We start from the raw sequence: 72,089 nt of genomic DNA, 5'->3' as shown, positions 1-72,089 counted from the left end.
CCACAAACAGCAACTGTCTGACTGACACACAACTCTGACAGAAATTCAACGATGTCAAGGCTCCTGTGATTGGTTATCATGGCACACTTGATGCAAGTTAGCCGTAACGTTTTCTCCAATGGTAGAGCCACAGACCCTTGTATCTCCCAATAATAGAGTGCTGCAGGAATGACACATTTTTGAAGGCCACTTCCGGTCCCATCATCATGAAATCTTTGGTTTTTGGTTAAATGCCTGGATTACTTGTCTTGAAAAAAGCGGTTGCTAACAAGTGGCTAAATGGGACTACAGAGGTTGTTATTAAACATCATATAATTTACTCACTAGTCGCTTTCGCCTTGTTGTGGTTAGAATCGTGCTCTTGCTAACTATTATAATTCAAACTTTCAGGGAAAATGTTTTTAATAAAGACTCAAAAAGTTGTCGGAAGCTTAGTGATGATGACGTCGAAGTCATGTGACCTTGGTGTAATTCGTTTTTTACTTCGATTGTATTTATGATTCAAAAAAATTTAATAAAAGTTGTGTTTATTTGTGAAGATTATCATGATGAACAAAACGTGTAAGAATCATAAACTTTTGTTGGTCACAGACCTTATTTTCTGCAATAATCCAAAAACCAATGGAAAAATCCAATTGGGTTTTTGTCGAGGGAACCAGAGTTAACTACTTCCAGGTTGGCCAACAAAAATACGTCATCCCTGCACCACTCTATATAACCATTTCTGTAATGCATCCAATTAAAAGCATTAACATTAGAGCATCGAGCAGGAAATCCTTCTAGCGACCAACATTTAATTTCTTCAAGTGTATTTCTTAGTTAACCGACGTGTGTCTGTGGAGGGAAAAGTCCGCTTTGCGCGGGTGCAAAATAGGAATGATACATGCGTCAGTGTACAAAGTCATTTGCGCCGAGTGCAAGATAGGGCCCTTAAAGTTCTTCAAGCAGTTTTCCTCCAAAATAAAAACTTGAATGTGTAACATTTGAAACTGAAGAATTTAATACATATTAGTATTGTGACTTGTAGTGTAAAATAAGTCCTGCTCTTTTGAAAAACCAGTCACCTCTCATTTGCATGTTTGACTCTTGGGATTGACATACATGCAAAAGGTTAAACATTGGGAGAGTAGGAAGACTTACCATCAATAACGCCTGCACGCATATTTACAATATTTGGGGATGTCCCAGTAGGATTATGTAATTACAGAGACTTGACATGGGGGGGGGGGACTACATGAAAATAGCAGCAACAGCTACCACAATCCCTCATATGCAACATGCAACTTTTGATCTACTCATTAGCATTTGGAAGAGTAGCATTTAAGTATTTTTAGATATTTGTATCACATTTGAAAGACTTTCTTATGAGGAAGACATACGATTTTTTTTCTTTGTGTAAAGAAAATCAATATGGTGTAGTGCTCAGAAAGTTTCTTTGAAATGGTTTGATTAATATTTCTACTTAGCTGTGGGTTGAAGCTGCAGACATAAAGAGTGATCACAAGTGCTGTCTCTCAGTTTTGTGTAACCATTCAGTTTAGTCAACCGTGACAGAGAGAAAAAGGCAGATACAATGAGGATTCCCCCCTCTGCGCTTTGACATTTTCTCAGTCAATGGTATTTAAACTTCCCAGAGGTGTAATATTTAAACACTTTAAACACATATACAGTTCAGAGAGAATATATCCAGACAGCAACATAGTGTCGGCCCAGATCCGGCCTACATCTGGGCCATGTGGAATCCATGTGAACCAGATGTGGGCCAGATCTGGGATGACACTATGTTGCTGTCGGGGTATATATATATATATATATATATATATATATATATATATATATATATATATATATATATATACATATATATATATAAGATTGATACATCCTCTAAATTATACTCATGATTTATCCATGAAGAATTTGTCTGATCTTAAAAAAAAAGTCTTTCTTGAGAAATAAGAGGGCTTTGCTGATCTCAGCTGAAAAGGAAAATCGTTTCAGAAATGAACAAATATTATATAATTTGCACTGATTAATTGCTTCGAACCCTATCTCCCCCAAAAAACAGCAGTTTTAATGTGTGCAATTCAGTAAAATTTCATATGTTGGGATTCATATAAAAAATTTGTAGACGATTTGTAGACTATAAAAAAATATTTTCATGATTTGTTATCACATCTTTTTATCTTTTGTCATATCAACTTAGATAATTAATGTGGCTCAGATAACAATATTTTGAGTTTCTATTTATTAAACCAACCTCCTTTATTGCTTTATTGTATTAACATTTTATTTTTATTTCAATGAACTCAAAATTAAGGCAACCAGGTAACTTAATTTAAAAAAGTACGCCAGCAATATTTTTTTACAGTGTGAAAAGTGTAAGTATTGAGTTCTTGCCTAAAACGTGAACATAGAGAGAATGGCAAGGCGTAGCACCAAACACTAGTCCCAAACAATGATCAAACTTCTTGCGGTGTGTAGATAAAAAAAAAAAAAAAAAAAAACACATGCACTGATGAACCCAAAACCGTTTTGCGCACTTTTGCTCTTTATTTGTGTCCACAAATCTTGTGAGCTTTTTTGGCCAATTTTCATGTGCGGATCATTTTTCTTATTTTTAAAACGAAGACATACAAATGAGGTTGTACGAATTCATACAAGTATGCACAAAACAAAATAGCTACGAATTGAGGTGAGACTGTTGACTTTTTTTCTTCTTTTTTTTAAAGTACATTAGGAAAGAAAATAGGGAAAATTTGGGTTTCAAGTTAACCCTAAAAAAAATAATTGTAGCTTTTAAATTCGAATGGTTTGACATTTTACAATACACGTCCCATGGCAGAAAACGTTAGAAAATGGTGTGAATGGAGACAACAGGAATGTGAATATGAATTTGATTATTCGTGTATAATCCAGATATCTGAAAATGTGAAATAGTCCCCTTCAGGTTGAACTGTTGCCCTCCTCCCTCCTCCAGCCCCCCACCCGCTTCTCTTCGTCTCATTGTTTTTCTTGTGGGCTAGTCTTCCTGTGCACCTGTGAATCAAGCTTCCTGTGTCTTTCTGTCAGTGCTCACACTGTCCCCTAAAACCACTCTGCTCGCGACTGCTATCGCTCAAGCGTAACTAAAAGCCGACTAGTAGTGTGAAAACACAGACAGCAGCACTACAGTTTATATCAACACACAACCGTACAAATATGGTTTTGCATGGGGCGCCAAGTGTGACCTGCCTAATTTTGTGGACAAAAATTCATTTTGTGACACGAAATGCTGTATTTCATGACAAAATGCTACGCTTTAATGCATTTTACACACAGAAATACAAACGCCAGTCACATTTTCTCAACCGTAATAATAAAGTTGAGTTATGAAAAAATGCATTTTGTGATTCCTTTTTGTGGATAACATAAATATCACATTTACAGAATGAATATTTTGTGCTGCTGTACATTCACCATTATGTCCACAAAATGAATTCATTCCATATACAAAATCAGTTAATGGTTTACAATTTCATGAAAACGTACACATTATGTTGCATTCACATTATGCAACTGGCTTTTGTCTTTGAGCGTACAGCATGTATTCAAGTGTAACCGCATTTTTTAATACAGCATTTTGTGTCAAGAACTGAATTTGGTCCATGAAATTAAGCAGGTGACACTTGTATGGTGTTATAAACATTGCTTCATGTGTCTGAGCACCTGGACCACAACAACACGGACTCACTGACCAATAGCATGAGTTTGGGGGCGGGGCCATTTGCTGGGCTGACCAACTGAAAGTGTTGGGAAACAGGTTTGAAAACAGCTGTTATCTTTGCAATTCTTTTTGGTTCCACTGATGGTTTGGTTCTTTTTGGTTTCGCGGAATGAAAAATAAAAAAGGTAATTGCAACTTTTTTTCGTCACAATTCAGACTTTATAACTCGCAATTGAAAGTTTTTATCTCACAATTCTGGGGAAAAGTCAAAATTGCGAGATACAATGTCAGAATAGTGAGATATAAACTTGCAATTTTTTTTTTAAATTATTATTATTCCATGCCAGAAACAGGCTTCCAAAAGAAATTACACGTTTGCCTTTAAAGGGGTCATAAGGGGTTTTAAGTATTTGAATATGTTCCTTGAGGTTCACTTATAATGTTAATAAAGTTTTTGCACAAAAACAAATATATATGTAGAAAAACGATTATTTATTAATTGTCAGTAAACGCCACTGTTATGATTGGCTAACATCATTGCATAGCAATGAGTATCAACGCCTACTCGCTATTGCATGTTAGTAAGTGTTTTGAAAACATTATCTGTATAAAACCGTCATTTACAGACAAAGCATTATGAAAACAATCACAGTTTGTGATGCAGCTGCTGTCAGATCCAATACAGTTCATCTTTCAAAAACATATAATCCTCCGACGCGAACCATGACGCAATTAAAAATAAACCATCAATTTGGTCCTGACGCTGGTCTCTTTCTGAAGTCTGTGCAGAAATGAGCAAATGAGCTGTTTAAACATACTCTTGGAAATGGAAATACTCTTCCATGGGTCCTGTTGTCGAGAGACTCAAGCGCGTGGAGTACGTCAGAAACTGTCCACTGCATCCAGTGTAGACAGCGTCAGTCATTATAATGGGTTCTGTCTGCTGCACATGTAACATACATGAATTAACCCCCCGACACAGCAGGACACGAGACGTGAGAAAGTGCAGAGCCGTCCCCCACACACACATCTTTCCAGATAGTTGAATCCCAGCCGCTGTAGATTTTGAGTTTGGAGCACAGTTGTGCAACAGCTGAAAGAGACTATCGCTATACATCTGTAAAGCAACTTTTTCACTCTGCACACTAGCACAGGTTAATAGAAGAAATCGACAATACAACCACACACCTGCTTCAGAGTGAGAAAACAAGCTGCGGCATCGGCATACATGCATATATTTGTACATATAAATGAACATATGACCGAACGAGATTGAAGTGAAGTTTACGCACACATTAACATATAGCTAATGAAAACAATGCCCTTGGAAATAAATGAACGCGTCATTAGGGTAGCAGATGAACATGGTAACCCCGTTGAAAGCACGAATGAAAAAATAATATTTCTGTCATAATTTCTTGAAGTTAAACCAGACTTTTATTGTGACGGTTTGTCGTGAAGATCTTTCAGTTTCAGTGTCAGTGTGTATTTGACAGTATTTTTTCCCAAAATGAAGCTTGTGAAGTGACTCTCAAAGCAGCTCTGGGGATAAAGTTCATGTGTTAGTGTCCTCGTATACGCAGACGGCAGATGCTGAAAACAGTGTGAGATTCACATGTGTGTGAGTTTGTGTATCAGACGAAACCGCGCCGTTCATTCACACAGAGACGCGCAGAAATCACTTATCAGTGACATGCGTTTACTGGCTGTCGTGGCGTTCATTTCGCGTTATCTCATTTATAATATCGTTTATTGCCCTGTCCTATTGCAGATTACTCTGACTTTTTAAAATCTAACATCACCATTTTTGAATAAATTTGCTATCGTTCATGTGAATGTGACAACGCAAGAAACGTTTTTCAACTAAAACAAAAAACTTTTTATGCGTTTTGGCTGTTCATTTGAACGACACTGCCGTTTTGTGGGCCTGAAAACACAAACTTTCAGTCTATAGGCGCAAAGTGTTTCTTTACAAAGTGACATCGCCAACTACTGGCCTGGCATGTATAATTTTCAGTCGGTTTTCGGAAATACCTTTCCGTGTTTAGGACATCGTTGTCGTGTAAACATGCCCTGAGAGTGAATGTGTGCACTCTAAAATAAAATATTATTTGCAAATAGTTTAAATTAGTACGACCTTTCTTTTTTTGATTGCCTAAAATTTCTTTGAATACTTTGATTAATTCCTTTACATTAAATGACCAATTACCCAATTTCAGTTTGGGCTAAATATACCCAAATATCCACTATACCTAGAGCCGCCCCTGGATTCTCAAGAAGATGTATTCATATTAGCGAGCTCATAGATAACCGTGAATGTGGAAAAAAAAATTCAACATTCTGCAAAATCTTTGCATCCAAGAAGAAGCGAACAATATACAGGAGGATAATAAGAAAAATATCTTTATTTGACTTAAAAAAAAAACATCCAGATTTGAAATATAATAGACAAAACAACAACAAAAAGACAATTAAAACAGTTAAAGCTGGAAACAAGAAAATTGAAAAGTTTTTTTCTCTTCATGCCTCTTTCATTCACACATCTGACATCATCACAGTTTTGTGGGCAGTTACCTGATCTCGTGCGAGACACACACACACACGCTCTCTTTTTCTCACGCACACACATACAGTACACACTGGGTAGAAGCAGATTTTGAATTGATAACATTTGCAACATAGATCTTTACTCGAAGGCAGATAACAATCACACACACACACACACACACACAGCCACAAACTGTTTCTTAGTATTTAGCATTATATAACTTCTTGTCAGATGTCATTCAGAGAAATAATTACTTTGATTACATTCAAGATATCTATACACCTATACAGTACATTCGGCTTTGCATTTACACACTTACATGCATGCAATATAAATACTCATATGTCGCCGAGTTAAAAAACAATGAGGAAAAATAGAGAATTGTGTTAGGAAAGCAGTGTAATACAGACTGGAAAAAGAAAATTATGCAAAATATACAGCGATTTATCAAACATATTTGACCCACTAACAAACAGTTCTTACTATATTTTGAGAGAAAAATAGTTACATTTGTAGTTGTTACTTTTGGTCCTTAAAAACCTGCTTCATCTTTTCTAATTTAATACAACATGTTTCACTACAAAAGCATGACGATTTGAGTGAAAAGTTGAACTTGTCTAATAGCATTTTGTTGTCTCGCTTTCATGACCGCCGACATGAACTGATGACCATATTTTGACAATAAGAAATCTGACCAAGAATCTCAGATCTCCCATGTGTTCTCAGACTTTTGGGCCGCACAGTTTATCGAGACATAATTCACCAGCAACTTTGATCATCATGAAAATCACTATATGATCGTTGTGTCCGAAGAGCTGTTTAGATGCGCGTTGTAGCTTTTGGGATGTGAAAGTGGGTACTTGGTCAGGCAATTGCAGTACGATTTCAAGTCTTCATTACCATGTTAATGATCCTTCATTTGGAACATGAGCTCTTCTATGTGACGGTTACTCTTGCAAGTGTTGGATGCTCCTCTGATACTCTTCTACAGGTAAAGCACCGTGACTCTGAAGCTCGTATCCGCGCAAGTAGTGACCGTTGGTCTGGCCTGCAAAATACAGGAGCTGCCTGGCAAACATGGGCTCCACCTGAGAAACAAGACAAGACATGTTCAGCAGATCTCACGCCAGATGGAAAGATTTCACACCACAACTATTCTTAGTTCTGGCATGAAACTCTAGATGGCGCAGGCTGATAGGTCTTTAACTCATTCGGTAGAGATCACATCATTATCTACATGGCACAGCTGATTGGTTGCTGTTGCAATCAGTGGCCAACATTCAAACACTGGTGTGTTGCTGCTGGTAGCATTATGCAGTGTGCTTTCAGAAACCCTTCCCCTTCCCCAGCTCCACCTGTATAGATCTGCCACGGGGGTTACTTCATGTATGTGACGTGTGCAAGCATGTCTTACATCCTCACAGCAGTGTCTGTGAATGAATTGGCAGTAGAAAGTCTCGGTAGCAGATCTATTACGTCAAGACCAAATACATTAACATTGCCGTATCCATTACCATGCCAATCTCCCAAGAGTTGTCATGACAGAATAACCGTAACGTCACAGGAAAATATTGTTGGAATCACTTTCAGAACGATTTTTCCAGCTGATAAAAACACTGACGGCCAATCAGAATCCATCGTGCCTTAAAGAGCCCGAGCCTGACAAAACTGCAGTGCGCACTAAAGATAAACAGATTGTTATCGTTCGCTGATGTCTACACTAATACAGATATCATTACAGTTATCTTTATTGTTATCGCTCTTGGTGTGAACTGGCTTTAGTGAGGTAAAGAACTACAATCCCCTGAGGCATTGCGAACAGCATAAGAGCTCTTTTGGCCGTTTAGCTTGTCATGACTCTCTGATTGATGGACATTTCTATACAGCATCAATGGGTAATGTAGTTTTCACCACAAATTCTGCTGTTAAACACGATTATAAAAATAAAATAAAAGTTGCACTCTAAAGTTGTGCTCTATTGCAGATCTTCCTTCTCATCAAATTGAGACGTCCTGTAAATCTTATGCATCGTTAAGCACTTTTGTTCTCTATCGTTACCAAGATGATGCTGACGTTTCATTCTAAACATCACATCTGGGTATGCTCCTCACTGTTGGTGAATTATGATTATTTCAATCATGCCAACTCGGGGAATAGTTTTAGCATGTTATTGAATATGGCAATGTTAATGTATTTGGTCTTGGCAGACTAGATCAGCTGCGCTGTTGATTATTAATAGATACAAAGACACGCTGCTGTGAGCATGTAAGATATGATGATGATGACGCATGAATAGGCATACATAAATCCCGTAGCAGGTGGAGCTGGGGAGGTGGAGGGGTTCAGAGGAACTGTGATAAAGCGCCACTAGCAAACACTGAACCAGTCTATTTAAATGTTGAGCAAGCAATCTCATTGGCTGCAGGATCAGCAGAGGCCAATCAGCTTGTGCCATGAGGTAATGATGTGCTTGCAGATTTAATTCAAAGGACCAGCCTGCACCCTCAAGAGATTCATGACTGAACTAGATATGTATAACATATCTGAATACAGTGTTTGAAGAATATGCATCTACTGTGTTCACACTAAAGGTGATGATACACAGGGCAACATTTTGAGCAATGTTGCTGGGCAATCTTGCCGAGCGATTGTTGCTTGGGCACTTTCCCATTGAAAATGGGCAATAAATTTCTATCTGGATATTTTAGGTCGGTCGTGGTTGCCCGTTGACGGCAACATTGCCCAGCAACATTGCTCAAAAAGTTGCCCTGTGTATCATCACCCTTATACATTTAAAATCCCAGACCGCAACATAGTGTCGGCCCAGATCCGGTACATGTGGACTCCACGTGTTTCAGATGTGAGCCGGATCTGGGTAGACACTATGTTGCTGTCTGGGATTAGTATGGAGGTGGCTGGTTTTACCTGAGCTGTGATCATTTTGCTCTGCCGCTGGGGGTCCGGGAACTCGTCCCCAAAGCACAGCACCACCTGAGAGCGCGGCATGGGGCGGCCGTGGTGGATGAAACCCTGCAATTCTGTATTGAGAAGAACAACAGATCACATCATCAGTTAAACAGATAATACAGTCGAATTTCACATATTTAAGGGTGAATCTCACACAAAAAAGCTCATCCCACTATCAAAATAAAAACATATTTAGCATGAAGAACATGAAGCCATTTTGGATCATTGAAATTTTTGTCAATATAATGTCAAAATTACCGAAATGCATGTTTTGCCTATTGTAATTATTGATCAATGGTAGGTTATTCTCATTATATATTACTATAATACACTGTAAAAAAAGGTTTTGTAAAGTTAAAAGTTTTGTAAATAAAACAAAGATTATTGGAGTATGTTCAACAAAAAAATACTATTTAAGATTTCACAACTGAATACATTTGTTACTCGCCATTTCCTTGTAATAATTGTGAAATTTACTAGCAAATTCTGAGTGAAAATTTGTTTTTACATTAAAAAAAAGTCAGCGTTCATTTTTGCATAAATAAAAATAAATTCTTCATTTAAATAATTTTTCAAATTGCAGTAATGAGAATGAGATTTATTTGCATTTTATTGATCCAGCAATAACAATTGTGATGGGGTGGAATGTGTTTAATATGATTTCGATAATATTACTGACAGATTGAAAAGATTTCAAATTTATTAAAATGCTTAAAATGTAATTTAAGAAACAATAAAAAAAATGATATGCCTTACAATATATGAAGTGGTACAAAGGTGTTTGAAATTACTGAGGGGTTATTTTAATGCCATTTGACATTCTTTACAGTCAGTACTCTTCCCATCAAAGATTAAAAAAAAAAAACTCCTGATGAGCAATAATGTGAACACTAGACCCCCATGTTCACATAAATTGATGACTAGTAGAAAGCTGAAATGCAAATGAACTTTAGCAGGTGCTGATGGAGTCCGTATGAATGTGTGTGATGGTCAGGAACACTCGCTAAGAGCTTGCTGGAAAATACCAAAGTCAAGCACAGAGTGCAAAGTGTGACATTAGAGACAGACCTAATCATGACATGTGGCAAACCACTCATAGGTTAATGAACACACCGCTTAACTGCCACAAGTTAAATGACAGGCTTTTCCCCTGATAACACAAAAGAGTATGGGCTAAAAGATGCTCACTTGATCAAGTTAAAAACACACTTCCTCAGCATTTCTACAGATAGGCAAACATCTTCGGACTAAAATGTCAGCGTTCATTTAAAGTCACCCTAAAGTCTACACTCTTAAAAATAAAGGTTCTTTATTGGCATTGATGGTTCCGTGAAGAACCTTTATTAGAATTATTAGAATATTCTCCACACTGTGAAAAGGTTCTTTGAGGAACCAAACTCGGTTCTGGAGGTCCTGCAGAGTTTAGCTCCAGCTTACTTGCCTAGCAAGACCTTGATTAGATGGTTCAGGAGTGTTTACATTATTTTGGAGCTGAACTCTGTAGGACAGTGGCCCTACAGGAGCACGATTGGACACCCTTGATCTATTGCATTGCTACATTCTTAGAAAAAAAGGTTCAAAAGGGGATCTTGACTCAATTTTAGGCCCTGTTTACACTTTTTCCATTTTAAAACGACGTTTTAAAATGCAAACGATCCTCTTCCATACTGGTGTTTCCACAGCATTTCAGAAAAGATCTCCATCCACACTATACGGCCAAAAACGCATGTCACATGAGCATTCATGCACACTGAACATGCGGGTAGAAGTGTAAGCAGTTGCCGATTGCTCTAATAATAGCTAGCCTCTAGAGTCTTGCGCATGTAGGCAGCTGCAGGATTATTAAATGCAGAGTTTAACTGCACAATAGCTGATAAAAAGGACAACAAAATCAGCATGGTCATCGAGGCTGGTCTGTTATTGTCGTGTTACGATAGCGTAATGGTCATGTGATAGGGGCTTGACGAATCAGGGAAGGATACGCAATGATCCAGAAGACCCAATCAGGGAGCGAATGTGGGCAGCCATGCTTTCGTTTTCATTAGTCTCCGCTTTGGTCCGTCTACACTGAAACACAACCCCGGAGTTTCCAAACTAAAACAGGGTCTGCAGCGTTTTCCAAAAGTCGAAAACTCTGGAGTAGTGTGGACGCCAGGCATAACCGTAGCAAAAGTTATGAGTTTTAAAACGGAAATGCACTAGCGCAAACAGGGCCTTAAAGAACTCTTTATCCCAAAAAGGTTCTATATAACACTATAAAGTTGTTGTTTTTTGCAGTGATGCCAAAGAAGAACCATTTTGGATTCCCCAAAGAATCTTTCAGTGAACAGTTCTTAAAATAAAAAATTGTTCCCCAAGTGTGTCAACATTTTATTTATCTGAAGAACCATAAAGACACTTTGGAATGTGGAACTTGTGGAATGGAAAGGTTGCATGGCTGTTAAAGGTTCTTCATGGAACCATAATTTCCAATAAAGAAATGTCTTCAATGATTGCATAATACTTGCATACAGTATTTAATGGGTTATTTCAGTTATTTTTCTAGTGATAACGTATTTTTACACGCTGTCTAATTCATAAAGTTTAATTACAATGATAAATTACTTAAAACAAAATGAATAAATTAATTAAAACTAATTCCACAAAATGATCCCATGATTGGGAGCCCCTAAAAGGTTCTCTATATAAGGCGCCTGAAATAACTCTTTAAGGTTCTATATAGAACCTTTTCTTCAAAGAGTGCACAAAACCCCTTTTAGAACCTTTATTTTTAAGAGTTTAAGAATCAACATGGACTATTCAAAAAGACTGCTTATTTTTACATTGTGAAACATCCATACAGTAGTTATTCCTTAAATGGTTGCATTCAACTGAATATGATAGCTTGTGTAACAATGGTTTTGCGAACGAATTACACAGACATCCGTTCTGCACGTTTCATAAATTAGATATGCACGGAAGCATGTGCGCCACATCGCCAACCCAAACAATCACAAAAATGCTTATCTAACAGCGGATAATTGTGTTCAAAAAGATCTAATCGACCTGCATCTTAATGAAAGGGACTTTAGTCAAACTGGGCTGATTCTTGGACTACACACAAATCCCCACTGGCCTGAGATCTTCAAAATATACCATCAACTCAAGTCAGGGGCAGGTCTGTATGGTCTAAACCAGGGGTGCCCAATCCTGCTCATGCCGATCGACTGTCCTGCACAGTTCATCTCCAACCCTAATCAAACACACCTGCCTTTAATTTTCAAGTGATCCTGAAGAGCTTGACTAGCTGGTTCAGGTGTGTTTGATTAGGGTTGGAGATGAACTGTGCAGGACAGTCGATCGGCAGGAGCAGGATTGGGCACCCCTGGTCTAAACCATAGGTCTTTAACCCTGCTCTTAGAGGCCCACTGTCCTGCAGAGTTTTACTCCAACCCTAATCAAACACACCTGAACCAGCTAGTTAAGCTCTTCAGGATCGCTTGCGAATCACAGACTGAAGCAGGTTTGATATAAACTCTGCAGGGCAGTGGGCCTCCAGGAGTAGGGTTGAGGGTTGAAGACCTCCAGGAGTAGGGTTGGAGACCTCTGGTCTAAACCAAGCACATGTTGCAGTGAAGAGTGAAATCTCCTCTCACCTGACAGGAATTGCTGCGTGTCCATCAGCTTGCAGGTCTGCTCTTTCTCCAGCTTGTTTGGCTTGTCTGCATACGGTGCCAGTGGACCTTCCCAATACACCCTGCCTTGGCACAGGCGCTTGGCGTACAGCCCGTCCGGCGCCAGCCACAGCAGAACGCCACGCTCCAAGATGTTGGGCAGCTTCTCGGCCCCGCGCCGCTGGGACTGAGGGTATGGGAAGGGAAAGAGCACAGGCTCTGCCCCACCATAGAGCCTTTCCTCTGGGCAAGGAGAAGAAGGGGACGAAGGGGATCCCGGGGACGAGGAGGACGAGATTCGACAACCTTCAGGGCTGCTGGTGGTCACTTCCTTAACAAGTGACTCGCGATAGTACAGCGAGACGTGCAGGCGACAGTCTACGGAGGACAGAACATCGAAAGGTTTGGAGTTTAGTCATGGTGACTGGTTTAACATTTTCTAGGCAAAACTCGCTGCAATGCACAATTTAGGTGTTTTATGTGGTTTCTAGGTGGTTGCTTATTGGCTCAATACACAATACCACCAACCTCAATACACAATCTAAATCGCATATAATCCTATAAAAACATCATATAATGCTCGTGTTTGTTTACCTGAAATGGCCATGGCTTCAGCGGATCTCATACTGGGGTCCATTGCCACTGGATGGGTTTCTGCCGGTGAGTAGGTGTAGAAGGAGCCAGATATCTGGTATCCTGGAAAGTATACCAGCATTAAAATAGCTGAATTTACAACAGCTGACACTAATGTTTTCAAAAGCGCCATCAAAAATAAAGAAGTGCCTAGGAAGTTAATTATATAAAATAATATCCCAGCTAACAAATATATGTTCTAAGAAATTTGTTTCTAGAGTTCCCATTAAGTTATGAAAACGTTATTTCTGAAAAGTCTCTGAATGCCCAGGTTTTTTTTATTTATGTTTTGGTTATGCAAACGTTAAGCATTCTATTTCATCATTTCGCAAATATTTTGAATGTTCTCTGAACGTTCTGAAACATTTTTAAAAAACGTAGACGACCGCCCAACTAAAATGTTTAGGAAAAAAACATTCCATGAACGATGTATAAATAACGTTTTTTTTTTTTGTGCTTACATTTTGAGAACATTATTAAAGACCAGATAACTCTAACCAAACATTCTATTAACTTTACTAGAAGAATGTTTGTTCATAACTTTGATAGAATATTTGCTAAAATTGTAAGAACATTCCCTGTTATCTGGGATGTTTAGCTTTCCACTTTCTCTCATTGTAAGCCTTCAACAATCAGAGTCGGGATGGAGAGCAGACCCAGACCACGACTGGACTAGACCAATGCCTAAACCAGAAACCCAGATCAAGACTCGTCAGTCCAAGGACAAGGCTACCTTCATTTTACAATTTAGAGCCTTTTTTTTATGAAGGTTAAGTAGCATTTCAGGATCATGCAGTTCTTGTAAATTCTGTAATGGTGATTACAATTATCACCTTTAGTACAATTATCCCTGAAACAAATAATGATAAAGCCAGATCTGGACAAAGATTTGACCAAGGCACTGTTTGCATCATCTTGAGAGTCCCAATACAAAATGAGTTGCAGACGGTCAGAAGTCCGTCTGTGATGCAAATTTATTGGTACACCTTGAGTTCGCCGTTTTGCAGAGTGAGAAGAGACACTAATAAATAACCTTTAATACAGACACAGTGTATCATAAATATGGATTTCCTCTTTCTTTTTAAAGTTGCTCCCCTTCGATAAACGCTGTTCTCAATCATTACAGGAACAAGCGAACAAGAGAGCGCTTCTAGCACCAATAATAACAGCTAGCTTCTCTGAAAAAAAGATAACCCTTTGAATCAAAGTCTATGGAAGTATATGCTCTAAACGTTTGCTAGGGCGTGACTTGATAGCTTCATGAAGATCCTGGGAAGCTGATTGGTTGTCTGAGTAAAATGATTGGTTGTCTGAAGAGAATGTGAGAGGTGCTTGCTGTGCGAAAATACAATGCCTCGAGTCAAAATATGCTAGCATGATTCTAACACAATTAGAACAATTAAACACAATTTTAAGGGATAGTTCACCCAAAAATGAAAATTCGGTCATTAATTACTCACCCTCATGTCGTTCCAAACCTGTAAAACTTTCGTTCATCTTCAGAACACAAATGAAGACATTTTTGATGAAATCGGAGAGATTTCTGACCCTCCATTGACAGTCTACGCAACTACCACTTTGTCGCTTCAAAAAGTTCATAAAGAGATCGTAAACTAATCCATATGAATTGAGTGAATTTTCTGAAGAGACAATCACTTTATATGATGAACAGATTTAATTTAGGCTTTTATTCACATATAAACATTGATCAGAGAACTTAAACAGAAACTCAACTGACGCGCAAAAACGAAACCTCATTGGTTCTTGCGGAAGCTCAAACGTTCTGCGTAACACAAGAATGAACCTCACTGGTTCTCACACGTCAAGCAAACATGCTTGAGCTTCAGTTTTCCACAACTGATGTGTAAGTTGATGAAAATTTTCGGAGAATTTTGGACTAAACCACTTAACTCATATGGATTACTTTCACAATATCTTTATTAACTTTTTGAAGCATCAAAGTGGTAGTTGCGTAGACTGTCAATGGAGGGTCAGAAATCTCTCAGATTTCATCAAAAATGTCTTCATTTGTGTTCCGAAGATGAACGAAAGTCTTGCGGGTTTGGAACGACATGAGGGTGAGCGAATGACAGAATTGACATTTTTGGTGAACTATCCCTTTGATGTTGTCAACTCATTTTGTAGTATTGTAGAAGCTGGAAGCCGATACCGTTGTCACAGGGCGATGCGTGCCAGGGTAAGGAGCGAGTCGGGGGATACGGACACTGGCCGTACGGTAACTCCGCGTGAGGCGTCTGGGCATGAGGCTGGTCTGCACTATATTCCCTCCAATCACGCCTCTCCTGGGGGAGCATATATCCTGGGATCTGCAGGAGATAATGGGGAGGTTTTTGAGTCTTTATCACTAGACTACCCTGAGGAAAACAACATGGTCACCAGCATAGGTTTCATTTTGGATACCGATACCCAGCATGCAAGAATGGCTATTAGATTTCTTAAGTAGATTAACCAATGAGATTTACTTTCCCAAAAGCATCGTAAGCCTAAATATATCATAATCATTGCCACCAATGGCGTCTCTATGATCAACTTACAGTATAGCTTCAATTCTGCTTTTGAGAAACGCAGCCGTGAACCAGCTGGTCTTTTCAGCAGGGGTTGATTGTGCACTTTCACTTCAGGGTTATTATGGTAAACCAAAACTAGAGCAAAAACTAAAGCCATTTAAAAAACTTGGTGCACTAATTTAACTAAAACTACTGATGTAAACATTAACACTATAGAGATATTTAAAAACATAATAATAATAAACATAACAAAATGACTATAATTGAAACTCAAACAGATAAAAAAGAGCTATTTATAAATATTAACATAACTATAATAGTATCTCAATGATACTAAAATAACTCTCACTTGGAAAGCGTCTGCTAGGAAAAAAGTAAATGTAAATGTAGTTGATGAAGATGCAATGCTAATAGGACACTGAATACAATAGGAAATATCTCTTCACATGGGACGTCTGCCATGGATATTAATAATTTGAGAAAAGTGTGACATCATGGCATCTTACCTGAGGCTGTAGAGGTGGATAAGGAGAATGCATGGGATAACTAATAGGAGTCACGTGTGCCGTGTTGTCCTCCATACTACTGGCCTTAGAGCCTAAAATGCAAAAATAACAGCTCTTCATACCCTTCGCAGAGAATAAGTGCACAACAATGTTTATCAATCTCAAGCTGCAAAACCTGCACGTTTTATTTTATTTTTTTATCTCTCATTGTGATCTTGAATCAGAATAACTTCCCCTCCCTCTTCTCTTCTCTGATGATGAGGGCGGGGCAACCTGTCAATCACATGAGATCAGCCAATAGCAAACCACCACCATCCAATCAGTTCCCCACGGACAAAACCAAGCCCCGCCCCACATTTGTTCTTGTTTAAGAAGCCGTTCACAACTTCTATTTCATGTTGAGTTTTATTTTGGTTTGCTCACAAAGAAAGCAAGCATAGGTTTCGGAAAGCCGATCTCATGGAAAACAATTTTACAAGTTAGTGATTTTGAATCAATTCGCCAAGATGTAAAATAGTCATGTGTTGATCCCTCCTTCCTGTGTTGATGTACTTCTCGTTTAAACAGAAGCTTTTTTTAATGTGTGTGTATCTACTAAAGCATTTACTCAAAGATGCACGTTCTCTTCCAGTTCAAATCTTGCCTCTACTTCACAGGTAGTTCACAAGCTCTAAGAATAGCAACTAGGTGTGAATCTATTTTTTAAGTCACCATTTATGAAATTCTTGTTCTTGCACAAAATACTCTGATATTTTAGGGTCCAACCAGATGTCTTCATGGTCTTGACCCAACCTCCCAAAAGCACAAGCTCGAGTTATGCAAGGTCTGAGGGGTGATTTTGTTGCTTAGCGCTGTGCACTTGGTAACCGAAGCTCTCTATAAAAAGCTTGAGGGATTTTAGCACATGTAGCGGCTTCCTCTTAGCTTCCTGCTACACATACTGAAGGCAAGTAGCAATATTTAATGTGAATGCAGAGCAAATTAGCTCTGCTCAAAATTGTGCTCGCTTTTCAGAAAGAGCCGGTGAGTTTCAATGCATCAAACCAAGACCAAAAACTGCACCCTTTAAATAGGTGACTTCCTATTACCAAAAAGTGCATTAGAAGGCAACCAATAAATTGGTAATAAAAGACCTTCTATTCTCGAAACAAGAGAAAACCAAGCATCCAATGGAAATTACCTCTCTTTGCTCCTTCTGGTATTATCCTGTAGACCTTGTAAGGATCGGATATGTCTAACTGGCTTCGCTCCACCAGTTCATCGAAGTCATTACTTTTGTTCAGGGCACAGCGGAGTCTCGTCTTCCATGTTGGAGGGTCTGGTTTGTCCAAGCCTTCCCTGTATTTGCCTTTGAACAGAGCCCAAGCCTACAACAACCATGAAGAGAAGATGAGATGAGAAGAAGCCATGAAGAAGGAGAACTTTAATGCTCACATCTACCAATTATGAACAGATAGGAACCCTGTATATATAAAAGACGATGGATGTCAGAATGGATAGTCATTCGGATTCCTATTAATGATAATAATATAATAAGGAAATTAATAAAATGCTGTATACTTAGTATATTTGATTGATTGAACTGTCAATGCGGTTGTTTCTAAAAACGCAGTGCCAATCCAGCCATTCAATGGGCTTTTTCAGCTCAGTGCAAAACTAAAGCATCTTCTCTGACTGACATAAATCATCCTACAGAATATGAGGTTACACTTTATTTTAAGCTGACATGGTTACATTGTACTTACATAAGTATAATATTATAATATTAATTAACTACATATGCTATATGTTACTTGTAATTATGCATATATAGCAAATACATGTATTACTGTGTAACTACGTTGAATATGATTTAAAAAAAGTAAAAAAAACAGCCTAAAATAAAACGTATTACACACACTGTCAAAAATGTGCCTTAATGTATTTACTATTATAATATTGCCTATACATTATACAGTTGCCCCAGAACGTATGAGGACACTGAAGCCACTTAGAGGTGCATTGATGCATCGCATCAGATAACAAAATATCAAACCACGTGGCTAAAAACAAATGCGTTTTTCTCAGAACAATCTGCACTTTTCTTCATAATATTTTGCTTGTTGACCTTGGATCAGTTGGTGTTTTTAATGGACGTATGAAGTCATGTTCACACAAGTGTCCCATAACTATAGCATTATCTAATGTTTGCAACCACTTCTCTCTTCATTTTCAACACTAGATCTATTGTTGCGTATCATTTAAAAGCTAACCGACTTCTGTCGGTCTTTGTCTTGCTTGAAAAAAGTGAGTGTAAAGAACTTGGTTTGATAACTACGCAGATTTGAATACGGTCTAAAATTGAATAAAGCTGTAAAAAAAAAGAAGTTGCTACCTTCAATTTTTACGTACATTCAACTTTAATGTTTAAGTCGTTACAACTTAAATTTGGGTCAAATGAGTTAAGTCATTTTCAACTTAAGTTATACAAGATTCAACTTATTTTGATGAGTTAAAGCAATGCAAAAACATAAGTTGTCATAACTTATTGATAATATCTTTTACAGTGACATCCTCAATCACCTTGAAGAGCGCCGCGTCCTCGTCGCGATTGTAGTCCTGCTTCCCCGCGTGTTTCCAGGGAATCCTGAAAATGCTTTTCTCGTCATTTTCCCAAACCAAGCCGGGATACTCCCCGCTGTCAATCTGATCGATGAGCCACTGTCTAAGTTTGCCATTCCCACAACTGACTGACATGCTGCAGTCCCCATCTAAGTTCATGTCTGTCCGGGAGCAGGTGCACATGCAGTGAGCAGAAGAGTGTTTCAGATGAGTTCATGCATGCATATTCCTTAATAACAAACTAAATAATAACTACTCTACAGCAGGCGTTCAGGTGAAACCAACAGACACTGGTGTAGGCTATAAAAAAAAGCATCTAGAAGTACAGAAAGAATGAAGCTTAAACTTTGAAAGTTTACATGCAAGTCAATAAACTACACACATGCACATATAAAAGAATAAGTATGAAGCATAAGCATCATAAATTCACAGGCTACATTTTTATCATTTTATTTTTAAAACCAAGTCGCATTCAGCTCATTTAGGCTGACCAAGGCTCAACAAGTCTTACCTTAGTGAATGCAGACAGCTTGACTTCACTTTCACAGCCGACACTTCTCAAGTCATGACAGAGGAAGGTGTTTCTATTCTTAAATAATGTAAAGTGCACTAGGTGGAGAGATGGGTGGAGCGTTACGTGGAAGCGTGTTTCTCCCTCCAGCAACATTAAGAGTTGAAGACTTCAGAGAAACACGACACAACCGCAAGAATAAACATCCAACATACGGGAAATCCCTCGTCCGAGACACACACATATACACACACACACGATGGAACAAAAATAATGTCGATAAAATATGCCAGAAAATCTCCCAGCACTCGTCATCAGAATTATCCTGGTGTTTGATGTTTGTTTATGTAGGTTTCTTTGAGGAAATTCACAGCCGTCGCAGTCACGGAACAAGACCTGTTATCTGTCCCGTCAACAGAGACTCATGGCAAAGTAATTGTGACTTTTCAAAACACTTACAGAAAGACAGAGTCGTACACTGCTCGGGGGTGAGTTTAAACCCTAAAATAATAGAAGCATACGATATCATACGATATATGACATATCAAATTCATCAAGCGTTTCATATCAAGTCATTTCAAATATCAACGTGTTGGGAGTGTTGAATATGCCGCCACCTGCTGTCTTCCCGCGAAACAACAGCGTTGAGAACAAGGTACTCCGTAGCATATTTAGATATAATATTAGCAGGTTCTGGATGATTATGCATCAGCCAATGTGTTATTATAGAAAATAAACAGGAACATTTGCCAATTTAGTTTTTATAGCACAACATTTAAAATATTAAAAGATGGGTAAGATGCATATGAATGAATGTATAAATGGCTTTTTATATAATTATTTTTAATATTTATATACACACACACAATTGACACTTTAGTATATATGTCAATGTAAAATACTAAATCAACTGCTCTATTTAAAATGCTATTTTGACCATTTAGTTGATACTAATTGAATAACAGACAACACAGAATACCAGTAAAAGAGATTCATTTGTAAGGTAAAATTCATATAGGCTACAGGCATATGAATATTTACATATTTAATTGCCCATATTTTAATTGAAGATATGTCATAGTAGAAACACTGAAATCAAATTGAATGATTTCACTCAACCTGTAGGTTTTAATGAAAGCAATGTTTGAAATTTACAAATAATTGATGGTAATATTAAATAATAACCCCATTAACTAACTCTGAATTTGGCTTGAGAAGCCTTGTTTTAAATAACTTTCATAGGCTCAAATTTTGAATTGAATTGTTGAAATTGAGGTTTGGGACAGCATGGTTTCTAGCATGAATTACCCAAGCGGCAACCTTCACGGTTCATGTCTCTCTCTTGAATCCAACACAGAAGTGACTTAAACTGCAGTTCATCGACTGGCCGCTAGAGACAGGCTCCAAAAGAGAGTCAATCCCATAGACCCCCATGGTCAAAATTTTACTGCTTTAAAAAATATTTTTACAGCCTGGTGCAAAAAGTGTTTTTGGTCTATATAGCTAATTTTGCCCTACATGACAACTGTGAGGGGGGTTACTTTTTTTATAACTCATCCGCCTTAAAGTTCTGCTCAATTAAGGGCGTGGCCACTTGAGTGACAGGTGTATTGCCGCTGATGTCACTACTAGCCGTTTGTCTGCTGTTTGTTAGCGTCACGTCACCTCAGCTAATCCGCCTCGATGCTCCTTTTCATTTATCCGGGAGTGACGCGCTGCCAAGATAGCGACAAGATAGCGGCTTCAAAAATGCTCTTCAGAAACCAACGGGTGATGTCACAGACACTATGTCCATTTTTTTTCTAGTCTATAGAATTACCACATTGTTAGCATGTTTTAGCACAATGCTAACATGTTTTATCATGTTGCTAATATGATTTAACAGGATGTTAACATTAATTAGTATTTTGCTAACATGTTTTAACATGTTATCATGAATTAGCATGATGCTATCATATTTTAACACATTGCTAACATGAATTAACATGTTGCTAACATTATTTAACATAGCTGATTCTCAATATGCGTTCTTCAGCGGTCTTGCGTCCTTGTACTTCGTCATCATCGAAGTTCTATTCCAATAATCAAGAACGCAGGGACACATGAAATTGCCAGGATGTTTTGGTATCGAGGATGCATCGAATGCAGACTTGAGAGAATCGGACCGTTAAAAATCCCAGAAGACACTGCGGGCGGCCGACGTACGGAAGCCTGTAAGCTTCAAACTTCTCGTTTCTCACCATAGACTGTGGTTCTCACTTAAGAGATTTCCTTAAGAAAGCGGTAGCATTTTTATTAGAATATTAAAAGGAATCTTAACATTGATAAAGCATGGCAACTCATTTTCATAAATACACACGGTAAAATAAAAATACATTTGTTTGAAAACAATGTGTATAATAATATTATATGTTTAATAGGTTGTGACATTTGTTTGTGATGTTAATTGTGTTGTATTTATTGTGCTTTGGTCATTAATCGCGATTTGCTGAGATTACAGTTAATCTGCAAGATCGCAGCACATCTCAATCTCACAAAGATACGTTCTGTGTCCTCGCGTCCTTCCGAGTTCGTTCTTTCAAGTCGTCTGGCAAGACCGGTCTCAACGGGAACGCAAGTCCGTTCCTTGCGTTCTTGGAATTGAGAAACAGCCGTTGTTAACATTAATTTGCATGTTTCTAACATTATTTTACAAACTTTTAGCATGAATTAACATGTCGCTAGCATGATTAAACATGAATTACCATCCTGCTAACATGAATTAGCATGTTGCTAACATGAATTAACATGTCGCTAGTAATTAACATGTTGTTAACATGAATTACCATCCTGCTAACATGAATTAGCATGTTGCTAACATGAATCAGCATGTTGCTAAAATGAATTAACATGTTGCTAACATGAAGTACCATCCTGCTAACATGAATTACCATCCTGCTAACATGAATTAGCATGTTGCTAACATGAATTAACATGTTGCTAACATGAATTAACATGTTGCTAACATGAATTAACATGTTGCTAACATGAATTAACATGTCGCAACATGCTTTAACATGTCGCTAACATGATTTAACATGTTGTTAGCATGAATTAACATGTCACTAGCATCATTTAGGATTAGCATGGTGGCTAGCATGATTTAAAATGTTTTGTTAACATGTTTTAACACATTGCTAACATCAATTACCATTTTGCAACATGATTAAACATGCTATTAACATGAATTAGCATGATTTAACAAGTTTGCTAACATGTCCTAAGCTAGTTGGTAGGCTTTGTTAATGATAGATACATAGTGGACGAAGCTTAAATGCTCTATTAGAGCAGAGGTGGAAAGAGTAATAAAATATTCTACTCTAGTAAAATTTCATTGCAGTAGTAGTACTTTTACTTAAGTACAAGTAAAATTACCGGTCTAAAAATCTACTCAAGTAAAAAGTAGTTCATTGAAGTAAAAGTTATTGAGTCACTTTTTTAACAGCGGGGGTGGGCGACTCTCCCGTGTAGGGTTGTAATGGTATGAGATTTTCACAGTCTATGGTCGCGTACTTGAGTATGTAGTAGACAAAGCGGCGCAGCTCATTCACACCAGTTCACACAGAAACGCAGAACAAGCAGGTTATATATCTACATTTTTGCGCTTAAACATTCACAGACCATGTCGCGATTGGATTTATTGCACAGTTCTACTTTCCATGCATTTATCCACCCATCATTTTGCGTGTTTTCGTGACATCTCACTGCGGGCGGTCGACCCAGTGGTCCTAGTGGTTTTGGGATATTTTACTGCAAAAATCCTACATATTATATATTCTTCAAGTCAATTAAAATAATTATTACATTTAAAAATAACACTATTAACGTGGCCTTCTGTGGCACACGTTAATAGTGTGCCACAGTAACTTTTACTCCACAAATCCCTAATTAACAAACAGACACACAAACCTTTGGCATTCAACAGCATAGGTCACTATTTCCCAGAGATCAACTGTTTCAACTGACTAGATCTCACAAATGTAGATATTCAGATGAAATGACAAAATTAAAATATCGTTTAGCCTTTCATTAAAAGTGCTGAGATGAGATTGTGTCTCATATAAAAAATAAAAAAGGCTCATCTTACCCCATGTTACCCTACCACTACAAAAATACCCGTAACGTTGATATTAAACAACATGTGCAGTTATTATTATTTAATTACTATTTCTACTCTCTCCTTATATGACTTCAGCATTAAAACAGCGCCTCGGCAAGCTTTGGTAATCCAGCTTCTCACATTCCCAGCAAGTGTAGAGGAAAAACACAAACAGTCAGTAAGAGACCATAGTATAAATCAACATTTATAATATATCTGTGAACAATTATGTGCCTTTAACATCAGTAGTAATCATTAAAACCTTGCATATTTACACAAAGAGTCCTTAAGTAAAACAGTGCTGTGCCATAATAACCACCATGAGCTGTGGCAGTGAGATGAGTGTGGAGGAGTGAGGTCAGGCGTCCTGGAGCGGGTCCTCCTCGGGACTCTGGGCCAGGAGAGTGCGGATCTCCTCCTCGTCGTTCAGGGGGCTTTCCTTGTACTCCTCCTTCAGCCACTCTCGGAACTGAACACACACGTCAACAACTATCATCCAGCACAGAAAGTGGAGTGACTCTGATTAATGCAACCACATCCCAGCTGTGTTCATATTTATAGAAATCGCCGTTTGGATCATGTGTTTACATGAAACCAACATATTAACCCTATAAAGCTACTGTATTTGATATGCAAATTTCAGTTACACTTTATTTTAAGGTGTCTTTGTTAGTGTAATTATGTTTTAAGTACTGAGTAATAATTAACTACATGTACTTACAGGGTTAGGATTAGGTTGAGAGTTAGTTGCGTGTAATTTTGCATAATTTATAGTTAAAACTATAGTTACTACATGTAAAGTATGTAACAATGACACTGTAAAATAAAGTGTTCCCAGATTTATATGGCCTCTAAATGATCAACACGATGAAATCTTTGCTGAAAAACCCTGTTGCTAACATGTTTTAGCATGAAATAGCAGGATTTTAACATGTTGTTAGCATTAATTAGCATTTTGCTAACATGAATTAGCATGTCATTAACGTTTAACATGTTGTTAACATTAATTAGCACGTTGCTAGCATTATTTAATATGTTAATAACATGAATTAGCATGTCGCTAGCATGATTTAACATGTTAACATGAGTTAACATGTTGCTAACATGATTTGCCATGTCACTAGCATTATTTAGAATATGAATGTTGGCTAGCATGATAATGTAACAGTAACAAAGTAAAACTTTGCTGAAAACCCCTAATGCACATGCTCTACTACAGTCCTTCTGAGTTTAGATTTTTTTTAGCATGTAAAAGGTATAATTTCAGTATAATTGTACAAACATTCAGCTTCAGCTTGTGCTTCACGTGTCTTTTTGCAGTGAAATCTTCAGTTTTTATAAAGTAAACGTAAGAATCACTTATAATTTCAGTAATATTTCAGGATGTCCAGACACTTACTGGACTGAAGCAACTTAGCTTTACTTGATTATCCATACATTATTTTTTTTATTTTTTTAAATCATGTTCAAATGTGAGTCTCAAATATGATCCATCATATATTTGTTCATCTCTCAATCATCATTGCGTTATAACTTTTAAAACTACAGAGCTTTGATCATAAAACTAAGCATTTAAAATATCATCTTACTATTTATTATAGGCAGATATAGAGTGACGACTGATATTTATATGATTTTATGCAAGTAGTCGCTATACTCTTCTAAAGATCCCATTGATTTACATGACAAACTATCAGACTTTTTTTCCATATAAATATCAGCATTTTCACCAAATTGCATATTTTTGCTCAGTTTGGGCAACTGAGCTTCCCAAGTATGAGTTTCATATTCTCACTATATTCTATTTGAGCCATAAAAGCCTGATGTATCAAATATATATGCCAATTTTAGATTTTTCTGACTGTTATTTAATTTTTTGGCTTTACAGGTGTAGCATCTGGACCAATCAGACACACATAAATTATTCATTATATTTAATGAATAATCCAGCAAACTCACTCTCCCAACAAAGGTCTATGAAAATTCCCCCAAAACTAACATCCCAAATAAAGCCAACACTGGCAGAACCCGGAGTCCTGTTACAGGACACACTGAGGCTGATGAGTTTTACGACCCCAAGAGGAATTTGCAGAGTTGTGACTCTCACTTAATTCTTGCTGAGGAGGAGAAATAAACCCCTTTAATCCTATATATTCTATATATAACCACTTGAGAAATGTATAAACATGTATCTAATTTTCCCATCTCATGATGTTCCTTTTGTGTGGTTTAGCCTATGTATTCATTGATTATTAATATTTATTTAGAGCTAATTTGCTACATCGGGTTAATCACGCTTGAACTAGTAAACCCTTGGTGACTGTAAACCCCCGGTAAAGGGAATCCTGGGTTATCTTGCTTCATGTTTCACACTGATCATCCTGGGTATTCATAAGATAACGTTTCAAAATGTATATTCACTCACCCCCACGTTTGGTAATTTACTCTCCCCCACGTCATCCAAGATACTCGTGTCTTTCTTCAGTCGAAAAGAAATGAAGGTTTTTCAAGAGTCTTAAGAAAATAATAAACATTAATATACTTTGTATACTAAGTCGTGGACGTGCAAGACGACCATTTGTGGTTAAAAACTAAAAGTATGTTTATTTTCCAAAAAAAATGGCTGCTGGTTTGAGATAAGACTCTTATTTCTCGGCTGGGATCGTGTCGAGACTTTGAAGCTGCACTGAAACTCACATTTGGACCTTCGACCCGTTGGACCCCATTGAAGTCACTATATGGAGAAAAACCCTGGAGTGTTTTCCTCAAAAACCTTCATTTCTTTTCGACTGAAGAAAGAAAGACACGAACATCTTGGATGACGTGGGGGAGAGTACACTATCAGGATTTTTTAATTCTGAAGTGAACTAATCCTTTAATACCCTTACTGGACGAATACCGCATGTTTAAATAAAGGCTCTCGCATCGCAATCCTCATATTATACATTGCCGACTCACTGTAGTGTTAAAGGGTTAGTTCACCCAAAAATGAAAATTCTGTCAGTAATTACTCGCCCTCATGTTGTTCCAACCCCGTAAGACTTTCGTTCATCTTCGGAACACGAATTAAGATATTTTTGATTAAATCTGAGAGCTGGATCACTCCTCCATAGGCTTCTTAAGGGATCGAAACTGGCCGGCCCAAAAGTTATGAAAGACATTGTTAAAATAGTCCGAGTGACTACAGTGGCTCAACCATAAGTTTATCAAGCGACGAGAATACTTTTTGTGCGCAAAAAACAAACAAAAATAACGACTTTATTCAACGAATCATTTCCTTCTCTGTGGGCCGTGATATTTCACGTAGTGATATTTCGCAAAGCTTCTAGGTTGCACGTCACACGCAGGCTCACTATTGGCAGACGCTGGTCATGTGTGTGATGCGTGACGTACAACCTAGAAGCTTTGCGCAATATCACTACGTGAAATATCACGGCCGTACAGAGAAGGAAGCCTATGGAGGAGTGATCCAGCTCTCAGATTTAATCAAAAATATCTTAATTTGTGTTCCGAAGATGAACGAAAGTCTTACGGGGTTGGGACAACATGAGGGCGAGTAATTACTGACAGAGTTTTCATTTTTGGGTGAACTAACCTTTAAGGTTACTTCACTTTTGTGTTTCAAATTTAACCTTTTAAGTTTATCCTGAATGGACTTTTCAGACTTTAAAAGGTAAGAATGAAACGGGTTCTTCTTCACTCCAGTTGTCGCTTCTTCTGTCACTAGTTTCAGTGTTTGAGGGGAAAAAATATCAAATACTGTTCATACAGCGCACCGTGTTACCGTGACTGTGCAAAGCATCTGAGTCGGCAGGTTTGCGTAACAAAACCAGCCCAACTGCTATTCAAAACCCGCCCAATCACAGCCAAAACTAACCCACTTTACACATGTAAAACGTTCCTTAACCTGGGGTCAGAAGCAGGGTGTAGAACGACGCTAACCTGGGGTTGCACATAAACATGGTCATTGACATGATTCCAGGTCAATGGTAAAGTGGTCAGGTTTGTAAAGATAACAACAAACCCATTTGATTAGGATCATCCACCTTCAAACATGAACTCATGAGGTTCAAAAGGGCGCTGTTGGCTTATCACATCTTCGTTTTGGTGCTGCTAACCACTGGCAATCTCATTTCACTCATCACATGTGGAGGAATCACCTGCTGTAGTTGAGTGCTCTCGAACTCCTTCAGCTGCGTCTGGAAGCCCTCATTAGGTGAAGCACAGGGTCTCGCCAGCTTCACCGCGGCCAGAGCGTCCTGCCAGCCCAGAGTAGTGACGGTCATGACGTACGCCACCACCAGCGTCACGCTGCGCGACACGCCAGCAAGACTGGGTCACAGGACATCAAAAATCAGCCACTCGCTAAAGCCATGTCCACACTGATACGCTTAAGTTCGAAAACGCATCTTTGTCTATCCGTTTTGGCCTTCCGTCATGTTTTTATTAATGAAAACGAAGCTTTTTGAAAACGCTCTCCAAAGTGGATAGATCTGGAAACGCCGGTTTCGTGTTGTAGTGTGGACTGTCAAAACGGAGGTATTTCAAAACGAGGATTTAAGTTTAGTCATGTGACGCATATTGTACCAATAGATATTCATGTTTATACCGGTATTGTGGCTGTTGTGTGCTATTTACGGTCACACATTTGCTAAATTATGTTACTTTGTACACTCTTCATATCACAGTCCTGCAAACATGAGAGCATTTACTCACATTTGCTGTCCTGTGGTAAAACACGAGAGCAGTTTTAGCGTTTTAGACCAAACAAATAAAGGTGAATTTAGCGTTTTTAAAAAAGTTTCTCATCCACACTGAAACGTCGGAAAACGCCTGAAAACGCTAGTGTGGACGGAAAGCGTATTTAAAGGAAAAAGGCCGTTTTCAAATGTATACGTACATTAGTTTCTTTTACTGATTTGATTCTAATATTTTCACAAAACGTTGACATTAAAATAACTACAGGACGATACGACAATGATTACTGCCGTTTGTTTAGGTTAGGGATTAGAACGAGCCCCAAACCCTAAGCATTCAACTTCGTTGACGTTGCAAGAGGTTCACATTTCAAAGTTCAAACCTACCTCATTATGTTTCCCAGAATAAAGCTCTCTACACATTATGCTGCATTTTATTCTCATGTCAAACAGAGAGGCTCTTGTTTACTGTTGTTTATGGGAAGTTCAAAAATAGCCCACCACCCTTGACACCTAGTTATCAGCTGTTCACATTATCACACTGGGCTCGATTAGGGCTGGTATCTTGGTTGTGTGCACATTTTGCTTCCTCTTAAGGTAGGCTCTTATATCTTGGTGCATGCAACCATAAGGGCCTACTAACATCAGTTCATTTACAGTGTAGTTAGAGGACATACAGTACAAACAGGGCTTGACATTCACTTTTTTGCTCAGTAGCCACTGTTACAAGTTACTAGCCACTCAGCATTTTCACTGGCCACAAATTTGGCATCGATACCATGGGGAAAAACTGTCATATAGATATTTTTAATATTATCTCATAATTTGGCTGCAGGATTATTAGGCTGCTGTCGCTTTAAGACCTGAAGCACGGATCAATTATACTGTTACACGTGCATTTTCTTTCTCAACTGTTTCCATTCTCTTAAAACATACTGTAACTGCCTATATTTACGTGAATACTCGCCAAGACCGACATTTTGTCATTATTTTGTGTGTATTTGACTGTTTAAGCGCAATAAGCAGCAAAAAGAACTCAATTTAGTACCGAATGGTGGATTTATGTTTGCGCACTTTAGGTTTGAGCCCAAAATCTGCGGAAAATGAGTATTGGAAGCATTTCAGATATTTCAGTATCGATATGTATCGTAAAAACGATATTTTTGACAACACTAAATTGCACTTAATTATTTCAGATGCCCTTTTAAAAGACTACAATTGAAAAATGTATATATTTATAAAATTCAACCCGCCAAAGTGTCTAGAAGAGGTGAAATGTCAATGTCAAGCCCTACATACAAACCCCTCACTTACCAGTGAACTAGACAGCCCTCCCCTTTCAGTCGGGACTCGTGCATGAACATAATGCTCTTCTTAAAATGCTGAATGCTGCGGAGGGGAAAGAGACCAATTTTTTCAACCACATATAGGTCTACACAGAAGTGACACAAATGTGAAGGATGCTGAAATGAAATATAACCTCTTAATGCAGTAATGTCATATTTGGACACTGTAGACACACATAATGTATGAATGTCAAATATTTGTTTGGACATTTTGTTATCTAATGCATTGACATTCAGGCAGGAAGTGTGGCTTAAAAAGAGTTCACCAAAGGATATTTTGAAGAAAAGTTTTTTTTTTTTTTAACAATGAAAGTCAATGGGGTCCAAAACAACTTTTGCTGTATGGGATGGGGGGGGGGGGGGGGGTTATAATAAACATAATAAACAATAAAAAATTTATTAAAAATAAATAATAAATAATAAAAAATTATAAAGCTTTGGAACAACATGAGGGTGAGTAAATTATATAAATTTTTGCGTTACATTTGGTCAGTTTTGGTTCATCTACATGTGGTAGAGGTCTGCGTTCAGACTATGACGCTGACAGCGCTGTTCCTCCAGTGGCGGGAAGGTCGTAAGAGTAAACAGAGAATTACGAGACATCCTGTATACATGATGTTTTCCAGATGCAGATTGCTCATAGCGGCCTTCACAGTTCCAGTCAAAGTTTAAGTAGGCTTGATACTGACACTCAAATGAGTGTGTATTGAAATGCTCAAAACATTTCAGAGACGAGTTCAAGCGGAGTCAGTATTGTAAAACACTGGCCTAAATATAAAATGTATTATTCAGAAATTATAAAATGGATAGTTCTGGTCCTTGATTGTTAATTACTCTACAAACATACACCAAATACATATTCAGTGGTATATAAAGTATTTGAGTAAATGTTATTAGTTACTGTACTTAAGTAACTTGTTGGCTACCTTGTAGTTTTACAGAGCATCAAAGATATTAGCTACTTTTACTCTCCACTTGACTACGAATGATCTTTGAATAAGTATATACTCTTTAATCCAGTGCATTTGTGATATTGCATTACTTTACTCGTTACATTTTGAATGGCACCTAACTTTTTCTGCAAGTTTATTGGAGGTCCTATATCTCGTGCGTTTGGCCTTTACTCACATTTACTCACCCAAACGTGTCAACAAGGCTACTTTACTTTGTTATAAGAGATGAGAGCATGACTCCATGAAACCAGCATGTCCAGTGCAAGCTGACTTCGACTACTTGATTTTACTTCACATTATACAAGCATTATGTTGAGGAGAACTTTTTGAAGGATATTGGCTTACTTGTGGCCTCTTTGAGCACTTGAGCTTAACAGAGCTTTATGTGATTATAGACGTTTAAGAGGCTGTTGTGTCGACCTTTATTTATTGCAATATTGAGTATTTCAGATTTATTTTAATTTTAGAAAATAAACATGATTGCTCTCCTCACAAATGAACCATTTCTTGTTTTTCACTGGCATGTCTCTTACATTCAGTACGAGTAAAAAACTTAAGTACTATTAAAATCAGATACTTTCACAGACAAGGCTCAAGTCTAGTCCCAGACTAAAATGCATGTTTGAGCTGTTTATACTGAAAGCAAATTGCACTTAATATATCATATTAAATATCTTAATATGCCACTGTTTTGTCTCAAGATCAGTAATGTGTTTTTTTTCCTAAGGCATGTTTATTTAAGATACTTAAATGCCCTAATTGAACTAATTCTGGCTTAATCACATTATCTGTGAAACCGGGCTTTCATTTTCATTTTTGGGTGAACTAACCCTTCAACTATTGTGCTCTACTTGTTCTTGGTCCCACGCTGTTTGACCAATGAAATTGCAATACTTAAAACACTGGTATTTCCATTTACATGTAGGGTACCAATCTTTTGATTTGATATATTTAAGTCATTATGCTTTTTAATGCACAAAATGAGCCAGATGAACAGAATGATGGACACGTTCTGCTCTCCACAAGCACTCGCAAAGATAATTTAGAGCAGAGCAAAACTAGAAAATCAGATTTAATACAGATTAACTTGTTTAATTATAAAATTCCCTGATATTTACAGGTTTTCCATGATCCGGGCAGGTTGGTCAAGTCTTCAAGACGTGCTACGACTGATAATTCTGTCTAATTCTGTCAAAAAATGATTCTGTGGTGAAGTAAAAACTACACCTGAATAAGTTAGATCAGGCAAGAATAAAAAAAAAAAAAAAAAAAGTAAATTCTATATTAATACAATTTTGGCTTGTAGATCAAGTAAGAAAGAATTGGCGACGAGCCTGTGAATTATTAGAAAATACTGCATACCCGAGGTGGTAATGTGCACACCTTAGAACATCTGTCAACCAATCAGAATCAAGCATTCAACGGCCCCGTAGTATAACGTCTAATTATCAACGTTATAACATTAAGCAAAAGCTACTCAACTTTCTGATACTGGTGTTCCCATCATGCACTTGGGCATGCATAATTATTAAGGTCGCATTTTCTCTGTTTTCCAGCTGTATTTCCAGTTTTATCATTTGTTAAGTTTTGTAACTTAAGTTAATTTTCTCCTCAAAATGACACATTCATACTCAAAAAGGATCCAACGAACGTTACTGTTATTGTCTATTGTGCACCAAGCATTGAGATCTGTGTGTTCGGGTGGGTACCACATAGCGTCTATTATGTAAATATGTTGTCTACACAATATCTACTGTATTATTTATTAAGATGATCTAAGTAAAGCATACACTTTTAACTAAGTACAAATTACTCAACAAACTTTAACTGGACAAGTAACACTTTACAATAAGGTTCATTAGTTAATATTAGTTAACTACCTTAGTTAACATGAACTAAGAATGAACAATACTTCTACAGCATTTATTAATGTTAATTTCAACGTTTACTAATACTCTATTCAAATTAAAGCTTGTATTTGTTAACCAGCAAACTGTTTGAATGCTGAATGGAGAATGAGAGATGAGTTTCCATTAACTTTAACTTAACGACTTAAATATTCATTTTTACCTCACATTATGCTATCGAAGGACTTTAGAAGGTTTGGAATATAGTGCACGAAAATTTAATAGTGCTTTACAATGTTTTTTTGTTGGTGTGGCGGCCCACCACGACAGAATGAATGTAGCTGAAACACTGTTTTGCATCGTCTTACTATTTGAATATCCTACTAGCAACAAAACACAGACATTATTTAGCTTGAAACTGTCCAGAGAGTGTCTGTCAAGAAATCCAGAAATCTGACTGTGGTTTCTCTAAAGCCTCAACAGCACGGTCAGGTACGGTAGCGTTTCCTCCAGAACATCCATCCTTTTGACAGGACCAGGATGAGAAAGGGCTGGGTTTGTCCAGTTTGGTTAAAGAGGGTCAGTTTCACATTACGCATGGCCGGGTTTCGCAGGCTCGTAAGGGTGACAAGAGGGCTGATGGTAAAGGGGGGATAAAAATAAAGGCGTAGTGAGACCAAGCCATCACTGCAGAACCCAGCTCATAACTTCCTTCCTGAACCAAGAGAGCCACAAGAGGAAGTGTGCGTATGTGCGGGTCTCTACGTGCTTGTGTGTGTGTGTGTGTTAATACATGTGCACTCAAGGGTGAAACTAGTTTGATATGGCATGTACAAACCAACATCACAGACTGAGTGTAATGAAGGGAACTGCATGTGTAAATGCAGAACTTCTTAAAACGCTTGCTTGTGAAAAGCATCGACATCTTCAGGTTGCCACAGTTACTCGCGCTGCCCACTGGCGGCCAGCTATTAGCAAACACGCCCGTCAGAAATGCACCAAGCCTACTTACAGGTTTTGCGTGGGCGAATCTGCTGCTGGGATGCAAAGATAAGTCATCTCCTAAAGAAACAGAGGAAAGAAGGAGATGTGCTCTAATATGTGATGGAGCAAAACCCAAGTATGAAAGACAGCGAACCTTTTGTTTGGTCAAATCCAGAGTTTTTTGTTGCACATGCCCACAATGTGTTCATTTCAGGACCAAACTCAAAACATAGCACTCTCAACGCTCATGCATATTTACTGGCCTCTGACTGAGAAGCACTTGTACAATGTAAAAAAATCTCAACTCATATTTTTGTTTCTTTTTTTGCACGGGCATTTTTAGTTTTACTTCATTTTGTCAATACATTGGAAAAACGCAACAAATTAAGTTTGGTTTACTCAAATCAAAAAAAGAAATGCTTTCGGCACAAGTAAATGGGTGCAGAAGGGCAGATTTTCCTGTAAGAGAAGCGCGTCGCTGAGTCAGTGTATCCGCAGAATTTAAGACTTTTTAAGATCTTCACAAATAAAATGAATACCGTTCAAGTCCCTACAGAACAAACTCAAAAAGTAAAAAATAAATCTTGTTCACTTCTCCTGATAGTGTACTCTCCCCCACGTCATCCAAGATGTTCATGTCTTTCTTTCTTCAGTCGAAAAGAAATGAAGGTTTTTGAGGAAAACACTCCAGGGTTTTTCTCCATATAGTGACTTCAGTGGGGTCCAACGGGCCAAAGGTCCAGATGTGAGTTTCAGTGCAGCTTCAAAGTCTCGACACGATCCCAGCCGAGAAATAAGAGTCTTATCTAGACTAACCATCCGCCATTTTATAAGAAAATAAACATTTATATACTTTTTAACCACAAATGTTCTTTCTTGCACGTCCATGACTTCACGCATTAGGTAATCATGTTGGAAAGAGTAGCGTGACGTAGGCGGGTAATGTAGAGAAGGGCGTATAAGCAAAGTATAAGCCCTTTTATTGTAAAGGGCGTTTGACTTAGTCTTTGTACGTTGGCTTTGTAAACACTGGGTCGGTACTTCCGCCTACGTCACACTTGACCTTTCAACCTGATTAATAATGTGTGGCGCATCACAGCAAGCGCAAGACCAGCATTTGTGGTTAAAAAGTAAATGTTTATTTTCTTATAAAATTCCTCAAAAACCTTCATTTCTTTTCGACTGAAGAAAGAAAGACATGAACATCTTGGATGACGTGGGGGAGAGTACATTATCAGGAGATTTTAATTCTGAAGTGAACTAATCCTTTAATTAAACTGGTTCAGCCGCTAAACAGGGTAAAATACTGAGTGTAGTGTCGTCATTCGGCTGACTTGACACTGATCTCGTATGTGTGCATCAAAAGCTTCTTTATATTTTGAAGGCATGAAGAAATGAGACGAACTACCTGTAAAATGGGAGCGGCGGTGTCATGGATGGAGAGGATGTGCGTGATGTTGTTTCTCGCTAATTGCTCCCTGTCTCTGGCATCTGTAAAAAATTAAATAAATAAAAATAAACACATTTATCATCTTTCCTAAACATGCACCTTATTAAAAATGGTGTTCCAGTGTTGTCCATTCTTACCTTTGAAGTTACCCAAGTACAGGTCTGACAGAACCTGGGACGACACAAGCAGTGTTTGTTCAGTCACTACCAGACCACAATAATACAAAACCACATCTTACAACACTCAAAAAAATAGATAACTAAAGTCACCATTCTAAGTTCACTCAGCTAATTTGTCACAGCAGGGAAGAAAACACGGTCACAATTTTAGACTCTTCTGATTCTGATTTTGCGAATAAATTTGACCCTGATTGCTTTCCTGATCTCCTGTTTTAGTGAATTCTTCATAGAAGCTGTGCATGATTTTGTCTCAAACAAAATGTGTCATAAATGACCAATCCAGCGATAACACACAAGGATGACATAATGTTGCTGTGCGTTGCTATGGTGCTTATGTGTGGTTGCTATCATATTGCTATGAGCGATTTTTTTTAGCACAATGCTGTGCAGATGTTTCGAGTCGCTGTCTGGCTGTTGTGGGCTGTTGCCAGAACATTGCTAAATGTGGTTGCTAAGGTGGTCTAGTTGTCAGCAGTGGTTGCAGCACGTTGCTATGCAGTTGCTAAGGTGTTCCTAGCAGTTGTGTGGTTGCTAGCGTGTTGTTGGTTGTTTATAGGCAGTTACTTACTGGCCAAAGTAAAAAAAAAAAAAAGAGTCCATCTTCAATATTATCTGTGAGATTTTTTTTTTCATCCGTTTTAATAGTAACCCCACAACTCCTCAACAATATAGTTTGAGGAATCATTCCGTCACAAAGTTTCATAATTAGTGATTTGTTCAAATCTCTAGCCCAAAGTATGAGCAACAGTGACGCTTTCCTGAGCCAACATCACTAATATAAACACAAACACTTGAAAGCAGCGTCGTGTTGAAGGCGCATCGATTCTTGTCACATATCGATCGATCGATAATCCCTCTCAAACTCACAGACGTGAAGCACTAACTTACAGAAGAAGGAGATGAGGGAAGCATGCCCATATACCTTATTTATTCCGTTTCCCATGCCACGGTGTTTGTTAGCAGTGGCTAGTATTTCAGGAGTCCGCTTAAACGAGGTTTGTACCAGTATATCAACAATTTTGAATCACTAGTGGAAGCGCTCACAACACAAGCCTCACATCCAACTTGTCGTGCTCACTCAAATCTGTGTCGAGTTCCTGGAGCCTCTCTTAAAGGCGCAGTACACAATTAACAGACACCAATTCTGCCCAAGGACTCACGGGTCGTTTTGCTATCAGGACTGTTTTAAAGTGGAATAACTGTATTTCAGATTAAAATTAGTAAATAGTAAGTTTAAAAACACACAGTTGTCTTTTAAATTAGGTTAGTGTAGTCTAAGTGTCATCATCAATGTGATCCTTCTCTGCGAAATGGGTAAATATATGAATGCATTACACTTGGAGAACGATAACAAGAGGACATTTTTAGTTTTTTATAACCGTTTTCTGCAAGCTTGATTCTGATTAGCCAATCCATTGTAACTGTGTTGTAACCGTAACTCCACTGGCCTCTAGTTAACCCAATAAATTGATTCAAATTTATTTATTTATCTTCCATTTGCTCCATCACCATAACATTTTCTTTGATATTGATGCATAATTGTTTTAATTTAATATAGTATTTATTTATTTAAATACATTGCATATCTTGGAGAACGATAACAAAGAGGAAATATTTCAAATAACAAATTTCTGGAAAGCTTGATTCTGATGGGTCACTCCACTGTCTCTACAAGTAAGCCCATAAAATAAATCCTATCTATCTATCTATCTATCTATCTATCTATCTATCTATCTATCTATCTATCTATCTATCTATCTATCTGTCTGTCTGTCTGTCTGTCTGTCTGTCTGTCTGTCTGTCTGTCTGTCTGTCTGTCTGTCTGTCTGTCTGTCTGTCATCAATCTATCTATCTATCCATTTGTTCCATCACCCTACAAACCTTTGATTTGAACATTTGACATTGATGCATCATTTTTAAAGTTTACAAACATTGGCTGTTTATTTATAACAAGCTAATAAATGTTCAATTGGTGAACATTAGTTGCCTACATACATACATGAGCAGTAATAAGCTGACATCGCTAGATTAAGTGTGGTCTCGTGATCTGGTTTTCTGCTGTTGATTATGTTTGTCTGCCTGAATTTTACTTTCACTTTGTAAACCAATATCCCGGAAGCAAAGGAGAAGAGGAGAGAATCGGCGTTATGTCACACGGTATGATATACTGATGTACTTTCGTGTTTCTGGTCAGTGTTAAACGTGTTTTTTCGGTAGTAGGTGAAGTCTAATGGTTGAAGTCAACAAAGGAACAGAGCAAAAGTTGCGTCCATCCGACTTGAATTGTAACTAACGAATGGAAAAGTCTTGCCAAAGGGAAATGTACAGCGCAACAAACTGCAACTTTTCGCCTACTGACGTTAATCATTATTAATTTGTATCTGTCGGTTTTCTCGGATCTACTTTTTTTCTGTGGGTTTTCATTTCAATTCTCACTTTTTGAGCGTCGGGAAATAGCGATTTGAAGACTTAATGTTCGCCACTTCCGCAATGCTCCAGACAGAGTTATAAAGTTGTAGCCTATTTTTCTGTTGTTCTAAGGGAAGTGGTAGAATAGAGGAACTATGGCTACAGCATCGAGCCTGAGTCTCATGAAGCCAACAGACCTGATCAAGAAAGAGCCTTTGGATTATGGAGGGTTTGGGGAAGTGTACCTGTGTTACCACAAAACACTAGGCCAGGTGGTGTTAAAGACAGTCTACACTGGACCGCCTCGCATCGGGTGAGTAACAGGCATGTCTGGGCAAGAACTCGCTTCTTTATGCTTTGTTGACTTTAATAAATTCCATTTAAAGGCTTAGTTCATCCAAAAATTAAAACCATCCCACAATTTACTAATGTATCACTCGAAAATGAAAATTCTCTCATTGTTTTCTCACCGTCAAGTTGTTCCAAACCTGTATGAGTATCTGCTGAACACAGAAGGAGATATGTTGAAGAATGTTTGTAACCAAACTGATCTACTGATGGAGACTTCCATAGTAGGGGGAAAAAAATACTATGGTAGTCAATCTGTAGATCTGTTTGGTTACATACATTCTTCCAAATATCTTCCTTTGTGTTTAGCAGAAGAAAGAAACTCATACAGGTTTGGATCAACTTGAGGGTAAGTGACCGATGAGAGAATTTTTTTATTTTTGGGTGAACTTTCAATTTAAGGGTGAGTAAATGATGGGATGATTTTGTGTGTGAACTAACACACTTTAATATGACTGTGTGCCAGGCGCCAGAAGCAGTCTCTCCTGGATGAAGGCAGTCTGATGAGCAGACTCAACCATCAGCGAGTGGTCAAGCTGCTGGGTGTGATTCTGGAAGACGGAGACTATTCTTTAGTGATGGAGCTCATCCCGAACGGAAACCTGCTCAGCATGCTGGAGACGGTGAGACTCGCTGACTCTGCGTAGCACTTTTACGACAAAATGTACATCAAGTTTTGCACTTTTATTTGAATGTGACCAGTGTGACATCGAGTGTCCAAAGACAATCTGAATGTACTTGAAATTTTACAATGATTTCTATTTCAAGGACGCTCAACATCTGTAAAGTTATTTTGGCACCTTGATATAAAATGCAGCATCAGTTAATGTTCTTTTCAATTGCCAAATGAACATTACTACTATCCGAGTTGAATTCTTTAAAGTCAGCTTGAAAGTTGCGCTAGTGTTTTCTTCCCTGACGAGGGTTGCAAAATTCCTGGAATTTCCAAAGTTGGAAACTTTCTGGAATTAACGGAAATGTGTATAATATAATATATACACTCACCGGCCACTTTATTAGGTACCCCATGCTAGTAACGGGTTGGACCCCCTTTTGCCTTCAGAACTGCCTCAATTCTTCGTGGCATAGATTCAACAAGGTGCTGGAAGCATTCCTCAGGGAGTTTGGTCCATATTGACATGATGGCATCACACAGTTGCCGCAGATTTGTCGGCTGCACATCCATGATGCGAATCTCCCGTTCCACCACATCCCAAAGATGCTCTATTGGGTTGAGATCTGGTGACTGTGGAGGCCATTTTAGTACAGTGAACTCATTGTCATGTTCAAGAAACCAATTTGAAATGATTAGAGCTTTGTGACATGGTGGAAGTAGCCATCAGAGGATGGGTACATGGTGGCCATAAAGGGATGGACATGGTCAGAAACAATGCTCAGGTAGGCCGTGGCATTTAAACGATGCCCAATTGGCACTAAGGGGCCTAAAGTGTGCCAGGAAAACATCCCCCACACCATTACACCACCACCACCAGCCTGCACAGTGGTAACAAGGCATGATGGTTCCATGTTCTCATTCTGTTTACGCCAAATTCTGACTCTAACATCTGAATGTCTCAACAGAAATCGAGACTCATCAGACCAGGCAACATTTTTCCAGTCTTCAACTGTTCAATTTTGGTGAGCTCTTGCAAATTGTAGCCTCTTTTTCCTATTTGTAGTGGAGATGAGTGGTACCCGGTGGAGTCTTCTGCTGTTGTAGCCCATCCGCCTCAAGGTTGTGCGTGTTGTGGCTTCACAAATGTTTTGCTGCATACCTCGGTTGTAACGAGTGGTTATTTCAGTCACTGTTGCCCTTCTATCAGCTCGAACCAGTCTGGCCATTCTCCTCTGACCTCTGGCATCAACAAGGCATTTCCGCCCACAGAACTGCCGCTCACTGGATGTTTTTTCTTTTTCGGACCATTCTCTGTAAACCCTAGAGATGGTTGTGCGTGAAAATCCCAGTAGATTAGCAGTTTCTGAAATACTCAGACCAGCCCTTCTGGCACCAACAATCATGCCACGTTCAAAGTCACTCAAATCAACTTTCTTCCCCATACTGATGCTCGGTTTGAACTGCAGGAGATTGTCTTGACCATGTCTACATGCCTAAATGCACTGAGTTGCCGCCATGTGATTGGCTGCTTAGAAATTAAGTGTTAACGAGCAGTTGGACAGGTGTACCTAATAAAGTGGCCGGTGAGTGTATATACCATTATCCATATAAAACAATCGATTAAAGTTCTACTCACCAATAAATCAAAGTCAAAAATGACATTTTAAAAATTTGTATTAGTTTGCATGCATAACTGCTTATGGCCAAACAAAATGTTTATATTTATATAAATGATCCCACATTTCCAGTCAAGGGTATGCGTGTGACGTCAGCGCCGGCCAGAGTGACTGCGGTCACACACACTGAGTGGCAGAAACACTGAGCGGCAGTGTTTGTTATCAGCGTGAATGCCTGAAAAACACACAAAACAACATCGATCACTGCGATTCACAGAAACAACTGGAGAGCGAAGGGATTTGCAGTTATTCATTGTCTGTCAATATGCTGAATTTAGGGGTAGGATCATACCCTATATATTAGTATATTGATAATTCATCAATTAAATATTTACCATCGTATTTTCTGCATAATTAGACGTTTTTAAATAAACAAGTTTTAGGGCTGGACGATATAATGATATAACATTGATATAAGTGATCACATAGATTTGGACTTATATTGTATTTATATAAAGCGTTCACAGGCAAATTTGCTTTATGTATGTCCATGTATTTCACATATAAATGTCAGGAAACACGATTCCTGCTGCATGTCAGTATCCACGGATCACTGGATCTTTGGTAAGTTGTAAGGAAAAATAAATCGAGTCCAAACTTTAGTTTAAACGATAATCGTTTGTTTTACTCGCGTTTTCGCAGTTTCGGAGTGTGTTCCCGCGGGAAAGTGACGTCAATGCATACCCGATCTATTAATTCCCATAAATTCCCGTTAAGTTTCCAACTTGGACTATTTCCAAAATCCCCCAGCTTAAATTCCCATGGAAAGTTTCTGGAAATGCATTGCCTAACTGTGACGTATATCCAGGGTGGGATTTGCTGGGGGGACGGGGGGGATTTCCCCTCCTCCGGGATAACATTCATCCCATTCATTGAACATTCATTGGAGTTTATGAATAAGTGTTTTGGCACACCTGGCTCGAGTGGCGCTTTGCATTGTTCTAAAATTAGGTTAATTGTGGCATGTTAAATTAGCGTTCGATGAACGCGCTGGGATTTTCTTTTTCTCATAACAGTGAACAACTCTGTTGTTTTTGGTCATATAGATAAGAGTAAGACATCTTCTTTTATTTGTATCTTTATGCTTTTGTAAAATAAAGAAAAAAGAAACAGACGGTAACACTTTACTTGAAGGGGTGTGCATACGACTGACATGACACCTTCATAATCATAACATGACACGTCATGAATATGAAGGAGGTTTCATGCATGGTTACGGCAACTGTCATTAAGTGTCATTCGCTCAATTATGACATTTTGAAAGCAAGTATGACATTGTTTGAGATGTGAGATGAGATGCAGATATGAGATGTCTTTGTCATGACAACTTGACATAACCAAGAGAACATAAATTGTCATAGATATGTCATAAACATGACATAGCAGATTAATCATCAAACTTAAGAAAGCACTTAGCTTTATGGGTTAACATTACATTAAACTGTCAGGTGGTTGGTTTTGACATTGGCTGTCATGAGGCCATTATAACTGTGTCATGAATATTTTTCTTGACCTCAACTACAGTGGTACACATTGAATTTGTCATTAAAATGTCATTTAATGACATTAAGTAGTTTCTTATCTACTGAAGCTAAGTAGTTTCTTAAGTTTGATAATTAATCTGCTATGTCATGTTTATGACATATTTATGACAGGTTATGTTGTCGTGGTAATGTGAAGGTGACATAACAAAGACATTTCAAACAATGTCATATTTGCATTAAAAATGTCATAATTGAGCGAATGACATTTAATGACAGTTGTCATAAACATCCATAAAACCTCCTTCATATTCATGATGTGTGTCATGTCATGATTATGAAGGTGTCTTGTCAGTCTTATGCACACCCCTTCAAGTAAAGTTACCAAATTATATATATAGAAAGCTTGAAATGTAAAATTAATGATGTAATCCATATGAAACCAAGGAGACACAGTGCTTCAGTGAGGAAAGGAGAAGGCATGAGAGGGGAATGTCACTACACTTGATGAATTAAAGTGTAAAAATGGATTCAAATATAACTTTTTCAAAAATGTTCCGTTTTTGTTTCATTAAAGTTTATAATTATTCTACAAATGTTACTTTAACAGCTGCTTATAATACCCACTGTGGTTCGTGATTTTATTTTCAAAACTTTCATAAAGTTTAGCTTTTTTTCACAAATCTGAAAAAGTTGAGCTTTTTTCCCTGTGTATATATCCGTGTAGCGGCTTCTTAAACTAGAACAACAGTAGAGAGGAGATGCTGCGAGACAAAGCGTATGTTATGGTGGTGAAAGATTACGAGGCGCATGAATAAACAAAAAATAATGATGTGCATGGATGAATCATTTATATGGAAGCTTATGTGTAGCAATATTCAATTTAAAATGTAATATGCAAAATGATAATGCAATATGTAAAATGACAATGCAATATGTAAAATGGAAATGCATTTCTGTATTTAAATTAACATTTTCCATTACATTTGTGCAACGTTTGGTGAAAAATGAAAATGATAATTCAATTATATAATTTACATTTGCCATTTCATACATATGTTTTAATATGTAAATTGAATACATATTTTAACGCTTTATAAGTTGCAAAATAAAAATGAAAATGTATTAAAGAAATTATTAGATCTGTTTAAAATGTTCAAGCAAAAACTGTAGCAAAATGATCATTTAAATGTTATTTTTCTTAATTGCATTTACATTCACAGTTAAGACACTTGCGATTGCATTTTCATTAAATGTCCCGCAATGAATGTAGCAAAATTCAATGTGCAAATTGAAAATGCATTCCGAGCCGATCACGCCCCTGCCCCGCCCCCTCCCTCCCGCTCGCTCTTGTCAATCACTGTGTGAAGTTGGCCCCGCCCCCACCCAATGCAAAACGTCGGCAAAATTGGCTCAATCGTTTTTACTTCATTTGTGCTGTTACTTTGCTTTATTGTTTGTTCTGCTTCGATTTTTAAGATATTTAAAGAATATTTATAGGTCATTCTGAGGTCACCCAGCCCCCCACATCCTCCAAATAAAATAGTCTCGTTCGTTTGTGCCGGTTGTGGCTTCGGTTTTTAAAATATTAGACCAATTATAGACGATGGCATCAAAACCCGTCAGATTCCGTGATGACCCTATATACAGTATTTATAAATATCTGATCAATATGCTTTATAAAATAGAAAAGGGAGATGGTTAAACATCACATGAGACACTTTATTGAACATTACAGTCAGTTATGAAGAAATAAAGAGCGGTCAAATTTTTTGGAAGAGCTGAATTTGACCCATCATATTCTGTGATCTCAGAGTAGGTGCATTTGTAAAGAAAACCTGTAGGATCTCCAACATTATTGGGTAATTATAGTTAATAGTAATAAGAATAAAGTTAAGCATATGTGTATCAGACAATGAGAATATTTAATACAAAACGAAACAATCATTAACAGAGTCCTGCATCAGACAACGACAGCGCAGCATAATGTTGACATCAAACGGGTGATACTGATAAGGCAGAACATTCTCCCACACGGTCCAACAATGCACTGGTATCACCTGCAAACGCGTAATAATCCTCGGAAACACTACAATTTCTCTGTTCACGCTTCCCTTCATCTACCAGTAAATTTACGCTCGTATCAGCTCTGCCGCCGCCATGTTTCCTTCCAACACCTCAAAATGTTGCCGAGCCCCGCCTTGACGCAGTGATTGACAAGAGCGAGCGGGAGGGAGGGGGCGGGGCAGGGGCGTGATCGGCTTGGAATGCATTTTCAATTTGCACATTGCATTTTGCTACATTCATTGCGGGACATTTAATGAAAATGCAATCGCAAGTGTCTTAACTGAGAGTGTAAATGCAATTAAGAAAAATAACATTTAAATGATCATTTTGCTACAGTTTTTGCTTGAACATTTTAAACAGATCTAAAAATTTCTTTAATAAATTTTCATTTTAATTTCGCAACTTATAAAGCGTTAAAATGTGTATTCAATTTACATATTAAAACATATGTATGAAATGGCAAATGTAAATTATATAATTGAATTATCATTTTCATTTTGCACCAAACGTTGCACAAATGTAATGGAAAATGTTAATTTAAATACAGAAATGCATTGCCATTTTACATATTGCATTGTCATTTTACATATTTAATTATCATTTTGCATATTACATTTCAAATTGAATATTGCTACACATAAGCTTCCATACATTTACTGTATAATAAACACTGCAATATTCCATAAAAAAAAGAGAAGATTTGTCCATTTTTGATTTCATCGTGACTCTGTTTCTATCCTCGTATTTTAGCCGAGTCAAATATTGTTTGCTTCATTACCTGATTTGCATAATTCCTTTAGTTTACTGGGCAATTAGGAAACCAATTGCAGTTCATTTTAAGAGAATTTTCTCCTCAGTTTTGAAGTGGTGCACTTAATAATTTCCTCATATTGTTTGTTCCAGGTGACGGTTCCAATATCTGTGAAAGGAAGGATCATTCTGGAAATCTTGGAGGGAATGGTTTATCTCATGGAGAACCAAGTTATTCACAAAGATCTAAAACCCGAGAACATCCTGGTGGACAAGCATTTCCATATAAAAGTATAACACTTACCTCTTGATTCCCCAAAAAACACCCTTTGCAATATAGTTAAATATTTAGACCTGTTTCATATTAAGGCAAGACACTACAGGCAATTCTTCTTCTTCTTCTTCTTCTTCTTCTTCTTCTTCTTCTTCTTCTTCTTCTTCTTCTTCTTCTTCTTCTTCTTCATGCACAGGTCAATTTGGCATTTGTGCTGTTTCAGACTAGTGGACAGAAAACATTAAAAAATAACGGTAACGCTTTATTTGAAGAGGTGTGCATAAGACTGACATGACACCTTCATAACTTGACATGACACCTGTCATTAATATGAAGGAGGCTTTTTTGCATGTTTATGACAACTGTCAAGTGTCATTTGCTCAATTATAAAAAAAAAGAATGCAATTATGACATTGTTTGAGATGACATTGACATTACTAAGACAACACAACCTGTCATAAATATGACATAGCAGATTAATTATCAAACTTAAGAAACTACTTAGCTTTATTGATTAACATTACATTAAACTGTCAGGTGGTTGGTTTTGACATTGGCTGTCATGAGCCATTTATAACATTTTAATGACAAATTCAATTTGTACCACTGTAGTTGAGGTCACGAAAAATATTCATGACACAGTTATAATGGCCTCATGACAGCCAGTGTCAAAACCAACCACCTGACAGTTTAATGTAATGTTAACCCATAAAGCTAAGTGGTTTCTTAAGTTTGATAATTAATCTGCAATGACATGTTTATGACATATTTATGACAAGTTATGTTGTCTTGGTAATGTCAAGTTGTCATTACCAAGACACTGACAGGTTATGATGTATTGGTTTGTCATAATTGAGCGAATGACACTTAATGACAGTTGTCATAAACATGCATAAAACCTCCTTCATATTCATGACGTGTGTAATGTCATGATTATGAAGGTGTCATGTCAGTCTTATGCACACCCCTTCAAGTAAAGTGTTACCAAATACACTTTTAAGTGTTTGCACTTTATTTACGTCTGTATATTTCAATTACAGTGCATATTTTTAAAGGTTGTTTTTCAAAATAAGTTTCCAGTAACACTTTATTTTACAGTGTCCTTGTTACACATGTTACATGTAGTTACTGTAGTAATAACTATAAATTATGCATAATTACATAACCCTCAACCAAACCATAATCCTAACTCAAACTCTAAAGTAAGTACATGTAGTTAATTATTAATACTCAGTACTTAAATGTATAATTACACTGTAACACGGACACCTTAAATAAAGTGTAATCGAGTTTTCAGAAAAATGTATTGCAATTCTTAATGTAATCAGTCAACTTGGGAAGTATGATGATAACTATTAGTTAATATTTTTACCCTATTGACCTGTGATGTCTTGCCTTAAATGAAAATAATTATTAATAGATTAGATTATGGTCTGATATGGTACCGCAGCACCAACCTCATAAAAACAAGACAAAATTATGACTTGTATCATAATCATAATTGCTATTTTGAGCTTAATATTTCGCAAATGTGTCTCGTCAAGCAGCTGATAACGTCTGTAGTATCTTCCTGCAATATTTTGTCATTGCAATATAAAAAATAAAAAAAATTGCAAAGAGAAGAAATATATAGTATATCGCAAGCATTTTTGGGATATCGCATATAAACTACGATAGAAACACATTTACCAAATAAATCCCTCGATGCGCAACAAAAAAACTCATGTGACTTTGCCTCAACAGATTAGATTGGATAACTAATCAAACCAGCGGACCAATCGCATCGCACAGCATCTTAAATGTTGGTTTAATCATTCTGAAATTACTGAGCCAAAGACTGAACCCGAAATCGCCCCCTATACCCTCATTTGGGCGTTATTTGAGGGGACAGCCATTTGTATTGGTGTCCCAAACCCCAGTGGACGTCAGTGAGTGCACTTATTCAATCCCACATTGCACCGCAATAACGAGTGTTTGTTTGTTTTGCATCAGATAGCAGATCTGGGTCTGGCCACATCTGAGGCGTGGAGCAAGCTGACGAAAGAGGAATCTCGCAGACAGAGTCGCCTGGGAAAGAAGTCGTGTTTGCGCGGCGCCGGCACGCTGTGCTATATGGCCCCGGAGCACCTCGGGAGCATACACACCCGCTCCACCGAAAAATCTGACGTCTACAGTTTTGCCATAGTCGTTTGGGTCATCCTCACGGGCCGTGAGCCGTATGAAAGTGAGTCTCGTTTCAGAACAACTTCCTTCTGTGGAAGGACAATGTTAGCACTGCTCTTTTATATATGCCAGAGAGTCTTTTTCAGGGTAATTTTCATTATTGCTGTCAGTTTAAACAGCACAGTTCCTTATTCTCAAAGAAAAAAAGTAGGGTCCCTGATATAACACTTAGAAAAAAATTATATTAGCCTCATGTACATTTATTTGAACCAAAACAGCCATGATATAGTTTAACATGACCATTTCCTACAATAAAATAGTCCTTTTTTGCTGCCATTGTGCTTTTAAGGCTATGTAAATGCATGCAAACCCTATTAAAGCAACACTAAGTAAGATTTTTTACCTTAAAATAATGTTTCCAAAATCGTTTCAGTGGTTCATTAAGTCGTGCCATGGTGAAAGGCACTTCTGGATTCGCTTTGCGGTCCTTTATCTGATAAATCCACGCTATGTAAGATTGCCAGATCGGGTCGCGTTTCTGTAGTTCTAATGAGACATAAGAAAACTACAAATTTGACTTGCTTTACGGCAAGCGTTACAAAAGTCATTATTTTGTTTTTCTTCGTTTCTGATGTCGCAATACATCATACTTTCATGAAATCATGCAACATACTCTTCCTTGTCTGTGGACATCGTTCGTTCCAAAGCCGGCGCTGGATAAACAGCGAGCGTGCGTGCGAAAGTAGGATGCGGAAGGCTAAATTATTTACCACAGCGGTAATGGACAATTCCGCTTCCAACCTGTAGGGCGACCGCAGAGGAAAAGTTACTTGGTGTTGCTTTAATATTTGCCCTATAACAAGCTCAAGGCCAGTATTTAACCAGAAAGTGTTTTTTCTGTTACTTCAGATGCCAGAAGTGAGGATCAAATCTGCCACTGTGTGTGTCAGGGGGAACGGCCCAATGAAGCGCTAATCCCGAGTGACACACCTCAAGAGATCATAGACCTCATGAAGACGTGCTGGAAGGAGGAGTGCAAGGACCGCCCCACATTTAAAGGTAGAAGCACTGAAGTTTTATCCTCAAATGAATGTTTTGTCACACGTGCCAATGCGAGTGAATTGAGAATATTTACCAACCACAAATCTTCCTCACCAGACATGTTTTGCAATATTTCTGTCAATTTAGCACGTTCATTTACAATCTTTGGGATAAATGGTTCCAAGAACCTTAAACACACATGGAACCTTTCCATTGCGTAAAAGTTTCTCAGTAGTGGAAAGGGGTTCTTTAGATTACTCAAATGGGAACAGTTCTCTGGGGAGCCAACAGGACATGTAATGCCCTTTTTTTAAAGTCTTGATTTTGTTTTTGTGCTCTACTAGAATATGTTTCATTTTTAACTGGAACTTCAATGCTACATCTGGTTTCATCATGGGATGCGCCCATGGGGTTGACATGCTTTTGACTCCGGCTGTATATTTCGTAGAGCATATTTATGATTTTCCCACTATGTTTGGTGAGGCAGGCATTCCCTCAGCATGGCGTAGCGGGTATTGCTTCCCCATAGCATCAATACCAAACGCAGACCACAGACGTTACTGTCACCAATGCCATCTTCCAATGATTATTGGCTTTTGTTTACACACTGGTGGCGTTCCCCATAGTGTCAATACCAGATGCAGTGTCTTGTTTACCTTCTCATACGCAACACAAGCGGTTTTCATGCTTGAATGTTCAGAAACACTAGCTTGACTTCGTCATACTCATATTCTAGTCAGACTGTGAGTCTGATGCTGCTCAATAGGGCTTTGATTATGAGGCGTGTCTTAACCGAACCAGGAAAAAAATAAACTTGATGCACTCAATTGGATAGACCTACAACCAATCAGAGCAACGCAGTAAGTCTTTTTCTTATGAGCTTTGATAGTTGTCAACAGAACTACACGCACGCTGGAAGAATTAGTAAAATAATGAGTGTTGCTTCTTTTACTTGGTCCTCCATGAGTGCGACCAAAGGAGAAACCACAACGACCACAGTGTTTTCATTGCGTCCCATCTTCTTAGCGACCATCGGAGCCAGCTGATAAAATAAACTTTTGCCGAATCCCGTAGGAAGGACGGCAAACACATCTTTCCGATCGACAAATGCCTTGATTGCAGTTCTCTGTTCGTCTATTAAAATGAATGCGCTGTCGATTGCTTTTACAACGGACGCGATAGCGGGATCTGTACATCTCAGTTCTCCACCGGCAGTCATCTCTGAGGGAAACCAGTTCAACCCAAGCGCTCTCTGATAACGTGATGATTACGTAACTGCAGATCATCTGTCCATCATCGTATAAAGCCCGCCCTGGCAATTTGATTGGCCCGACTAGTTCTGAACCGATCATAATTACTCCTCAATGGATCGAGTCCAGACCGAACTTCCCGACCAAAAATGTTGTGGGCGGGGTTCGGGCTGGCATCCAGGCAACAGAAACACATTACTTTTCACAAATTTGACATTGCAGCTCCTCTCTTCCCAGTCTGTCAGTAACGCTCTGTTTAGTTCCTGTCTCTATGAAGTCCCTCCTTCTGAGAAGCACAATGTGCTCTGATTGGTCAACCACTTCCAGCATGTCCCGCCCCTTACCAAAAATACAAGTTTCAACGCGCTACACTACTAACTAACTCAACCAGGCTCCGACCCTTTGTTTTGGATATGCCTTGGGCGGGAATTATTTAAATGAGGAATATTGTAACGTCTTCGTTCCCGGAACAAATATCAAGACTACAATGGGGGTGTTTCAGAGAGTTCAGAAACAAACAGCAATATTACACATTAAAGAAAGTTGAATATGTAAAAAAGCAAACAATTATCGTTCATGGTGTAAAGGGCCTAAATTCTTTATTTGTTTTATAAGTTTTATTTGCTTGCCAAAGCCGGTTTGTAATTGCATTTGGCACATGTTGACTGTTCATTTTGGGCCTGGATTACATTGTATCCAAAAACCAGTTCAGTTCAGATTTTCAATTAGTTTGTTTGTTTTATTTTTTAATTTCTTTTTACAGATAGCTATGAGAGCTTGTTACCGTTTTACAGAGAAAAGCTGGAACCAAATGTAAAAGCGGATTTGGAAAGTCTGATGGTAAGTTTTTGTTGTTGTTGTTGTTGTTGTCTCTCAGCTTGTGTGTCAGGTGAATCTGTCAGTGTTGAAATGTCCCAAAATAATCACTCATTTATTCTTTTAAAGGTTCCTAGGCCTGCTGAGATTATTACATAATTGCCTGAGCACAGAAATTCCCTGAAATATACATAATAAATACTTAAATATATGTTTAAGTATTTAGACTTCAAAATGATAAAACATTTTAATAGTATACAAGATTTGTTTTATGATCGTTAAAGGAAATCTACGGAGCCCCAGAAGGGACATGGTGGTGGAAAAATATGTGGTGGAAGGAAACAATATATTTCAATGCTTGTGTATTTTCTCGCAAAACTTTTGCGTTCCCCTTAGAAACTTTGCTTTTGCTCACAAATAACTCAACGCAAAAGCATTAAAGGGATAGTTCACCCAAAAATGAAAATTAGCCCATGATTCACTCACCCTCAAGCCATCCTAGGTTTATATGACTTTCTTCTGTCAGACGAATACAATCAGAGTTATATTAAAAAATATCCTGGCTCATCCAAGCTTTATAATGGGAGTGAATGGCTGTTGATATTTTGAAGCCCATAAAAGTGCATCCATCCATGATAAAAGTGCTCCACACGGCTCTAAAGGCCTTCTGAAGTGAAGCGATGCGTTTGTGTAAGAAAAATATCCATATCTAAAACTTCAAAACGAACTTGACGCATATGACGTAATGACGAATGCGGGAGCGAAGAGGATAGAGCAAAACAAAACACCGATCTAAATTATAAGAATACAATAAGCTCTTTTTAAGCAATTCATGTATTCATAGAAGCCATTATTTAACCTAGACATTATTTTGTATTTTTTTGTACAAATACAATACTCTCTGATTTAAGACAAGTTTATTTAAAGTCTATTTATTTAAAACTCCTTTTCATTTTTTTTTATACACTGACAAAACTCATACGATATTGTTTTCTGTACGTGTTTCTGCATTATACTAACACAGTGTCCAGTGCAACTTACAATAGAGGAACATGAGCATGATCATATTTGTCTTTGCTCTTTTAGAGTTGGATACAACCTAAAGGTGAATTTTTAAAGAGTTAACCGTGTCCCCTTCCATTTGAATCATTCTGATTCGCAAAATGAATCGTAATGTTTACATGACCGTTAAATAAAGTGATCGGGTTGATTAAATCAGAATAGATTTTTTAACATGTGCACACTGCAAAAATGTACAGATTTTCCCGCTGTTAACACGTACTAACCGTTCTCCTACATTGCTTCTTTTCCTTGTTTTAAAGAGCAGACTTGATATTTATCTATTCCGGGTGCTAATTTAGGAAACGACGAGCACAAAAAGCTCTGTGCCGTGCTGCTTATATTTATCAAGCAGTAAAAGCGCCCCAAACAAGCAGTGGATGAGAGTCCGAAGCAAGGACTGATGGGACGATGTTGTCCTGCTCCACTTCACAGACGCTGAGTGGAAGGAGAATTTGTTGCAAACTTCTTTCAATGGAAAGTAGCTAAAGCCTGCTCGAAAAGTTGCCAGATGGCGTCATACACGAATTAGCATTACGTAATTGCGTAGTATTTGCATTAAAGACTACATGTTAACCAGCTCTCCCTTCCAAACTGTTAATCTGCACTAAAATCTTACTTATCAGGGCCCGTGTGAACACAGCTATTGAAAAGAGCAGACTCCGTATGATTCATTCGTGAATTGGTCGTTACTAGACCATATTTCTTGAATTCACACGTCTACTTGAACTCATGTTGTGCACGTTTTGAAACCAGTCACATAATAATGACTGCATTTGTGGTAGAGATGCAGTCAGGAAGTGAAACATAGGATACAGTCGTGCTACCTGTAGTATTATTTATTTCATTACATTGCTTTGTTTTGCACAGAGATTGTATCAGGGCCCTGAGGAGCTTGTAGAAAAAATGAAATCCCTCACAACAGACTCGCTCACTCCTGAAGGTAAGCAAATGTATTCATAAAATGACGTTCATGTTGTGGATTTGCTGTTTTACTTCGGGGATCAGCAACCATTTGACATCAAGTGCCATTTTTGTTGTTTATCATTGTGACACCCATATAAATATTAGGGCTGTTAACGCGTTAACGCATGCAATTAATTTTTTTCAAGTTTAACGCGTTAAAATATTTAACGCAATTAACGCAGCATCCGTTCATTTTTGTCATCCTTGGGTAGCGTTACATTATATGATCCCGCTCTTATTCATGCAAATGCTTTTAAACCATTCGTCCTTCTTTTGTCACCTACTATATAGTATGGAAGTAGGCATGTTCGGATGCAGCGCATGTTTCGCTTTTAAATTAATTATTTTAGGTTTGGTGTTTATAATAAATTATGTTTATAATGAATGCCACTATAATTTATGTTTGCTTTATACTTGTATTTTTCATTCCCTTTCTGTTCGAAATACTGTTAAATTTAGAGGATTTTTGCATTCCCATTTGCTCCAGTTACAAAAGAAAAAATCAATAGCATTTCTATGACGTTAAAAAGAGGATAAAAATGTCAAGAGATCGATTACGTTGGTCAGAAGAGAGAGAGAGATGTCAAATTTGCTATCACTCCCTCAGCCGTTGTATTAAACACTTAAGCAGCAGTTTTCTGTAATTTAATGTCAAGGTAATGCATCATCAACACTGATTAATTTTTTTTTTTATTAATCATAACTAACATTTATTTTCCTTGCAGGAATAACATTTATATGCTTTTGAAACCTAAATGTTTCCAAACACTTTGGTCAAAGTCAGTCAGTGTGTGTCTGAATCAACCCCGAATATAACAAAAGGGGAAATTAAACGTATAAATTAATTTTATAAACTCATGACTTTGAGTAACAAAGTAAAGCTTCTACCTAGTAACAGAAGGGTTTGCTGAATTATGCATATGAAGAACCAATAATATTGGAGAAAAATGAATAATTAAATATTATTTAAATCATGGCTCGCTCCATGGGGGATTCGCTGTGTACATGAGTGACAACACGGACTGAGTTTAAGTTGTTTCATAGTTTGTGATTTTTTTGTTATTTGCAACAATGGTCATTGTACTTGAGGCACAACAGATGCTCATATATGCAACGTTTCTTGTGTTTCCGCAGACCCTTCGCCATCTTCCAGAGACTCTCCAGCGCCCTTGAGGAGCTCGGACATCGGGCCGGTGGAGGCCAGCATTGAAGATCTCAGCTTCAGGACGGCTGAAGAGTCTCTCCTGGAGATGGACGCAGCTCCTCCCAGCTCTCCACATCTGGAGCTGAAACTGGCACAAGAGTACAACTATCACAAATATGGCAGTCGAATAGTCGATCAGCCAGACTTGCCATCGCACAGCGTCCATAATCCGCCCCCACAGCAACCGGCCAGTAGCAGGTGGGCCGGAGATGTGTCTGCTCAGATGTCTTCTGTGAAACCCACCACTTACCCAACCCCGCTGGACAATCTCTATCTGAGACCGGCTGCTGCGACTTCATTAGACAGTTCTCACAGGCAGGACTTTGCAAGTCAGCTCTCGATGTCCTATTCTGAGGTGGACAGACTTAAACATCCTCATCATCCAACATACGATCGTTTCAAGTCCTGCCCAGATAGTGGATCAGCAGCAGAGTCTTTCATACCGGATTCAAACCCTGGTCTGCGTTTTAACTCGCAACTCGTATGTCCTCCGTCTGACTCGGGTACAGTGAACAGTGAACATTAAGCTACTGAGTTGTTTTTCCTTGGAATGCCGTACTGGGACCGTACTTTTAACTTTTCTCCTCCTTTGTTTGCTTTTTCTTTAGGGTGGCCTGTGAACATCTCGAATGCCAAAGCAATTCAAATCGGGAATTGCAACACGATGAATTTGCGAATGACTGATAGCAGCCCATCATTCCTCAGCTCTTTATCCACTGGATCTGCCAACAGAACCAGATATAATGAGCTTCTATCGAAGTACGGTAAGACGTTCTCACGCTGCTTCATACCTAGTGAGTTGCTGTGGAAAGTTCAGGGTTACTTTTAAACAGTGATGGAAATAAACGGCGTTATCTTTTTCAGTTATGAGTAATCAAACAAATTACTGTTTCCACCGTTACCGTTACTGACAATAAAATGCGGCGTTACTATAATTGAGCTCACTGAAGCGGTTTTAATCCGAGTAGGCTCTCTCTCCGCCATAGGACCTGCAAAGTTTTTTCTCTGGTGTGTGTGTGTGTGTGTGTGTGTGTGTGTGTTTGAGGCGCCGGACTAGACAAAAGCAAAGCGAACGCCGAGAGCAAGTGTGTCCGAGAGCGAGTGTGTCCGAGAGAGCGCTCGACAGTGCGTGAGAGAGAGCGAGTGTGTCCGAGAGCGAGTGTGTCCGCGAGCGAGTGTGTCCGCGAGCGAGTGTGTCCGAGAGCGAGTGTGTCCGAGAGCGAGTGTGTCCGCGAGCGAGTGTGTCCGCGAGCGAGTGTGTCCGCGAGCGAGTGTGTCCGAGAGCGAGTGTGTCCGAGAGCGAGTGTGTCCGAGAGCGAGTGTGTCCGAGAGCGAGTGTGTCCGAGAGCGAGTGTGTCCGAGAGCGAGTGTGTCCGAGAGCGCGCTCAACAGTGCGTGAGAGAGAGCGAGTGTGTCCGAGAGCACGCTCGACAGTGCGTGAGAGAGAGCGAGTGTGTCCGAGAGCGCGCTCAACAGTGCGTGAGAGAGTGCGAGTGTGTCCGAGAGCACGCTCGACAGTGCGTGAGAGAGAGCGAGTGTGTCCAAGAGCGAGTGTGTCCAAGAGCGAGTGTGTCCGAGAGCGAGTGTGTCCGAGAGCGAGTGTGTCCGAGAGCGAGTGTGTCCGAGAGCGCGCTCGACAGTGCGTGAGAGAGAGAGCGAGTGTGTCCGAGAGCGAGTGCGAGTGTGTCCGAGAGCGAGTGTGTCCGAGAGCGAGTGTGTCCGAGAGCGAGTGTGTCCGAGAGCGTGCGAGAGCGAGTGTGTCCGAGAGCGCGCTCGACAGTGCGTGAGAGAGAGCGAGTGTGTCCGAGAGCGCGCTCAACAGTGCGTGAGAGAGTGCGAGTGTGTCCGAGAGCACGCTCGACAGTGCGTGAGAGAGAACGAGTGTGTCCGAGAGCGAGTGTGTCCGAGAGCGAGTGTGTCCGAGAGCGAGTGTGTCCAAGAGCGAGTGTGTCCGAGAGCGAGTGTGTCCAAGAGCGAGTGTCCGAGAGTGTCCGAGAGGTAGTGTGTCCGAGAGTGTCCGAGAGGTAGTGTGTCCGAGAGGTAGTATGTCCGAGAGGTAGTGTGTCCGAGAGCGAGTGTGTCCAAGAGCGAGTGTGTCCAAGAGCGAGTGTGTCCAAGAGCGAGTGTGTCCGCGAGCGAGTGTGTCCGCGAGCGAGTGTGTCCGAGAGCGAGTGTGTCCAAGAGCGAGTGTGTCCCAGAGCGAGTGTGTCCGAGAGCGAGTGTGTCCGAGAGCGAGTGTGTCCGAGAGCGAGTGTGTCCGAGAGCGAGTGTGTCCGAGAGCGCGCTCGACAGTGCGTGAGAGAGAGAGCGAGTGTGTCCGAGAGCGAGTGTGTCCGAGAGCGAGTGTGTCCAAGAGCGAGTGTCCGAGAGTGTCCGAGAGGTAGTGTGTCCGAGAGTGTCCGAGAGGTAGTGTGTCCGAGAGGTAGTATGTCCGAGAGGTAGTGTGTCCGAGAGCGAGTGTGTCCAAGAGCGAGTGTGTCCGCGAGCGAGTGTGTCCGCGAGCGAGTGTGTCCGAGAGCGAGTGTGTCCAAGAGCGAGTGTGTCCGAGAGCGAGTGTGTCCGAGAGCGAGTGTTTCCGAGAGCGAGTGTGTCCGAGAGCGAGTGTGTCCGAGAGCGAGTGTGTCCGAGAGCGAGTGTGTCCGAGAGCGCGCTCGACAGTGCGTGAGAGAGAGAGCGAGTGTGTCCGAGAGCGAGTGCGAGAGCGAGTGTGTCCGAGAGCGAGTGTGTCCGAGAGCGAGTGTGTCCGAGAGCGAGTGTGTCCGAGAGCGAGCGAGTGTGTCCGAGAGCGAGTGTGTCCGAGAGCGCCCGAGAGCGAGTGTGTCCGAGAGCGAGTGCGTCCGAGAGCGAGTGTGTCTGAGAGCGAGTGTGTCCGAGAGCGAATGTGTCCGCGAGCGAGTGTGTCCGCGAGCGAGTGTGTCCGCGAGCGAGTGTGTCCGCGAGCGAGTGTGTCCGCGAGCGAGTGTGTCCGCGAGCGAGTGTGTCCGAGAGCGAGTGTGTCCGAGAGCGAGTGTGTCCGAGAGCAAGTGTGTCCGAGAGCGAGTGTGTCCGAGAGCGCGCTCGACAGTGCGTGAGAGAGAGCGAGTGTGTCCGAGAGTGAGTGTGTCCGAGAGCAAGGTGCCAGGTCGTGCTGAAAAATGAAATCTTCATCTCCATAAAGCTTTTCAGCAGATGGAAGCATGAAGTGCTCCAAAATCTCCTGATAGCTAGCTGCATTGACCCTGCCCTTGATAAAACACAGTGCACCAACACCAGCAGCTGACATGGCACCCCAGACCATCACTGACTGTGGGTACTTGACACTGGACTTCAGGCATTTTGTTCATTTCCTTCTCCCCAGTCTTCCTCCAGACTCTGGCACCTTGATTTCCGAATGACATGCAAAACTGAGCAACAGTCCAGTGCTGCTTCTCTGTAGCCCAGGTCAGGCGCTTCTGCCGCTGTTTCTGGTTCAAAAGTGGCTTGACCTGGGGAATGCGGCACCTGTAGCCCATTTCCTGCACACGCCTGTGCACGGTGGCTCTGGATGTTTCTACTCCAGACTCAGTCCACTGCTTCCGCAGGTCCCCCAAGGTCTGGAATCGATCCTTCTCCACAATCTTCCTCAGGGTCCGGTCACCTCTTCTCGTTGTGCAGCGTTTTTTGCCACATTTTTTCCTTCCCACAGACTTCCCACTGAGGTGCCTTGATACAGCACTCTGGGAACAGCCCATTTGTTCAGAAATTTCTTTATGTCTTACCCTCTTGCTTGAGGGTGTCAATGATGGCCTTCTGGACAGCAGTCAGGTCGGCAGTCTTACCCATGATTGCGGTTTTGAGTAATGAAACGGGCTGGGAGTTTTTAAAAGCCTCAGGAATCTTTTGCAGGTGTTTAGAGTTAATTAGTTGAGCAAGCATGAGCAGCGCGTATTTTTTCGGCTTGCGTTAATCAATGAGTGCATGCATTCACACCGCGAGGAGGAGCGTCGCGTGAGAAGCAGTGAAGCCGGGGTTCGGCGCCGAGTCTATTGTTGTGCTACTCACGACATTTAAAGTGAAAGCAAAGCACTTTTGATGGAGAAAATAAATATGATTTCACACAAAAAGTGCCCAAAATGCACAGAATTTGCATGTCTAATGTGTTTTAACAAGAACTGGAGTAGCCTAGGCTAAAAGAAAATGAAGACTCAAAAGTATTTATACAAGATTTAGCCATTTAAACTTGTCTTAATTATTCAGTTTGGGTAAAACTATATGTTTTATTAATAAACAAAACGAGCAAACTAGTCAGAATATAAGCTTTCTTTTAGTTTATGTAATAGCCTACACACAGACATGCCCAAATCAAACCCGAGTTTACTTTTTTTTAATGTTTGCTGTCTTGTAAACATATGACTGAAAAGACAATATCAGAGCTGTTTTCTTGGTTGTTTTTGTTGTTTACCATTTACATGTAATTGTTGTATACCTCCCATCTTAACAAACTTCAAGAATCAAGTTTATTAATGACCAACTTCTAAAAAGAGAATGTTTCTTTGTAAATAAATGCGCGCACGCACGCACACACAACTTGTTTAAATACATTTATGTTGTTAATAAATAACAATAAATTGTTGTTGTACCAGCAATATTTCCAAGTTTTATTTTTCACTGTAGAAATTTCAAATGTCATGATTTGCCAATGCAAGAGAGTACCGGCACCTTTTCCCCCCCACTTCAAGCACTGGTATTATTTCAATAGTAAGATATTATTAATGTAATAAAATAGACATATATTTAATAATTGTGGGGTTGGGGGTCAGGTTTTTTTTTTTTTTTTTTTTTTTTACATGCCTGAATCCTATTGCTTTATATGTGTTTTGTTACAACTTTAATAAATGATTTTATTAAAGTTTTGTGAATTCAATTAACTAGACATCCTTTTTGACGGAAAAACACAGATTTTGGGAAACAAATAATCGAGATTCCTGCTGTGCCACATCTGATAAATGTCATGTGATTGTGTTGTCGTGAACAGAGGACCACACCGTGACCGAAGATCACCTGGAGCTCGTGCGGCAGAACGTCGGTGGGAACTGGAAGCAAGTGGCTCGTAAACTGGGTCTGACTGACATAGACGTGGACACCATCGAGCACGACTACGGCCGCGACGGCCTGGCAGAGGTGGTGCACCAGATGCTGGAGCGCTGGAAGATGAAGGAGGGTCTGCTGGGCATCACCGTGGGTAAACTGTGCCGCGCGCTGGAGGGCTGCATCAAATCCAGCGTCCTCCTACAGCTGCTGGAGTCCTGAAACACAGCCGTATGCCATACCTGTCAACATCTGGACTCCTAAATATGGGAGATCTGAACGGGGGGGAGGGGGTGTACATAGGATGTGATGTCTTCTTTGCACGATTTTTTTCCCCACCAAACTACTTCAGCGGAAATCCCGACCTAAAGAGTTTATTGGTCATGTGTATCATAACCTTAACCAATGAAATTAGCTGCAGGGCGGGATTTCCGCTGAACTGGTTTGCGCCATAGACGGTAAAGGTTTGCGCCCAGTGGGATTTTTTTTAAAAGATTAAAAATACGGGAAAATATTTAAACGGGATGATAGCGGGATAGCAAGGTAAAATACGGGAGAATCCCGGGAGGGTTGACAGGTACGCCGTATGCTAGTGTCATGATCCCGCTCTTCATCTAAAGGTGAACCTTTACAAGGCTGACGGAATAACATCCATCACTGTTACACAGTGTATTTTTTACTGGATTGGACACGTGTTGAATGCTTCAGCATAATGATTACAATTCTTTATAATGCTGTAAACACATCATAGCATGTCTTGAGTTCATTATTGGCCGTTTTTGGCAACTGCCATTTTCCATTTCCGTTGAATCGACCTTTTTAAGGAACACATGTATGATTTTCTGTTTAGTGATTTGTTTTAAATGAAATGCTGGTATGCAGACGGGTGACAAATGACATGGAAAACCAACACACAGTTCGAACTGGTGTATAAACGTTGCGTACGCACAAAATGGGCATTTAAAACATATGGGGATTTATAAAAATAAACTTGTCCGCACACTCTTATGCGAACGCACTCTTTAACTGAAGTGAGCGAAGTAATGAAGGAAACATTCGATACACATTTATATTTAAATATGCCACTCTCATTAATGGAGTCAAGCACTCAAATTACAATAAATCATTATCCAGGGCCTAGTTGTTCAAAAAGTTTAATCTGGATCAGAATGATCTATATTTGGAAATCCCATGTTTTGCTATCCAGGATCAGGTGATCCATCTTACTTTTGGGCCGGTTTTTCAAAGAAAAATAGGTTTGGGTCCCTGTGATCCAGATACACACTTTTCCAGATGACCAAATCTGGATTAGCAGTGCTCCAAATTGAGTTACATTTCACAATGTAGGATGCTAGTATGTAAAGAACAACAGGTAGAGGAGTCCGTGGCGGTCAACCTCTGGTGCTCCTCGCGGGCCGGTCAACAATTAACACGTCTTTCATTTGATTTCAATGAAATGAATGTACTATATTTTAGTTTGATAATGTTTTTTATTTAATATTTGTATTTTGGGGGGATTTTATGGTAGTTAATTATATTTACGCTGCAGTTATAATCCATTTCTTCATGTTTTGAGCATAGACCTGAACATGAAATTTCCAACTTAAATTGTCGTGACTCTTGAATGCTTCGTTTAGAGCACAGACTTCAGACTTTGAGCGCTTCTCTTTGAAGTGAAAAACGTTAAAAACATTTAACTTATGAAAAGTTACAGAATTTTATGTTTATTATGAAAAATGTGCAAAAATACTATTTTCAATCTTTATATGCCGCATATATTTTCAAAAAAATATTTTCAGAAAATCAAAGCCATAAATCTAAACAAGTTGTGTTCCAATATCCAAAGGTATCCTAATCTTACTGAAACGTTTTGAACAACACACACTGACGATATGATCCAGATCAAAACCAAGACTGGATTTTTTTATTTTTATTATCTAATCTGATCTCAGGATAATTTAGTTTTTTCTATTGAACAACTGGCCCCTGATGACTGGAAGACCAAATCATGGGATAAAGCTGATCAGTGTTGTATTGGTTTGCTGTGACCCAAACCATGCCAGCAAAATGTATTACAACCACCAGATTCTTTTCAGATCTGTATATATAAAAAAATTGAAATATTAAAAAGATTTTTTTTCTATTATGAAATCATTTTCTGTCTATTGTCTTCTATATGAAAAGTGCCCTTCTTCCATTGATCAGTATAGCGAGAGTATTAGACTAAGTGCCCTAATTCAGTGATATATATTTAGATTAGGGTCTAATTCTCACTACTAATTAAATATTAACTACAACTTCCCCTTAATAAACTCCTAATCACTGCTTATTAATAGTTACTAAGCTAGTTGTTAAGTTTAGGTGTTGGTTAGGACGGAGTATCACTGAACTAAAGAATAGTGTTGCCATATGTGTGTGTATATATATATTTCTCTAATGCACGTTGGCCACAGTTGGATCAGGGTGTCTCTTATCATTGCCCTGATGGAAGATCCAACCATGACCCATTATATGATTTCTAGCAGAGGCTGTCAAGTTTTCATTTTCATATCTGCTATAGTATTTGCTAGAATCCACGATGCCACGGATCTGAACAAGATGTCCAGGAAAAAAACAGACCCCCAACATTAAAGATCCAGCATTATATTTAATCATACACATGACATTTGGTACTCTTTATCCCTGTGTGCATCAAGCCCATCTCAGACAACAATATTTAGCTTTTTGTTAATTATTAGATAAAAAAATAAACATATCAATAAATGTAAACAAACTAGCATGTAAAATGCCTGGCGAGGCAGTGGCCGGTCCAGAAAGAGGATGTGACATCATCATGGATGAATCTGGAAGTTCATGAACTGGTGCTGATGACTCGCGGCTCCAGTCTAATGTAAACCCGTGAAGCAGCCGAAAGCACTGACTCGTCTCTGCTGGACTCTCTTCAGTGCATGTGACGACCTTCAGTTTAATCATGTGTTCAGGGTCATTGTTTTGTAGTCTTTTGCAATAAACTACCAACTTTTTTATTTATTTACGGTGCTTTTCACCCATTTACACTACCGTTCAAAAGTTTGGGGTCAGTGAGAATTTTATTTTTATTTTTTGGAGGAAAGAAATCAATTATCAAGGAATAATTAATTTGATCGAAAGTGACAGTAAAGACATTTATAATGTTACAAAAGATTCTAACCCTAACCCTATTAATCAAAGAATCCAAAAAAAAACAAAAAAAAAAAACTGTACAACTGACAGACCAACAACTGTTTCAACATTGATAATAATAATAAATGTTTCTTGAGCATCAAATCCTCATATTATACTGATTTGTGAAGGATCATTTGACACTGAAGACACTGACACTGGTGATGCTGAAAATTCAGCTTTGATCACAGGAATAAATTACACTTTACTATATATTCACACAGAAAACAGCTGATTTACACTGGAATAATATTTAATACTATAACTGATTTCTGTTGTATTTTTAATCAAATAAGCACAGCCATGGTTAGCAGAAGAGAATTATTTTAAAAGTATTTAAAATCGTACCGACCCCAAACTTTTGAACGGTAGTGTAGATAAAAGTAAAAACTGCAGAAATTGACATTTCTTGTTGTTAAAGTCTCCCTGTGGTGAAAATCCAGCTTTTAATGTTGTTTATGTGTCTATGTGGTGTTTTTAATATGCAGGTAATTTTATTAAATTGTGTTAAACTGTTTAAGCTGTAAAGCTATTAAATAATCATTTAGATATTCAGTTTACTGTTGGCTGTTGTTACACTGTCATCCTGAATATAACTTTACACTGAAAAGGTAGTAGGTAGTTACACACGTCTGTTCAGGACTAGGAAATTAATGGTTGTGCTAAACAACATTGTGAGTGAGTGTGTGCGAGTGTATGTGTGAAAGTGTGAGCAAGTGTATGTGTGAAAGTGTGTGTGTGAGAGGAGAGAGTGACTGAGTGTCTTAGTTAAAGAGTATTTGTGAGAGAGAGAGTGACTGAGTGTGTGCATGCGAGTGTGTGCAGAGAGAGTGACAGTGTCCGTGTAAAAGAGTATGAGTGAGTGTGTGAGTGTCTGAGTGAGCGTGTGAGAGAGTGACAGTGTCCGTGTGAGAGTATGTGATGGTGTGTGTGTGTGTGTGTCTGAGTGAGCTTGTGTGAGTGTGTGACTGGGTGTGTGTGAGAGTATGTGATAGTGTAAGTGTGTGTGTGTGTGTGTGTGCGTGTGTGACAGAGAGAGAGAGAGAGAGAGAGAGAGAGAGAGAGAGAGAGAGAGAGAGAGAGAGAGAGAGAGAGAGAGAGAGAGAGAGAGAGTAAAATCCAAATGCCGGCGTGATGAAATGAGTTCATTTATCTAAACAGCCGCTCTGAAGAAAACAGTGATGTCATCGTCTAGCTCAGGTCAGTTCTCATATAACAGCGTCAGTGCAGGACGATCAATAATAATGTTGAATATTAAGTGTCTCCAACTAAACACGCCAGAGGAGACAGTGGGGCCCCGGGGCCTATGCCATGAAGCCAGGTATGATTCCATTTATTTTGTGCCAACCCTGAGTTTGAGGCACCATGAAAGTGGCTGGGCTTTTAGCGTTGTTCATCGTATCTTGTGCTCTTGTGTTCTAGATCTCAAACCAAAACTGGACCCGATCAGCTGTGAGCAGCGTGACACATGACTGATGCAGTAAAGCCACTCCCCCAGTTTCTCTTAATCCAAATTAAAGAAGTAACAGTTACAGATGGAATACCATCATGGTACGAGCCCCAGTTCTCCTCCAGACGATCGGACATAGTGAGGTTTGATTCCAGGCATTGATATCATTCAGAATATTTCATCCAGTTCCTTCTGCTTGAAAAACAGGATACATTATAAACGAGGAACTTTACAGTTATTAAACCGAACTGAAGAACTGATTTCAACTGAATATCAACTTTTTACAGTAGAATTTAATTCTGTTTGCATCATTATCTGTTTCCATTCAAAGTTGCGAATTTAACTTGTGCGCAAAATTGTAAATTCCCTTAAATTATTTGCAAATAAAGCCGTTTCCAACCCATGTGTTCGAAAGAAATGGTAATTTCCTGGGAAATCGGCACAAAATGACTCTTTGACTCTATTTTCCTCCATCATACAGTAAATTTACCGTCTCAGAAACACAATAAACGATGCGGTGTTCTCTTGCCTTCAGACGCTGGTGTTCGGGAACACAATTGTGTGGGACGCTTCTGGGCGGAAATAAACCAAATCATTCGGACTCTGGTTCAGACATTTCAAAATGACCAAACCAACATTTGATGCGATTGGTCCGCTGGATAGTCCAGTTATCCAATCACATCCTCTGTTGAGGCAAAGTCATGTGAGGTGTTTTATGTTGCGCATCAAGGGATTAATCCAGTAAATGTATCATCATAGTGTATGCGCATGTCTCCTTATCGGAAAAAAAAAACATCCTCAATTGAGTGCATACGTTTTTATGCACATTTTTTATTTGTGCGCATCTTAGCATTTCCATCCATCGTATTTTTTATGCGATATCCCAAAATGCGTATAAAAGTGGATGGAAAATAGCTATTGAATCATAAATGTCCTGTTATCACTGTAAAGCTGCTTTGAAACAATCTGTATCGTATAAAGCACTATGTAAATAAAAGTGACTTGACTATAGTGTCCTGATTTGTTAAAGTCCCCCTGTAGTCAATAATTGTAACATCTTTGATCACCAAAATTACATAAAGTTTTTTTTAGAGCTGTCAAATGATTAATCACGATTAATCACATCCAAAATAAAAGTTTTTTTTACATAATATATGTGGGTGCACTGTGTATAATTATTTTGTATATATATATATAAATACACACACATGCATGTATATTTAAGAAAAAAATATTATTTATATATAAAATATTTATAAATCTATATACAGTATATACATGAAAATATTTCTTAAAAATATACAAGCATGTGTGTGTATTTATATATATATATAAAATAATTATACACAGTGCACCCACATATATTATGTAAAAAAAACTTTTATTTTGGATGTGATTAATCACGATTAATCATTTGACAGCCCTAGTTTTTTTCTTGACAAAAACATTTATTCATGCCTTAAAATATGTTACTCGACACCCTTGCCTCATTTAGTATGCGTGGTTCTATGAATATGCAAATGAGCCCCGCCTCCACTCACTCACTCAGCTCAGAGATCCACTCGCTGACAATCACACGTTGATCTGATTGGTTACAAGGTCGTTTGTGACGTCAGAAACACCAGCGATTTCAAACCGTGTTTTTGAGACTGTCTTTGGTTCACTGCAGTTTTAAGGAGGAAATACTCAGCAATGCTGTCGACTTATGAATTTACACATGCTTTGTCTTAAAGCACATTAAAAACAACACATAAACAACATTAAAAGCTTGATTTTCACCACAGGGGGACTTTAAAAGTGCCATTGATCATGCAGAGAGACCCATCAATGTTTCTGTCGACTATCAATAACGTTTCTCAACATTAGGTTCGATTAATCAGGCTACTCGTGCTAATTCCTTCACGAGTTTAATCAGACATAATCAAGAACATCAGAAGTATAAAACGATGTCACCTCATTGGCATAACTGGAGTTTTACAGTCTGCGATTCTTTCTGGTTTGCAGTGAGTCCTCGTTGGTCAGCGTGACTTGGGACAGTGTCTCTTGACGTGGGTCAGTAGATTGCTGGACTGTGTGAACCTCCTCCCGCAGAGGGGACAGTGGTACGGCCTCTCTCCCGTGTGCACCCGCTCGTGTCTCTTCAGGGCCCCCGAGTGACTGAAACTCCTCCCGCAGTGGGAACACTTGTAGGGCTTCTCTCCGGTGTGAACCCGCTGGTGCATCTTCAGCGCGTTGGCCGTGACGAAGGCGCTGCCGCACTCGGAGCACACGTGATCTCTCACACCCGTGTGTATGTTCTCGTGATCTTTGAAAGTGCAGAGGCGCGAGAAGCTCTTGCCGCAGATGGAGCACAAGAACGGCTTCTCGTTCGAGTGAATCGACAGGTGCGTTTTTAAGTGCGACGCCAGGATGAATTTCTTCCCGCACTGGTCGCAGGTAAACGGCCGCTCGCCGGAGTGATAGCGCAGGTGACCTTTGACGTCCGTGGCCCGTTTGAAAGTCTTCCCGCACTGGAGGCACGTGAACGGCCTGGCTTCGGTTCTCTTGGTTCTGTCCTGGTCAACGTCCTGTGACGGACTGAACGCTTTTTCTCCAGCTATGAAGTGCGTAGGTTTCTGATACTGATGGTCCGACTCATGGTTGCACGCCACTTCATCGGGTTCTTGACCTTCCTCTGTTACTTCTGCCGAGTCTAAAATGAACAAATGATATGGTCAAAATTCGAGAGGGATACGTCGTGACGGTGAAAACTGTCGGTAAGGCACAGATGTTAGGTAAGCATTTCGATCTACTTGGTTATGATAACACATTTATCAGCGCTAACTAAAAGCAATTTTCATTCTACGTGCATTTTGATTTTTTGGTAACACTTTACAATAAGATTTCATTAGTAAACGTCCCCCAGTAGTTAATCATTTTATCCCTTAAAACGCACCTTTGATCACCAAAATGACATTTCAAATTTTTTTTGTGATGCCTTAAATTGCATGAATGTAACTCGACACCCTTGCCTCATTTAGTATACGCGGTTCTATGAATGTGCAAATGAGCCCCGCCTCCACTCACTCACTCAGCTCAGAGATCCACTGGTTGTCGATCACACGTTGATCTGATTGGTTACAAGGTCGTTTGTGACGTCAGAAACACCAGCGATTTCAAACCGTGTTTTTGAGACTGTCTTTGGTTCACTGCAGTTTTAAGGAGGAAATACTCAGCAATGCTGTCGACTTATGAATTTACACATGGTTTGTCTTAAAGCATATTAAAAACACCACATAGACACATAAACAACATTAAAAGCTGGATTTTCACCACAGAGGGATTTTTACTATATTAGTTTCCATTAACTAAAAATAAAAAATATTTCAAAAGCATTTATAAATCTCAGTTAATGTTATTCTCAACATTTACTAATACAAGATTAAAATCAAAAGTCATATCTGTAGTAACATTAGTTAAAGGCACACTGTGGAACTTTTCAACCTTTATAATATATTACCAAAACCCATTGAGATGGTACATCGACTTACAATAGGTTGAATGACACGTCTGCCGAAGCCTGAAGGTGTCTGTATCGCTTTTACTAGCACTATGTAACTTCGGGGTTCGGGTAGGAACCCGAGCACAAAAAGAACTACAAAATTCGACCGCTTTACGGCATACGTCACTTCCCCCACCACCCCAACTTCCTCAAATTCTAACGTGAGAGCTCAACTCGCGTTTGATTGCCGGCGTCTGTATGTTGTCGTCATGGCTGAATCAACAGCTACTCGGAAGAAAGCGAAGAAAGCAAAGATTTTGTCAGAGGAGACCAAAAAAAGAAAAAGGGAGAGTTTAAAATAAACATCGGCATAAAAGTGTATATATAATGTAATATTTACTGCAAATTCGTGTAACAAAACTGATATAAGTCACAACATACTGCCGTATACAAATGTAAATGTTTTTTTTCCTTTCAGCTCATATATGTTTGTATTTGTGTAAAAGGAAAAACAAACTGAAGACTACAAATAACGGAAATATGTAGTGAGTTATATCAGTTTTGTTACACGATTTCCCGACTACTTGATTTCATCTCCAACCCATTGCAAAGAGATCCTGAAGACGTTAATTGTTTGCTTCAGGTGTGTTTGATTAGGGTTGGAGATGAACTGTGCAGGACAGACGATCGGCAGGAGCAGGATTGGGCAACCCTTGTCAATGCGACTTACCTGATCAGACATTGTTTTCTACTTTTATTCAATTTGTTTTCTTTAAAGGATTTATATTATTAATCTTATATTTATATTATTATTTTGGTCAGTAGTGAATCGATTAACTTTCTCCAACATACAAATCAAATGCCGTCTGCACACACATAAAGACACGGGAGGTTGACCGGTTGACTGTTTGTTGACTTTTGCGACAATGCTGCGGCGCTTGTGGCCTCTAGGGGCACTAGACGTGAAAATTACAGGTCGAGCGCACCTTAGTGGCCAAAAATTCCACAGTGTGCCTTTAATGAACCTGAACTAACAATGTATTTTGAATAATTAATGTTGAAAAGATTAACAAGTACTGCAAAGAATGTATTGCTCATTGTTCATTAACTAAACTTAACTAAAGGAACCTTATTGTAAAGTTTTACAGATTTATTTTTTCTCATCACTACATCTGCATTCCCCTACAAATGAATCAAGATTGGACACAAACCTTTTTGTTCCTCATCGTCATCTTTGTTTTCTATTTGCGATGGCTCTGGATCGCTCATGTCTTCCTCTTTAATAAAAGACAACTTTACAGTATTATGCTATGAAGATCTCCGTTGTTACACCTCGTTTTTCCTGGTTGACTGGATACACTTCTTCATTTGAAGGATGGTAAAACTATTCCGCATTTACTGGCGAATTGCACTAAAGGTGCCAGATCTAAGGAAAACACACAACAATAAGATATTGAATTTAATAGGCAATACTGTTATTTACACTACCTGTGATTATATTTCGATAAGAGTAGCAATCCTTATGCATTTACATTTATATTTTCCTACTCATTCTTTTTACCTTCGCAGTTAATAACATACTTTATTAAATGAAATGAGAGACAGATACAACAAAATATTTATACAAAACAAAAATATTAAGTAAAAATATGGGTAACACTTTATTTCAATGTGTCCTGGTTTCACGTTACATATTTACTATACGAATTACTATAAACTAGGCATAATTATACGCAACTAACCCTATATTAAGTATGTACTAGTTAATATTACTCAGTCCTATAACAGAAACAGTATAAAAAAAACGGTATAAAGGCATTTTCTCATGCAACATTAAATTCATAACATCTCACAATGTAATTTTGACATTTTGTGTGAGCAGTCTTCTTTGTTTAAATTGTTAACAACTTACTGTTTAACTCATACATGTGTCTACTTCAGTGACTTGCTCTTTTTATTGGTTTGTTTGAGAATTCCTGTGCACATTGTCTGATACTGTCAGTTTATTAATATCAAATTTAGGTCTAAGAATTACTGTGCACTTAATACTGTACAGTTTATTAATATCAAATGTAAGTCTGAGACCCTTGGTGCTCGGCAGATACGGTCAAATGGTTATTGAATTACCTCTTTTATTTACTCCTGACATTTCCAGCAGCGAAATCATGCGTTTATTCAGGATAAAGCGCTGCTGGTTATACGGAAAGTCTCGCGCGTACGTCAGCTACTTACGACAGTTGTTACTGGGGCGTCAGTTTTTACGTGACAACTTAGTCCAATGCAATTGAAAGAAAGAAAAAAAAAGTTTATTAGATAAAAACAAACAAACAAAGTATCCGCAAGGAAACCCTCTTGTATGGCCTTTCACTAGATCACTGTTGTTTTGCTTTGGCGTAAACTCCTCCCAGTGTCCGCGTTTGTAGTGACTGAATCATGTGATCAATCGTCCAGGCTCACGTGACGCATCTCTCGCGTTATTTCGGGTTTCTTCTCACTGCACAGGCTTGTTGTTTATTTCTCCCCATTTCATTCATTCATCTTGTATTTTAAAGCATGTATTAATCTTCGTTAATTATGTTTGTGTACTGATATAGTAGGCACGGGGCTAGTAACACACAAGTTTCCAGTTTCCACACATAGCAGCATGACTTAATACATTAATACACTTAATTCACTAAGTGAAACTAATGAAAATCCACAGAAGAATACTGACCGTCATGGGGAAATCTAAGAGTCAAAATAAGATACACTGGTGTTTTTCATCTCTTTACTAATTTAATTCATTTTACTCTTACATAATTGTATAACTGTATTTATCTCCCTTAATTCCTTTTATAATTGCTTTAATTCCCCTGCTTTTATTTTGTGTCTATTTTCTATGCAAAGCTCTATGATTTGCTATAGTGTGATTATTATAATTCCTTTCTATGTAAAGCTTTTGAATAACTTTGAATTTTCCTTGCTTTTATTTTGTGATTATTTCCTCTCTATGTAAAGCACTTTGAAATGCCATAATGGGCTATAAACTTGCCCTGCCTAAGTGGATTTACACAAGCTGAGAAAGTGAAAGTGTTTGTCAAAAATCAAAGGGGTTGTGCCCCGCTATCATGCGTGTTTCATGTGTAATGTCACATTCATGATCACCTTCTTGATTAAAAATTATTTTAGTAGACTATTTAAGGTGCACACAATAATTTACTATAAACACATCATAAAAATGCAAATGTATATTGTTCCGATATAGATTAAATATTACCTTCTCGTAAATAGTTAATCTTATAAACCTTTAAAGCATGATTTACAGATTTACTCAACTATGAAACAAAGGCTATCACCGAAACCAATACTGTGCCTGATGGATTTTTTCCCTCAATTTATGAAGATGAAATAACCACCAGAAACACACCAGACTCGGAGACGGGAATATTGTCAAACCCAAACAGGTAGCCTATTTATTGAACAGATGAAACAGGCGAGTAATAGTGAAGTCAAGAGTGATGACTGATGAATAGTGAAAAACAAAGTCATTTCCTTTTTACCAGGTAGCTTGAGATGAGGCGATAACTGTGGGAATCTGGAAATATGTTAAAAATCCTATAATATAAAAGTAATAATAAAACACGAAATGGCGTGTTGGTGTCATTTCCCCCATAAGTGTTTACATGATCAGTAAACCAAATGCTATAACCTATTTGTTGTATTTAACATACAAAAATGATGGTTACTTAATGGAAGGTAAAATTATTTAAATTTAGTTGAATTGATTATTAAAGGGGGTGTTTAATAAGCTGCATGTGCCACTTTATGTTGTGTAACACCACTGCAACTGTATGCTGTTGATCACACAAACTTATTGGAAACACATGGAATAAATCTATCATGAATCACTATGAATAACACATTAACAGTCTCATCCGTTACTGCAAACCTTATTTATGCACGATGCTGCAGACTGACGGCAGAAGGTCTGCCATGAACTTTACATACTTCACATTCTTTAAAAAATCCAGCGTTTTGTTGATCCTGATAAGCTCTCATTGTCACAGTTGTGAATACGATTAGAGATGTTCCGATACCCTTTTTCCCTTTCCGATACCGATTCCGATACCTGGACTCAGGGTATCGGCCAATACCGAGTACTGATCCGATACCTGGGTGTGTACAGTATCTATACAGCTGCAATTCATACTAGCACTGTATGAAGAATTGATAGAATTATTTTATGGTGTGTTTCAGACTTATCCCTTAATTAAACATGAACAAATACATACAGTGAACTAGAGTATTTTTATTATCTGACATACATTTCACAGCAATATTAAACTAGTATTAGGCTATTAGAAGTCATGTATAAATGTATAAAATTGTGGAACTATATGCAACTATAATAACTAGCACATGCCTGAACAAGACTGCTTGTTGCAAAGGAGGGTACAGCAAGAATACTGCAACATCCATAAAGGGCGGGAGACACAAGGCGGCGGTTTTTGAGTGTCGGTTGGCTTAGCGGCTGTTTACACGACACCGTTTTCAACTAAAAACGTAAAACTTTTTATGCGTTTTGGCCGTTCGTTTACACGACATCGGCGTTTTGGTGGCCTGAAAACGCTAAGTTTTGGTTTCAACAGGTTTCAAAGTGAAAGTTTTTGAAAACGGTCTCCGTGTGAACAATAAAAACTCAAATTTCTGAAGACGATGACGTGATGCACATGCGTATTACGTGTTCAGTCTACAGTGTTTCATCGCCATCTAGTGGTCTGGCAGGAGAATACAGCATTTTTAGTCCTTTACGCGGATCCGTGTGAATGGGGATCATTTTGACAATGGTGTCGTCTGTACGCGGAAAACACAAATGAAGAACTTCTCCGTTTTAAGCGTATCGTTGTCGTGTAAACGTACCCTTAGTTTGTTCTATGTGTTACGCACCGTTGGCTCTAGTCGGAATCAAGCAAAAGTGATGAAAGCGAGCAAAGAAGTCAAGACTGTTAAAATTTTATGTCATCTTACCTGAGCATTCAAATGCACAAATATTTTCATGACAACATGAGCCGACTACAATGAAGACAGTGATCAGCATGATTGATATTCAAAATGGTAAGCAAGCGCTGCTTTGTTTTTTTCGATTTGTATATCTACAGTCCTAGTTTCGATTTCCCTTTTTGAATGACGAAAATAGACTGTTGAAACCTTCTGATATAGACGGTTATTTCCTTACACGCAGGAGCAGAACGCACGTGATAGTGGACAGTCGCCTTTAGTCCTTTTGGTGTATTCAAGCGCAGCCTTTTCATCGAAACGCAGTCAACGAGAGGCAACAACACAAGCCGCGTTTCCATTACCCTTCAAATTGCGCAAATTGAAATTGCGAATTGAAAATACGCACAATGGAAACACGTCAATTTCGCAAAAACTCCCGTTTATCACCAAAAAGTTTTTACGCTCGCATGAGGAGGTTTTTCGGGCAATTCAAAAACGGTATATTTCGCAAAACTGCAATGGAAACAGTTTTTGCGCATTTACAGTCACCTGACTTAGAAGGCGCG

General features: G+C 38.8%; 4 protein-coding genes across 5 annotated transcripts in view; 1 reads left to right on the top strand and 3 right to left on the bottom strand.

Annotated features, from left to right (window-relative positions):
• Positions 1-6,949: 6,949 nt before the first annotated feature.
• irf4a (interferon regulatory factor 4a) lies at positions 6,950-20,276 on the bottom strand. The gene is made up of 9 exons (XM_056265604.1): positions 19,654-20,276; positions 19,104-19,303; positions 17,722-17,908; positions 16,542-16,633; positions 15,678-15,834; positions 13,469-13,570; positions 12,857-13,252; positions 9,180-9,292; positions 6,950-7,342 (listed from the first exon to the last, which is right to left on the bottom strand). Exons 2-9 carry the CDS (start codon positions 19,299-19,301, stop codon positions 7,202-7,204), a joined length of 1,386 nt encoding a protein of 461 aa, XP_056121579.1. The 5' UTR covers positions 19,302-19,303; positions 19,654-20,276; the 3' UTR covers positions 6,950-7,201.
• Positions 20,277-23,983: 3,707 nt separating this feature from the next.
• dusp22b (dual specificity phosphatase 22b) lies at positions 23,984-36,315 on the bottom strand. Its single transcript, XM_056265608.1, has 7 exons — positions 36,170-36,315; positions 35,206-35,239; positions 35,027-35,109; positions 33,647-33,696; positions 29,803-29,877; positions 27,952-28,123; positions 23,984-24,260 (listed from the first exon to the last, which is right to left on the bottom strand). Exons 1-7 carry the CDS (start codon positions 36,188-36,190, stop codon positions 24,150-24,152), a joined length of 546 nt encoding a protein of 181 aa, XP_056121583.1. The 5' UTR covers positions 36,191-36,315; the 3' UTR covers positions 23,984-24,149.
• A 1,035-nt stretch (positions 36,316-37,350) lies between these two features.
• On the top strand, positions 37,351-58,715 carry ripk1l (receptor (TNFRSF)-interacting serine-threonine kinase 1, like). 2 transcript variants are annotated; one of them, XM_056265593.1, is made up of 11 exons: positions 37,351-37,405; positions 37,790-37,970; positions 38,472-38,628; positions 44,749-44,886; positions 46,862-47,093; positions 47,942-48,091; positions 50,087-50,163; positions 52,069-52,141; positions 53,299-53,871; positions 53,977-54,132; positions 58,362-58,715. In XM_056265593.1, the coding sequence occupies exons 2-11, from the start codon at positions 37,813-37,815 to the stop codon at positions 58,634-58,636; spliced, it is 1,989 nt and encodes a 662-aa protein (XP_056121568.1). In that variant the 5' UTR covers positions 37,351-37,405; positions 37,790-37,812; the 3' UTR covers positions 58,637-58,715. The 2 variants fall into 2 exon arrangements, with proteins under 2 accessions (XP_056121568.1, XP_056121561.1); XM_056265586.1 differs by lacking the exon at positions 37,351-37,405 and having other exon boundaries at positions 37,419-37,970.
• Positions 58,716-65,043: 6,328 nt separating this feature from the next.
• The window catches only part of LOC130095757 (gastrula zinc finger protein XlCGF57.1-like), a 10,109-nt gene continuing 3,063 nt past the window's right edge, over positions 65,044-72,089 (bottom strand). Inside the window, exon 2 of the mRNA XM_056262534.1 lies at positions 65,044-65,757. Within this exon, the coding sequence (XP_056118509.1) occupies positions 65,084-65,757 (674 nt within the window). The 3' untranslated portion in view covers positions 65,044-65,083. The remainder of the gene's footprint in view (positions 65,758-72,089) is intronic.

Source organism: Rhinichthys klamathensis, unplaced genomic scaffold (assembly GCF_029890125.1).
Source record: "Rhinichthys klamathensis goyatoka isolate OS25496 unplaced genomic scaffold, OSU_Roscu_1.1 h1tg000011l_1, whole genome shotgun sequence".
NCBI lineage: Eukaryota > Metazoa > Chordata > Actinopteri > Cypriniformes > Leuciscidae > Rhinichthys > Rhinichthys klamathensis.
The sequence above is the reverse complement of the archived record's forward strand: the minus strand, read 5'-3'. Positions and strand labels throughout refer to the sequence as shown.

What these genes read in the sequence shown, in the direction of transcription:
- irf4a (XM_056265604.1), bottom strand. Translation starts at nt 19,301, where the DNA reads ATGAACTTAGATGGGGACTGCAGCATGTCAGTCAGTTGTGGGAATGGC. An exon ending in ACCAGAAGGAGCAAAGAGAG is followed by an intron (nt 16,634 to 17,721) that starts GTAATTTCCATT and finishes TTTGCATTTTAG; the next exon opens with GCTCTAAGGCCAGTAGTATG. An exon ending in CACGCAGCAATTCCTGTCAG is followed by an intron (nt 9,293 to 12,856) that starts GTGAGAGGAGAT and finishes TTCTCAATACAG; the next exon opens with AATTGCAGGGTTTCATCCAC.
- ripk1l (XM_056265593.1), top strand. Translation starts at nt 37,813, where the DNA reads ATGGCTACAGCATCGAGCCTGAGTCTCATGAAGCCAACAGACCTGATC. An exon ending in GGGCCGTGAGCCGTATGAAA is followed by an intron (nt 47,094 to 47,941) that starts GTGAGTCTCGTT and finishes CTGTTACTTCAG; the next exon opens with ATGCCAGAAGTGAGGATCAA. An exon ending in ATGTCCTCCGTCTGACTCGG is followed by an intron (nt 53,872 to 53,976) that starts GTACAGTGAACA and finishes CTTTTTCTTTAG; the next exon opens with GGTGGCCTGTGAACATCTCG.
- dusp22b (XM_056265608.1), bottom strand. Translation starts at nt 36,190, where the DNA reads ATGGGAAACGGAATAAATAAG. An exon ending in TGGGAAACGGAATAAATAAG is followed by an intron (nt 35,240 to 36,169) that starts GTATATGGGCAT and finishes GTGTCGTCCCAG; the next exon opens with GTTCTGTCAGACCTGTACTT. An exon ending in GAGGGCTGTCTAGTTCACTG is followed by an intron (nt 28,124 to 29,802) that starts GTAAGTGAGGGG and finishes CCTGTGACCCAG; the next exon opens with TCTTGCTGGCGTGTCGCGCA.